Here is a 60,948-nt window from a genome sequence, read left to right as displayed (position 1 = left end):
AGATAATTCGCGCTCAATCATCGACGATGAATGAATGAAGGAAATGAAAGGCGAACTGCTGAATAAACGAATAAGCTGCGTATTCAATGGCGCAAAGAAAGATAAATCCGCAGCTCAGCGACGCTGAGAGGAGTTTGAAGATGTCATTGTCAATGAGACACGCCGCAAAGAGAGATACACATGCCACATACAATTGATTGCTGCTGCACGCGTTGCAAGTTGCAAGCGGCTCAAAGAAAAAGAAAGAAATCTAAAAATTAAACGCATGGCCTTTGAATTGCAGCAACGGGGTTAAGGATTCATTTCATACACGCGAACTCAATCACGGCTTAGGCTCATCAATGGAGCTGGGCAGGCACACATTATGTATTTCATTTAAGCCGCTAAGCAGCTAACAGACTTGCCAATTTTAACGCCTGCTCTGCTCTTCCTTTAACACACGCGATCCGCTTAGCGTTGAGCATAAAGTTCAAACTCGTTACATGGCTGAACGTTGAACTGGCAGGAAAATCAAATTAAAATATAAAATTTTAATGACCACAGGCGTTGCACACAAACTGCTGGGCTTTTGGCCTTTTGTTCTAGGCCAACATTTTGCCAATATTTATGAATATATATATATATGTATATATGCGCTTGGTTCGCTGCGGTTCGCTGCGGTTCAATCAGCGATATGACATAATGCGTTTTGCCATTCTCACTCACACACACACACATGTGTGTTTGCATTTTACGTAATTCATTAAAAAAGTTAATTTTTGCCATCCGCTGCATTGGCGTGCGCTCATCCGTTGCCTGATTGTGTACTGATTATGGCCAGCAAAAGGATGTGGCGCCTTATTGGTCAACCTTATAGCCCACAGCCCACCGCCCAGTGGCCACAGCTAGTTTATGGCCGAAAACTGCGTAGTCTGGCCCAAACGATACTCGCGTGTAAAATAAATTTTAACTGCATTCAGTTAAAGTCGCTATATGCGCGGCTTGCTATCAAGGTCAGCGCACATTTAATCATCAGTAAATTTAACTAATATAATTTACAGTTTTGCTTACTAAAAATAAAAAATAAATGTGTTCTACAATTTTGAATTATATTATTAGCCTCATAGTATTTTAATCTTATATTATGCGCTCGGAAATAATTTATTTGTATATTTATTATGCTAGTTAAACATAAAATATAGTGTCATTTAATAATAACAAATAAGTGCAAGACTTTGCTGAACACAAGAATAAAATACAGTAAGGCTGGAAGGATGTGTACCTAAAATAGAAATAAATATAAATTTAAATCTTCTCACTTTGTTACATTATAAAAATAATTATTTTAAAATAAATGTGTATTGATTTTTATTTCAGCTCTTGCTCACAACATTTACTTTGCGTTTTTAGCACAATAAATATATCAATTACTATTAATAATAAAAGTCTATAGATTGTACTTATTGCTCTTTACAATTAGCGCTATGTTTCCTGCATTAATAAAATAATTTATATATCACTCAAAGTGCATTTAATCGTCGACTGCCTTAACACTTCTGCTGCTTGCACAACTTATCATCATCATATACATATTAACGCTTCCCCTCCCCCTCTTTGCTTCAGCTTGTGTGGACAGTTTACAGTTTGGCCTCATAATTTAATCATTTTTCTTTAGTTCTTGTACAGCTGTTGGGCTGTAGCTATAAATACCTTTGCACACGGCTACTTTTATATTGGGCTGCCATAAAAATATTTTAATTAAATTTCACGTTATCCTTTTTACGCACGCCACACACACACACACACACAGAGAATTGAAGGCGCAGACCTTTAGCTTCGACGAAGCATAGCATTGACATAAAGCGTTCTCCATTAATCATACAAATTACCCATACATCATCATTACCCGGGCACCGTACTGTCTGGCAACAAATGAAAACTCGAAGCAGCAGCGCATTTTCTAACAAAAATTATTCAATGAGGGCGGTCGCTCAATTAGTTTTAGGCACACAAACAGGTAGGCGGAAAAGATTTTGTTTTACCTGCCCGAGAGACTGTGTGATCGCTCAAGTGGAAGCCTGTCGAGCATGAAAATTTTCCACGAATTGCACTAAGCCTAAGTAGACGCTGCCCATAGACTAAATGTCTAGAGCGTAAGGCTGGGGCTTTAACTAAAGCTGACACACACACACACACACACACAGGGACTTGGATGCGCTGTTGTGTCGAGATTAGGATTAGCAAAAGTATAACGACATTTTTTTAAATAGACTTTCTTTGTGCTACAAATCAAACACATAAATAACGACAAAACCAACGACGATGTCAGCTCGTAACTCTTATAGTTATGCAAATTAGCTGACAGCTAATAAGGGCCACACCTAGCAGAAGGGAACCCTCTGTATCTCTGTCTCTGTCTCTGTCTTTGAGCCATTATCACATTTAAAAGCTGCGGAAATGCAACTCAAGTGTCGCTGCTTGTAATTCCATATTCCAAGTGAGCGACTGAATCGTTTGCGGTCGTTAACTAACCGCAGCGAATGATCAAATATCGAAAATCAATGCCATGAGCATAATTAAAATCCACACCCGAGCGAGGGGTGGACCCAATGCATTGCATTGGGTTAGGAACGGGCAGGGAACGCCTGCTGAGGTGGTGTCGTTTTAAAAGGATGTCACCGCATTCGACTTGCGGTCGAGTCGTCGGGAATTCTCTCACGAGTGCCACTCCACAGCGCTTGATAAGGATAAAAGAGTGTGCAGCGACTACAAATTGGAAACACATTTGAGCGCTCGAGGGGCCGACCGCAGCTTCCGAAACCTATTTGGGTTAGTTTTGTGTTACAGTTTCAATGTCAACTGTGGACTACACACAGAAAATTTCTCAAGCGTAACAAGAAATAAGTTACATGACTTTCGAACGGAAGCAGCAGCCCAAAAACCCGCCCCAGGGTGCGAAGTCAGACTCGACGTCGACGTCGAGTCGAGTCTAGTTGCAGTCAGCCTGGATTTTAATTATTGCATTAAGACAACGTCGACAAATTTCTGTGGTAATTTAATATTTGTGGGCAACCAGTTAGTTGAGTTTTTCCTCAATTTTGGAATTGCTGACCAGCTTCAGGTCCGGTTCTAACTCGATTAGAGAGCAAGCCAAACGTGTTGAAGTCAATGCTGCAATTGTTTTTCCTTTTACCCGGTTTTTCCTTTCAACTTCTATAATTCATAATTAGTGTGTTGAGCTATTGGGCTGGCGAAAACTTGTTGTCAGTGCAGCTCCTTTGGAGTGGAGTGGACCGCCCAGCGGGCTAACCAGCTTAGACATGTCCAGCGGCGGCCACTCAAAATGCATAATGAGCACGCATCCTTTGCTCATCCTTCAGTGAGCAATCATAAAGCTATTATACTTGCTTATGTCTGTAATAGGCCAGGAAACTAGAAACTGGTGAGTGTTGGGTCAAGGGTTAGGCGCTGACCACAATTGAACTGCTTGTTGCTTAATTTTTAGCCTTAAATTAAACAATTTGTATGCGCATTATAACTGTTTTATTAATTGCTCTGCTTGTTACTGTTGTTTTTCTCTCTCTCTCTCTCTCAATCACTGTGTCTGCATTTGAGCCTCAGGTGCTGCTGGCTGCTGCAACATTTTATTTCGTCGTGTCAATATTTTCATTGGAAATGCAAACAAACATGCTTAAAATAACAAATTAGCATAGACGACGCAGCGACACTAAAACAACAAACGTACCAGCTACAGTAACAACAGCAACAGCAGCAGCAACAACAGCCTTGAGGCACTTGAGGGGTAGCTCAGCAATTTGGTTAACTGCCAGTGCCAAATAGAGAGGGTGAGAGAGTTAGAGACGAGGCCAGCCAGCTGTCTTTAGCTTACATCAATCAACATCACGACTCATCGACTTCGTCAGCGCTCCAAAAGACTTCGCTCTGGCTCTGGCCGGTCTCTTTGCCAAAATGGCGCATTGGTGTTAATGATGCCGACTTTGAAATTTCGCCGACACACCCACGTACCCACAAAAAAAAAAAAAATTGCTGCAGAAATAAAATTCAAGCAAATAAAACAAAATGTCGCGTTGGCTTCATTTCATACAATGCGCTAACCAAAAGTAAGCTGCATTTGTTATGAATGTTAAGTAATAATAAAAAATAAATATTGCATAAATAATAAATGGTTCGTAAGCTTGTAAATTATAAATATTAATATATATATAAATTAGGAGTAGCTAAGTAAAATTAATAGCTAAAAAAATTATATGAAATTTTAAAAGGTACAACTAAATCAAACTTCTAGCTAAGTAGGTATCAAATATTATTGCTAATAAGAAATTAAATGATTTAAATTATACTGTAGCATAATCTGTTGCATTATTTTCTGTATTTTTTAGCCTTCTAAACATTTAGTTAGAGTATTAAACTTTCGGTGCTGCATTGCTTTGAAGTTTGCTACATCATCAGCAACATTCGTCATTTGGCAAACAAATAAAAGAAACGCTCGCCACAGAGGCCAACTTGCAACGTGCTGACAGTTTTCATACACACACAGACACACACACACACATACATAAATTTTCGAGCGCTGTTGAATGATGTGCGAACAAGTTGTAATTATTTCGCATTAAGCACAGCGAACGTGGTCGATGATATGCCAATGATGCTGTTGCTGTTGCTGCTGCATCAGCGGCAACTACAACTGCATATAGTATATATGTATGCTTGTATATATATGTGTTATGCAGCCTTGCGGCACTTTGTCAACATTGAAAGAACTTGAAGAATTATTGTTATGCAGCTGAGTAATGCGCTTTTGTATTGGGCCATGAAATATGCACGACTAATTTATATTTTTCTGCAGATTTAAAGAGCTGCCTTTTCTTTATAAACTTTAACTGTTACAGTTTTAATTGAAATATTTTTAGCAAACAAAATGAATACCATTTCTTTTATAATATTTAAAAAATTTTAATTGAATATAAAGTTCAAGTTTCGTTCAGCAAATGATTTATTGTAATTATTTTCAACATTATATATTTTAAATTAATTTTATTTTAATATAAAGTCTACGTTATGTAAAAAGAAAATTATTCTTAGTTACTAACTTCAGCAATAAACATGAAAATAAATGTTTTTGATATAAACAAATTTAAAAACAAAATTATTACCAGCCAGTAGCTATCAAAATAATTGATTTAAAATATTGCAAAAAATCATTTGATTAATAAAAGAATTCTATTACTTCTTATTATTTTTGTAACTAATTTTGAAACTATTTTCTGTTAGTTTTATATTTTTATCTTATATTCAACTATATTTATTATTTGTTAACATATGCGCTCCCTCTCCAATATTTTTCTCTAATTACAACTTTAATTACAGCTGCTGAGCCTTAAGCATGCAAATTGCATTACTCCATGTATTAAGTCAATGCTTTAGTTATCGCTGCCACCAAATCGCAGTTGGGCTGTCTGTCATATGAAAATTTGTTGCATTTCATTAACGACTGTTGCGCCTGCCTCCCCAAGCGTTTGGCGATTTTCCCACGCAAAGTCGTTAGCATGCCGCACAGTCTGCGTGTTGATCCAGGTGTGGAGGTAACTTGCAACACTTCCGCATATTGTCACCGGAAAGGTAAATCACAAATGCTGACCGCGCAACAAGCGGAAATTTCACTGAATATTAAATTCGTTTTTGTTTTTTTTTTGGTATTTGGGGTGAAAATTATAGAAAAACAGCGCAGCTTTTCGTTCGAGCATTTCCATAAACATATTTCCAACCCTAAAGTGTTGCATGTTGCAAGTTGGTGGTGGTGCTGGCGCCGCGAAACGCGAAACGTTTAATTGCATTCGATATGCGCTTTTGGGAAAATTTCCCACGATTTTCGTGCAAGATTTTCCAAAGTACTCCAGATGCCATAAGATAAACTTCTGCCCAGCATGCCCCGCCACCCCTTTCGAGCCTAGAGAGGCTCATCAGACTGCTCGTCATAATCAACATTTTGGTGCGCTGATTGCTTTCGCGGACTACTGACCGCGCCGCAACGCAAAGGGGTGTAGGGCGTAGGGGTGGGGTGTTGAGCCTACCCTCCCCTCCATGGCTCGCCCCTTGGACCTTGGCATCGGGCATTCCTTAGAGCGCGCACTCTGAGATTTGTGTGACTCATAACGAGTTTGCTTTGTTTCCAATATTCGCCTCGCTTGGACTTTAAGTGGATCGCGCAGTCGCAATCGCCGTTAATGCCCATTGTCCTCGCGAACGCCTCGGCATCCTTTTTGTCTTTAAGCAGCTGCCGCTTTGTGTGCCCTGGCGAGCGCCCATTGCCCAAGCCTATTAATCCTGTTCCTGTTTCTTATATTTTCACTGCCAACCCGCAGCAGTTAAGGCTTCAGTTACGCCAGTTTACCAATCGAGGCTAAAGATACTTTATGTTAATTTTGGCCACTCTCTTAATCCAGTTTAAATCGATGCCCAGAGTATCTTATCAAGCTAACAAAAGGGTTGTGCCCAGGTAACAATGAAGTGTTGAGCTACTTCAACTACTTATTCGTTTTTTTTTCGCTTTGGCTGCGTATTAATAAAAAATTAATTTGCTGGCAAATAATAATTTATTTATTAAAGCATAAATTGCGTTCAAAACATGCTAAGCTAAAAATAAATTAAATGCAGGAAGCTCTTGCCAGCGCTTTTGTTTAAACAGCTTGCTTAAGCAGAGCAACAAAATTCCGAAGAACTGATGTGCAAATTTTATAAATTTTAAGAGCTTAAGTCGACTGGCAGTTGAACTTAATAATGAATTTTATGCACAAAAAAATAAAATAAATATTAAAAAAAAATTATGTATAAAATAAGCAATAAAAATAACTTAAATTAATACGATCTGCACTTATTGTAGCAAGAAATAATAAAGCAGAAAGTTAAAATTAAATATGAAAATTTTTTGCATTTAAAAAAATTTATAAAAAAAATTAAACAAAAAATTTAATAAAAATTTAATTTGCTAAAACAAAAAAATATATTAAATAAATTTTTGTCAACAAATAATTTTTCATACAGCGAAGTAAACAAATTTAACAGCATGAAATATTTTAACTGCTGAGCTTATTGACAACTTTCTCCAGCAATAAAACTGTACAATAATATTGACAGTGAAGCGACTTAAAAACAAAAAACAAGCAGTCTATAACAATTGAAATATCGTATAAAGCATTTACAGCTGTCTGCTTGTCTGTTTGTGTAGAGCTCTCTGGGATTTATACTATTGTTGAGGCTTGGCACGCGCTCAATTGGCGAAAACAAAAGTAAATATCAGCTGATGAATTTGTTGGCAGAAGACACGGATGAGCAGCAAAAATTTCAAGCCTTTAAGCATGGAAGCTACAAGGTAATGGGCTATCTACTGGCTGCTGGCATTGTACAGTGGTATATACTGCAAGCCTTTCTGCCCTACAATCTGGGACAATGGAGCATGTTGCTGATGCTTACAGCATTTGTGTTGATCATATTATTTCACATTGTGTATCCATTGCGTAGCGCATATCCTTATAATATTATTTATGTAATATTTTGTGCGGAACTCATGATCATTGGCACTACACGCGATGCTTTGAACTCCAGCCTGCTGATGTTAACATTGCTCATATTGATTACCACCGTTTGCTTTTGCGCTCTGGTCATTGCTGGCGCTGTGCTGCAGGAATTTGCTCTAACGAATCCATTGCTGGTCATTAGCATTATCTATGTTAGCTTTATATTGAACACACTGCTCATTCAGTTGCATATTACGGATGACAGCACGATCGTATTGAATTTTGGCACTCTACTCATATTTATAACCACAGCCGCTTTGATCATCTATCACTCGATGAAAGTGCATGGCAAGAAGAAGTTTCTGAGAGCGGATGACTATGTGCTCATGGGGCTGCTGCTCTATACGGATTATATAAGCTTGTATATGATCTTTGCTGCCTACTTTCAGTTTCATGCCTTCGATACCGATACGTTCGAAAAATGCAGTAGAATTGATGTTGAATTGCATAATGAAGAAAATGAAGAAAATAAGCATTGAATTAAATTTATAATCATTGTTAGTCTTAGCTATGCATTTATTAAAATCAATCATTTGGATAGCTTCAAATAATATTGAAACGTCTTTAGTGATTTCTTTGGGCGAGTGAGCGATTTTATATTGAAAATGATAATCCCATTGAATTTGCTTGATTGTGATCTGATTGCCATTGAACTGGCTTGGATCTAATCACATTGAGCGCTCTTTTGAATGACAAACTGCAATTGAACTCTTTCGTATTTGTCTTATTCGAAACTGAGAGCGAGAGAATCTTCGTTACACTTGGCACAGAGTGCAGCTCTTTGCTTACTTCTCAGACCGTTGTCCACATCAACTTTAATCTATTTAGTTATATTATAAGTTAAGTTTGAAATTAAATGTCTATTGCCTTGCAGGTCAGATGTGGCACATGCTGCACCGCCAGATTCAAGATGCGCTCATGCAGTATCATGTGGCCGAAGAAGATTAGCACGCTGAGGAAAAGATACTCCTTCTTGGAGACATCGAACTGGCGATCGTGTATAATGGTGGCCGTGTACATGATCATGGAAACAGCCACGACGGCCATGAAATTGCGCACAATTCTGTAAATGTAGCTCTCGTTGAAGAACAGCGCATTGATGAAGAATACGGCCAGCATGATGTTGGCCAGCATGAGCAGCAAGCTGAGCATTAGATCTCCGGGCACTAGACGCATGGGCAGATAGGCGCCCCAAAAGACGCAGGTGATCACCAGTGTGACGACAATGATGCCCGCATAGACATTGACCAACATGCCGCGCGTATTCATCTGCTCCAGCGCCATATAAATGGTCGAGCACTCGACAATCACAAAAGTGATGATAAAGTTGAACGGAAACTTGCGTCCAAATGGCGTCCAAGCGAGTATGCAAATGCCAAAGAACGTGCCACCCAGCCACAGTCCATAGCGCACCGGTGGCACGCGCAACTTTTTATAATCCAAAAAGTTGCCAATTAAAAGCCACTGCACCAAGGCAACCAATGCGAACGCCACGCTCAGCAGATAGATGCGCATGCCGTGCTTGATTGTCTCATCGGGTGGTATGCCAAAGACTTGTGCTTCCATACTAAAAATTCCAGCGCCGACAGTCCACTTGACAATTGAGTCCAAGGCAAGTTACAAAAAAAAAGTAAAACAAATGTTTGTTACCTACGCAGCATTTATTTGCCAAAATAGTAAAGACCGCAGAGGCATAAAAAGATTATTAGGAAGTCTATGTGTATGGCCAAGGCCACGATTGGATCCTCGAGCAGCGGCACAGAAGCAAAGCGGCCATGTATGAACTGCACTTCATACAACAGCAGGATAATCGAGATCAGTAGCAGCAGAGCCAGAAAACTCAAACCACACGGCGTATTTTTGAGCACCACCCAGATAATGCCAAGCACCAAGGCGGCAACAGCCAGCAGCAGCAGAATAACCATAGCGATGATGCCATTGGGCAGTATTCGTCTTGGACACTTGGCAGCGCATACGCAAAGCAGCACCACAACTACAGCAGTCACCACCAGTCCCACTGCGGCCTCCCAGAGTTTGTAGTAAAACATAAAATAGGCAGCGGCCATGGCATACAGCAGCAATATCAACACGACCAGTATCCAGTTGGCCGGAAAGCAGAGTCGCACTTTTGGAAAACACTTCAATATGCAGCCGAGCGCAAAGCCCAGTATCAACCACATATAAGCCGGCACCTTTAGCTCCTTGTCCAGATCCACGTCCAGGCCGGCAAATGTCAATAGTATGATGGCTGAGACTAGCGTAAAAACTGTTGGCATATATATAAACCCTCAGTACGAAAGCTCGCAGCACATCTTCATCTATAATAAGGTATAACATGTCTGGTTGGCGCATTCTCTTGATCCTCTTGCGTTCGTGGCGGCATCTCTTATCCTTTTCACTATTATATATTTAAAAATTTTGTTCTTTTGCACTTTACAAATTTTATACATTTGACACTTCACTACCTACTAAGCTATTAATAGTTGTAAGCATTAACTATATATCCATTATAGTTAGTTGATTTATGCTCTATAAAAGAATTTTGGCGTCATACGTAATTATTATACAGGTAAGACTTAACAGTTAATTAAAGCTTTTGAAAAAATCTATTAAAAATGTAGCATAAATGAATGTAAAATTTACATTTATACATTTTACTTTATATAATTACAAAGAATTTAGCTCAAGCTGTAATTTCGTAATTTTAAAATAAATTGCTTACTATGGCATATAATAAATTGAAACACTTATGAATATGGTAAATGGTTTAGGCTAAAAGACAATATTTCTCACATCATTGTTTACTCAACAAATTTATTTATTTTTGTAATTTATTTTTGGCACAATGCGCAGTTGGTGATTTGCACTTCTACTAACAAATCAACAACTGAGCATTTTTATGCTAAAAATCAGTAAAAAGTGTAAAGCCAATTTGCACTTCGTAGTAGCAGAAATAGAATGAAATTGCCGAAAAATAAGCCACAAAGCAAATGAATATGATGAGCGCGCAGTAGTATTTCTCTTCGATTGGCGACGCATTCAAGCGCCCATGGATATAGAGCGTATGGTAGGGCAAATAGACAATGGCCAATGCGAAAAGAAATGTCTGCGCGCAGAGCAAATGAACTGTCTCCTGTTGAACCAGCCAGACGCAGGCAAAGATGAAGACTAACAGCAAGAAAGTTACGAGCACAAGCATAAGCCAGAGCGTGGGCAAGTGTCCAGAGTTGGGAGCAAGCGCGCCATAAAGCATGAGCAGCACTAAGAGAGCAAGAGCACCAATTAGACTCAGGCCCACTTGCAGCAGCTCGATCCAGGGCGGAGTGTAGGCAGTCCACAGACTGAAGAGCGCAACTGTTACACACACCAAAATGAGATTGAAGGGAAACTTTGTGCGCGCTCTTCGCCAGCAGCGCAGTATGAGCCAACACATGATGCCCAGCATGGACCAGAGAAAGGGTCGCTCAATATATTTATACATAACAATGTCCAATGCACCGAGTATCATGCAAAGCGCCGATGTGAGCAGCATAAAGACGCCTGCGCATAGATAAACCCAGAGTAGAAATGATTTTGTTGTTGTCGCTGCTGCAGCTTCATGGTCAACGCCTTGCCCTTGATGCTGGCAGCGCAGCAAATTACCAGCAGCTGTATTAAGGCTAAGTAACTGTTCAGTTCGTGTGTCTGCTGCAGCTCCAGCTCCAACTTCTGCAGCTGTTCTTGCCTCTCGTTGCGCACCGAACCGCATTGTGCATTATTTTTTTATTTACACTTGAAATTTATATGACGTGTATTAAAAAGTCTTCTTGTTTTTACTTTTAATCCCAACTACGTTTATGTACAGCCATATACTTGGGCATATAATTATTATTCAATAAGTTTGTTCTTAGCAACGTTTTTTTATTATAACTAATATGAAAATAATCTTATTCTATTTACATAAATTTATAATGCATAAAAAGTAATTAAAACTCTTACTAAATAGCATTTATTATTAACTTAAAATAAGCATTATTTATAGCTACAAAATTTCAATATTTTTTTTAATATTAATATTATTATTAATATTAAAACTGAATTTGCTTTATAGCCAAAATGTGCTTACAAAATAATAAATAATTTTTGTAACACAACTGCTTGTTAAAAATATTTTACTTGGAATAATACCAAGGAATATATTTAAGTATAATATATGAACAATTAGTCATTGCACATCTTATTAAGATTTGTTAAAGTAGCTGTAATAAAGTCTGTAAAAACTTTTAGATCATTTGAGCTGCCATATGAAAGTAAATAACTGTCAAACTAAAAATACTTATTAAAGAAATAAATCAGTTTGACTAAATGCTGCGCTTTCGACATGGAGACGTCGATGTGCCCACTGGGCCTGAGGAAACGCCGAGCACGGTAATGAAGACATACATGGTGCTGGCCGTTCTGATATTGATGGCCATATTCCATTGGTACTTCGTGGCGACGCATGACCGCTTCGATGTGAAGGCGTTTAGCATGTATTTCATTTTGTTATCGCTGCTGCTCATCGCGATCTTTCACGCTGTGCCGCCCATAAGGCGAGTCTATCCATACAATTACTTCTTCATGCTGGTCACGGCCGAGTTCATGATCTTGGGCGCAGGCGACCTGGGCTTTGATATTGGTGGTGTTCCTTTGACAATAGCTGTTACCATTATAATCGCCATCATGGAGATATGTCTTATAATAATTGGCGCCATTTTGAGTGAGTTTCTGCCGCTGAATTCGTTTCTGTTCGTCTCGTCGACATATCTGAGCTTTATGCTGGCCACTAGCATGATCTTCCTGAATTTCATGGTGCATGTGCGAGTTACTTTGATAATAATGCGACTAATGCTGCTCTATACTGTCATAGCGATGTGCATCTATCAATCGATGTGGGTGCATAGTCGCGACTGCAGTGATGAGCATGCGAATGATGAATACTTGCTAATGGGATTGCTGCTCTTCCTGGACTTTGTTGTGTTCTTTGTTCTATCGCCATTTTACATTATGCAACCGCCAGAGTTCACAGAGGTCAACAAGTGTTTCTGCGAATGCCTCCCTTATGATAGACAAATGTAAGTAGTGCCAAGATCGTATAAATGCATTTGATGAATATGAACCAATAGACGAATTAAATTAAATGGCATGCGATGCATGTAAGACAATAAATTTGTATTCAATTTCCAAGCAAAGAAAGTATTTAATAAATTTGTTTTGCTGTACCTTTGATTGTATTTTTTTAAATTATTATTCAATTTAAAAAAGTTGGTTTTATATTAATATAAGTAATAAATACATAAGTGTAAGTTTATTCCACAAATGCTGAAGAAGTCTGCAGCAGGTAGTGAAGCAATTTAGTTATGCATCAAAACTAAATTTGTATTATTATATTAAAATTATATATTTATATCGAAAAAAGAGACAGAAAGCCTCAAATGCTCTGCATAGAATTAATCTTTAATCTTAAACGCTCTATAGAATTACTTCTTAGCTGTAATTAGAAATTAATAATTGAGTATGAAAAGCTCAGCTGCGAATTTTGCCAATATTTAGCCACTTAAATGTATAATATTAATATTGTAAAGACCACAGAGGCATGTAAAGATTACTAGATAGCCTGAGTGTATGGCCAAGGCCATGTTTGGAGCCTCGAGCAGCGGCACATCAGTGAGGCGGCCATGTATAATCTTCACTTGATATAACAGCAGGATGATTGCAGTTAGTAAAAGTAGAGCCAGACAACTTAAGCCACACGGCCTATTATTGAGCACCAACCACACAATGCCAAGCACCAAGGCGGCAACAGCCAGCAGCAGCAGAATAACCATAGCGATGATGCCATTGGGCAGAATTCTTCTTGGACACTTGGCAGCGCAGACGCAAAGCAGCACCACAACTACAGCAGTCACCACCAGTGCCACTGCTGCCTCCCAGAGCTTACAGTAATACATAAAGTAGGAAGTGGCTATGGCATTCAGCAGCAATATCAACACGATCAGTATCCAGTTGACCGGAATACAGTGTCGCACTTTTCGAAAATACTGCAATGTGCAGCCGAGCACAAAGCCTAAGTATGGAGCCACGCATAAACCGGCACCTTTAGCTCCTTATCCATATCCACGCCACACGCCAGCAAATGTCAATAGTATGATAGCTAATGCTAGCGTAAAAACCTGTTAGCATATATATAAACCCGCAGTACGAAAGCTCGCAGCACATTTTCATCTATAACATCTGCGGGTGGCGCATTTTCTTCATTCCCTTGCGTTCGTTGCGGCATCTCTTATCCTTTTCACTATTATAATTAAAAAAAAAATGTACAAATTTTATACATTTGACATTTAACTACCTACTAAGCTATTAATGAATTTATATGTATTAAATAGTTGTATATTAAATATTATTTTTAGAAGATTTCTATGCAGAGAACACAACACACAATTAAATTATCAAAAGAGTTGCATAACTGAATGTGTAAAGTTTAAAATAATTATATTAACTAATATAAAATATTATTTTTAGAATATTTTGTTGCAGAGAAAGTTAAATTCTTTCGTTCAAAACAAGATTCAACAATAAATTGAGAGTTTTGAAAAAATATCTCATAAACGTTGTTTTATTTATAAATTGTAAACAAATTAACATTTAAAGAAATAGTGTAAAAATAGCTAAAATAAGCATAGCTAAAGCTTAAACTATAATTTCTTAAGGAATACAAACAAAATGTAAATAAGTGTAAACTGCCTTAAATTTTTATTCTGCAATTCAGAGGTTGATTTCAAAAACTTTATTACATGATTTTGGCTATGGTTATATAATAGTAGAAGCACATGTAGAACATATCAAAGACAACCAAGACAGTAATAGCCAGATAGAAGTCCTCTTTGGTAGCCACAGGATAGCGACGCCCATGCAGGACCTCAGCATTGTAGACGGCAACGGGAATGAGCACAAATCCCATGCAGGCAAAGTAGACAATGTTATATACAATATCACTGGTGACGAAATAGAGTACCAAGAAGAGAGTGCTGCCTAGCATGAAAATGCAGAGGAAGATCAATACGGTGATTTCGCCGGGGAGTATGGCGAGCGGCAGGCAAGCGCCCAGCAAGTGGCAAAGCAGCATCATGCCAAGAGTAGCGAGTGCGGCATACCCAACTGTAGACCAGAGTCGCTCCGGCAGGAGAAGCGCTGTGCTCACACAGATTATCTCCACAAAGAAGCAGGCGAGGCTTATGCTCAGCCAATACTTGCACTGGAATCTCACGAAAATGCTGAAGATTAGCAGCACTACAATGCCCATCATAAGCAGCACCATGCCAATCAGCGGATACTTGTCGTAGTCGGGCAGGCAGCACGCCAGCAGCAGCCATTGCGCCACTGTGGCTAAAATGAAGCAACCTGTGATCAAATAGCAGCGCTTTTCAAACTTTCTCTCTCCAAAGTCCACATAGTCCGGCGGCTCCGCTTGTGGCGCCACTCGTGCAATATAAGGCGGTGGCAATCGCTGATAACGTCGCTCTGGCGGTTGCTGTTCTTGTTGTCCTGGCTGGCCTGGAAAATGCAGCAGCGGCAGCTCCAATGGCCATGCATTCCAATTTAGATTCCGATGAAACATATTTCTATGTTTTGCACAACAAATTTTGTCTGACAAAATAAGCGAAGCCTGTTGCTTCGTTTTTAATCTTTTTATGCATAGAAATGTCTTTACTTTTTTGAAATATTATTCAATTTAAAAAAGTTGGTTTTATATTAATATAAATCATAATTTATAAGCGTATACTTATGTATATATTTAATATAAAAAAACAGCCTGAAGACCTCAAATGTTTTGAATAGAATTTATCTATAATCTTTAACTCTCTATAGAATTAGTTCTTGTCAGGAATTAGAAATAAGCAATTAGTATGTGAAGCTCACTATTATTATAAACATATATGTGATTTTTATCAAAAATAATAAATAAACATAAAGCTGCCTTTTTATATTAGCTTGTGTATTATTTTGCATTTTATTTAGATTTTTTTAAACTTCGTTTAGCATTGAGATTAATCAAACAAATCAGTAGCTAAAAATGTTTGGCTACTTAGTATATTGGTTTACTAGTCTCAAGCAATAAGTTAAGTTAACCCTTGTCAGCACTCAGGCATGCAACAACAACAACAACAACAACAACAACAATGGATAACTGATAAGTAGCTGCGATCAAAGGCAACCCCAAGAGTGAAAAACGTCTTGCATGCTTAACAATGTTTGTTGTTATTTTGGCTGATCGCTTGAATGCTGCGCAAAAGGATCAAATTGTATCTTTGAGATACGCTTTTCTTCTTTTTTATTTTGAGAGATTTTTTTTCTTTCATTCCACATCTGCGGCCTACATCAGCAAAACACAATCACGCGATCACTTTCACAGACAGACGGACAAGCAGCGCTTTGTGCGCTTTGTCTACGAATGACTCAATCAGTTGGCTGCGCTTATCCTTGATCCTTGCTAAACACATGCAAATGCCCAAAAAAAAAAGCAGCTGCACTTAACTCTCTGCGCCTAACCCTATCACAAAATGTTCACAAACTATTCAATCAAGCTGTTAACTTTAGCTATTTGGCTTAGGGTTCTAGGGTCTAATCGATTTTGAGCGTGGCCTAATTCAAAGCAGAAATAGTTGCTCAATATGCAATAATTTGATGTGAAAAGAAAAACATAGTATGACATATATTGGACTTCAACATAAAATGAAGACAGCGTATTTGAATTTAAATAATAAATTAATTAGAATTACTTCAACTTTAGTGTTACTTATCATAATCTTAATGATTTGCATATGTTCTAACGATTGTTAATACAAGTGTGGGCCTGAGAGATATGCTTCTAGGACATCGCGATTAGTGAACTAGTAGAGAGCTAATGACCGTTCATATAAATATAAAATCATTTTATGAATATTAGTTTTACCGCAAACTAATTTATTTCTTAATCACTTAAAATCAAAAACTTAATTCTATAAAGGAAGTAATTTCGAACTAAAAGTTTGCTTAATATTTAATTATTCATATGTGAGATTTACACCCCTTATGGTGTGAGATAATTTCGTTATTAGAATCAATAGAATAATGATTTAGAGTAAAGTTCGCAATTCATCTCTATGAGCCCAGATTTTTCTAATATATTGTTCCCTGTCCTATCATATGATACATGCTTGTTAATTGTTTAATTTTAATTGAATTAAGCTTAGTAAAAAGTAAAGAAATAATTGAAATCATTTCAAATAAAAATGGCCCCAAACGCAGTCAATGAATTCATTCTGATCTAATCACAAACATTAAACAATTTGCTATGTTTTCACATATGAAACTGTAACTTAATTTTGCAGTCAATTATAAAATGAACAGAAAAATGCAGCAGCTGCTGGTTCAATGTACTAACAGAATTGTTTTAATGAGTTAGGCAAAAAACAAAGTAAAACAAAATAAGTGAAAGCGCTTGACGACAAGACATGCAAGCGATTGCATTGAAGCCAGTCAGGGCTGGGGCTGGGGCTGGGGCGAACACTGATTGCCACCACTGTCCGGCCACATGACACACATGCAACAAACTGAAGCGCAGGCCCCTCATCACGCTCGTGAATTTTGCATTGTCTTAAGCGTTTCACTGTGCCCCGGCCAAAAAAGCACACCCAAAAGTTACGCGAGATGCTGTAAAACGAACGGACACACCGCTACACATTAGTGCATCTGTTTGTATGATGTGTGTTGTGTGTTATCAGATGGCATAACGCAGTAATAGAGTGGGTCTAGTGCTATGCGCAGGCTAGGTTGTCTATCGCTCTGTTCGCTAGCCGAAACTTGGTCCCAAGTTAAATTTTATAAGTATTACTATTAGTACCTACTCTGACCCTTGGTCATATGGGCTCGACCTCTGTGTGTCAGCGGCAGCGCAGTTAGCGCAGATAATACATCCGTTTCCGGTTAAGCCCATATTTTTGTGTCATTTAGCATGCGGCATAGCTGGCGCAACGAGGTGTGTATGTGTGTTGGGAGTGGGAGGGTCACAGTGGGAGACTAGCAAGTGGCAGCTACAGATGCTGCTTGGGCTAGAACCTGCGCCACGGGCCTTGGCATCAAGTGATGCGACAAGTGCAGCAGCAACGCCCGGACTTGAGCTTCGGGGGGCTGGTGGCGTTGCTGAAGCGTAATCGTCAACGCTTCCGCATATTTCTCCGCACATTTCCACAATTAAACATTTGCGAGAGTTTAACGTTATGGAAAATTCAGCGAGGGTTGGCTGCGCAGCTCCCTCGCTCCGCTGTTTCTTGAGATAAATCATAGCTGCAATTAATAATGCACTTTTTGCTGGACAGCGCAGCAGCTTCAACTCGCTGGCTGGCTGGCTGAATGAGTCATGTAATTAACCCCCACCCAAGCCACGCACTGTCTAAACGGAAGCAACGCTGTGTCTGTTGGTCTGTTGGCCTTATCTTAACGTTCAGTTTTTGGCTGGGGGGTCAGCTGTTAATGAGCTTGCGAGGTCTCATGGAACCAACTACATAAACTCCTTTAGTCTCTCTCGCTTAAGTTTTTAATAACGTTAATGCCTGAGTGTCGTGTGTAATTAGTGAACGTAGCTGTAATGGTCGTCGTGAATAATTTTTTATTAATAATAAAATATTTTAATAGACGTGAACTTTATGTCAAGTTGGTCAACATAACAAATTTGTCTCAGGTAACTCATACTCTAAAGCTTCTTATCAAAATTTTTACATAACAATTAAACAGTTGTTTTCGCTCATAAATTTTTTTAGACTAAATAAAACATGTTACAAAAAAAAATCATATAAATAAATCAGCAAAGTTCCGGAAATTGTAACAAATTAACATTTGGCGCGAATCTAATTAGTAACGCATATAAATTTGTTACTTTTTTTTTGCGTTAAACTAGAACATGGCTGTGTTCAAATTTGAATATTTTACTAATTAGAAATACATGGCATTAATTGTAATTTAAATTAATATGTTTCGTTAATATAACAGACAGTTGTACTTGCTATTGAAACATGTGTAAGTTTAGTTTATTTAATGCTATGTTGGCTTAATTTATGTTGAATCATCTTAGTTATTTTAGCTTGCAGCATATTTATTTGAATATATGGTGGGCAGTGTGTTAATTTTGCTGAGGTATGGCTAGGATGAACAATATTAGTACATCCCAGGTGTAGTCATTTTAAACTTGAGTGAGTGATCAGTGTAGAGGTCGTAAGAGACCATAGCTTTCTGTAGGTTAAATCAGTGTTGTTAATAAATCCTACTAAATAAGAGATTTAGCACTTCCCTATAATATCGAAAAGTCAAGTATAGAAGTGATGTAATAGAGTTTTAGTTGTGTAAATATAACGTGAAATATTTACTTTTCATTTAAGATTAAAATTCAAGGTTTTATATATTTTTACTCTTTAGTTTATGCTTGCATATTGAAAACATATAAAAACACTAACATTGATCCGTGATTAATGATCTATCATAAACGACTTAGTTATAATAATAATTCAAGTATATAGATCCTAGCTACCAATAGTTGTGTGACAAAAATTGAGTCCTCCCAATAGCGAATTTATACTATATATAATACAATATATGATATAATTAATCTAAATTATTTAGATGTTGATTTTAGTGTCAGCTCGAGACTGAAGGCTTCATGGTGTAGTTGTTGTGCTGGATGCTCACCAATTTTTGGCCATAAATCAGCCAGAAGCTCCAATTCTAGGCCTCCTGAGCACTAAATTTCAAAGGTTTATATTATATAAAAACGCCCTTTACTACACGACTTATATTGAACATGTTGTGAGATGGTGGCGTGATAGCGAGCTCGTCTTGTGTTCATGTTAAACTAATTTTATACAATTCTCCTCTTGAATTAATGTCGTGCTGACCCACATACACATAAAAATCATATGTTTAAATTTCTTTTTATATAAGCTCACCGCAGTTAACATATGCCTTCCACATAAAATTATATGCAAGAGCTGTATCGTAGATGTTGTGAGTGCGAAAATGAGCACTAATAACTAAATCGCCGCATTATAAGACGCCACTAGCCTACGTGATCGATCAGCGAACTGATGAGCGGTTTAGCGCTGTTTGGTCCTATAGTATAAACATCTTGACTGAATAGCTTTTGTCCTCACCATGCTCAGACGTCATTCATGATTATTCGTGGGTGCTGTTTGTAATTTATAAGTGGCGCAGTTTGATCATTCTACTTATTTATAGTTTTTGACGTCCCGTTGAAGTTGAAAACTGCTTACTGATATCAGGCGAAAACTCGGCCCTAGCGATTGTACGCGCTTGACGTGCTTGTGATTGTCCAATGATGATTGTGCAATGTAAGATATAGTTATAATTACTTTTTTAGTTCTCCATTTCCTGCTATATATGACTGTGTTTATAATGATGCATGTATGATATGTGTACTATATATAAGACTGTATCAGCATAAAACACGACTTGTTACATGGTGCTTACGACATTAATAGGTTGTCAAAAATTATTTTCCATATCTTGGGTTGTGGCGTTTGTTGACCAAGTTGCTCAGGTGCAAAGCCGACGGTGTTAAATATATAATTGAAGATGACACAAAGTAGAGAAGAAAGAATAAGTGAGAAGAAATGAGAGTGTGATGTAGTCAGCTACGTAAGCGCTCAGTCGGGTCTAATGCACACAGTTAGCTCTACTGGAATTATTACGCATGTCGGTCCAAATAAACAATACATATCTGGTTGGGCAGCAGGTGAGTAGGTTAAAAGCATCACATAGTTCCTATCCTGCCAACATGTCGCGCGCTGTGTCATTTGTCTTGTGAACTTCGACTACAGAACGACAAGACCTCCAAATTTAGCTAATATACTGAGTGCAGGTTAATATGCATAGAATGGCCCGCGAAATATTATATTAAGATCTGCTGACCATTATATGTATGTAGATCCTGCAACAGTTGTAGCTCAAATTGTATAAGCAACAAATCAAACATTTACTCATTTACTATTTAATAATAAAAAAAAATATATTTGCATTTTAATTTAATATGTTTTTTGATTTTAGTAAGTTTTTAAATGAAATTTATACGCAGCATAAGATTAATAATTTTATTTATAGTTTGAATTAATAATTAAAAAAATATTTTCGCATTTTTATTTAATATATTCTTGTCTTTAGTAAGTTTTTAAATGAAATTTATACACCGCATAATATAAATAATTTTATTAATAGTTTATAATGTATTTTCTAAGCTAAGCTGTAATACTAAACACTTTAATATGTATGAATAATTAAATCAAATTTTACAAAAAATATGATTAACTTTAAATTATTTTTGCAGTTCATAAATACTCAACATGTATTTATTATTTATATTTTAAATAAAGCTTGTTCAAGTGCACTTCAAATTTTGTAAGCAGCAAAGCAATTATTTTAAATATTGCTAATAACTTAAGAAATAATTTAGTAACTAGCATATTTTTATACTTTTATTTTTATTTTATTTTTTATTTTTTTTATTCTATTATTTGTTGTAACTAAGTAACTTTCAATGTAGCTGGAACTGATATAAATATATATATATATAAAATAATATAAATAAATAATCATTAATATGACATTAAATAAATTTGAACAGCTTGCTGCTGTTCAGTTCTGAGGCTTTCCCCTTTGGCGATCAGCATGCCCCGATGACTCACTGGGCAACTGTTTGCCTGGTTGCCATGGTTCATTAGAAGTTATTAAGCCCAGGCCCAAACAAAGCGCAACGAGAGCTCGCACTGCCTACTGAAGTTCCAGCTACTCGTAAAAATTTCGCAGCTCATAAGCGCCAAAAAATTAGTTGAGAGCGCCCAGCTGAACCAGGTGAGCGAAGCGTACAAAATCATTTCCTACTAAAAGGCCAAAGCGGACATGCCACATAGACAGAGCTGGAGTTGGAGCTGGTTGCAGCTCAAAATGCGTGACTGCGACTAATGACCCGCACGTGTTCGGCGGCTGGGCGGCTGCTGAAGCGGCAATGCGGCCACATGTGGCATGCGGGGCCAGGGCCAGCGGACTGACTATGTAGCCAGAATTGATTAGGATCGCTGTAGTGGACGCATATTAATTGTGCCAGGCTATGCAGGCAAAGGATGCGCGCAAAGGATGCGCTCAGTTTTCGCTGCGTCTGCGCATATGATTAACAACTTAATGTATATAGTTGGTTTCTAGATTTCGGTTCCAATCTGCGTGCGCGTGTTGTTGCAGGTAAACAGCGCATTTGTCTGCCACTCGATCGTTGCCACACAAGCTCGCAACGCTCTCGGAACTTGCAGCCCAGAGCAACCAGAAATTTGTCACACTGCGCAATCTATGAGCATTTCATATATTTATGGCTGCCGCTTGCTGTGGCAAGAGCGTGTTGTAGATCTTATCCATGAGGTTGGTGTGCGGCCACGTAGCACGCGCCTGCGCTTTGCCGGAATTTCAATTTGAGCGCGCATAAATGTTAATTAGCACTAATTAAATAATTTATAGCAGGCAATTTGATTAGCGTAATTGAAATTTTGACCACGCAATGCATAAATAATCAAATTCAAATCAAAAATCGTTTCTATGAATTCGACAATTGAAATTCTCTTTGGACTGAGTCAGCGAGTGACCCAGACAATGTTTATAAATATAAAAGCAAAGCAAAAAGAAATGATTCAATTTAATTACTTATTAAATGTTAACTTCTTAACTACTAGACAATATTATTTTAATATAAGAAATATAACAAATATTTTAACGTCATAAAATTGTCATTTAATGTCTATAATGTTATTAAATTTTAAATTCTATGTAAGAATTTTTTCAGCTTCAGTACTTGGCAAATCAGCTATAAGATATGTTTATGCGAATTTAAAGCTGCTCTATTTATTACTGTTGAAATTTATATCAAATCCTATGTATCTCTATAGAGTATATATTATAAAAATTCATAATAAAAATCAGCTATTTGAAAAACGCCAAAGCCAAATACTCAAAGTTATCTTTTAGCTAAATTACTCTACAAATAAACTACTCATATTAATATAAATTAACCAAAACACTTATAATTTTATTTGTAGTTAGTATAAAGTATAATTTTAAGTTAAAAATAATTCTGTTTGCATTTGAGTAAATATATATTTGTTCGCTTAAAGGAGCAATTTTTTTATTTTTAAATTTATATTTTAAATACAAAAAAATTTTCATTTTAATTTTATAAGATTATTCGTAGTTGTCAAAAATAAACTGCTTGTTCATACTTTCCTAATAAATAAATCATTTATTTTAAATTTTCAGATATAACTTATCTTGATATGCTTAAGTGGCATTGCTTTATTATTAATATTAGCATAACATTTATTTTACATTACTTTAAATTTTAATCTTGATATGCTTAAGTGCTGCACTGTCTTTGCTTCATTATTAATATTAATATATAAAAATTCTTTTATGGACTTAAGTCTAGTCATGCTACGTTTATTTAGTTTGCTATCAATCAGTTTGGCAAATCTTGATAAGCGCAAACAAGCGCCAGCCGAACCAAAGCTCTAAAAGAACTTGAAGCTGCATGTAACTGTAGCTTTTGGGGGCAGACAACATGACTGACTATAAACGCAATTACCTAGACAAACGTTGCAGCCACAACAAAGGCGACTACATGCCACACCACAAGAGGCAGCAAGTACTACCAAGTTACTCAAGTTACAATGAAATTTGTCTGAGGCAAGTAAACAGTGCCACTGCCACTGCCACAGCGTGTGTTGCAAGTTGCGCAGGCGTGCAACAGCAGCAAGAAAATGGCGAACGGTAGCGCAAATGCTTGTGGCCATGGCCATGGGGTTTCCGACAGGAAACTTGAGGTATGTGTTGGCCGCACGTCTTTTGCTAATAACCGTCATAAATTTAGTGTGGCAACAAATTGAAATTAAACGAAGCGCGCAGCGAGCGGCGAGCGGCACCGGCAAGATCCAAAAGCTGCAAGCACCGCAGAATGCAATCAGAGAGTGCAGCGTGATTTTGTGTGGGTAACAACAACAACAGCAACAACAACAAAGAGTAAAAAAAGTGTAACTACTTTGTTGTTGTCATGTAGTTAGCACTTGAAGATTTATCCGCGTGAATTAATTGCAATCTTGTTGCTGCTGCGGCAACAAATGAAGAGACCACTCCAGCTGCCGTTGCTGCGACCTCATGTGGAGTTTGTCCCCTTATCAAATTAAACGGTAGCACAGCTGGAGCTGTGATCACTGATCTCTCTCTTTCTCTCTGCTACTTGTTGTTTTGGTTGGGCCCTATATCAGAAATTATGACAATTATGGTGGGCCATAAATTCAGAACGCGTCGCCCCCGATCGGGCAACATCAAGCGCAACTCTCTTGCGCATTATTCATGTGGCCTCTCCCCAGCTGCCATTGTTATTATTGCCAATTGCTCGTAAATCAGGCAACAGCACAGTCTGTCTGTCTGTCCGTCTGATGTGTCACATGCCACCGAAAAGCCGTTGAACTGACGAGCTAGCGAGATACGGCGACAACATTATTAGCCCAAGATCGTACGCATCGAATCGTTTGCTCGATCGATCGTTCGACACTTATGACATTATGGATTATGGATAATGATTATGGCGCTCGCGTGCTATTTATGTATGCCAGGCATATAACGCCGACGCCGCCACAAAATCATTTTGCGCACTCAGCCAGCGCAGCTTTCGCTTTTGGCATACCCTAGAAATTTAGAGTTGGCTGAAGAGGGTTTAACTGTACAGCAAAATGTGGGACAGTTGCTTGTATATAAAATATATATCTATAAAATATTTATATTAAAAGCACTTTTATGCCATTTTAATCTAAACTATTTATTCAAACTTAGCGCTCTAAATATTTCATGTTGTTTGCCCAAGCAATTGGTTACTTATCAAAAGCTGCATTATAGTAAGTATCAATTAAATATATACTAAAATTCTAAAATTTTATAAATATATATATTTAATATCTTAAATTCCATAGACAATAAATACTACAAATAATATATTGTTGGTATTTAATTCTATAAATATTTTATTATTTCTTTATAAATACAAAAGACTTGCTTGCATACGAACTTGCAAAATGCAAGTTTAAATAAATAATAATTATAAATTAATTAGCTTTTAATAATTTATTTCATATATAGTGCATGTTTGCTTTATACTTAATTTTAATACTACAAGCGACGCATTTAATACTCATTATATTTATTTTTAATATATACTCAATATTTGCTTTAAAATTTATTATATATATACAAATATGCTATGCATTATATATATTTAATATTTTATATAAAAATTAAACACAATTTGTTTTATGCATAGCAAAGTCAACAGCTTCAAGTCTCGCTTACATAGCTGCAACATTCTTACATGTTTCGTTTTGAAGTTACGTGGCAATCGATGCGCATGCGTATGTGTGTTGTGGACTCTGCCACGTTCATCAGCATGCGTTGCAGGCATTAAAGTTGTCGGCTGGCTCGCTTGCTGATCAATCAACGCCTTTAAAAGCAACACTGCAGTTTCTTATTACGAATACGCGCGCGGGTTTGGTTTACGTTTCGTTTCGTTCATTTTGGCAAATATATTTTCGCGCTTTTTGCGACGTTTACAAATTGCCGCCATTAATTAGGCAAAAAATGCACGCACCGCCGACGACGACGACGACGACGACGACGCCGACGATGAACATGCAGCTTGGAAGATGAAGACTGAAGACGCTTCGCTTGGTGTTGGCTGTAGGCGAGCCCAAAAATCAGCTACCAGGCTCTAGACTTGGCTTATTTAGCGCTTGCATTCACATAATAATCAGCGGGTGGACAGCAACAGGATTGGCATGCGCTCAAAATTAATTACCCCTCTCACCCAAAAGGCATTTATTGTTGTTGTTGTTGTTGCTGTCATTGTTGTTATTGCTAATTAAGTTGTTTGCATTTTGAGTTATTGAACAGCGAGTTCTGATTTTGGGCAACAAGACGTGAAGTTATGCGGCCGAGAACGGAAGTGCAACGTGAAATAAACAAATAATACTCAAGAATTAAGCTTAAATTAAATATTTATTATTTAACTATTATTTATTTATGTTTAACTTTTAATGTATTTAATTATATTCATGAATGCTAACAAGTGATTTCCCTTTTTGTGCTTTTATTTATTTAAGAAAACAAATTAAAAATACAAGGCATAATTTTTAACAGCAACTAATTTAATCATTTATATTAATATAAATTTTTACTCCAAAGCAAAATACTTTAGCACTTGCTGGCAAGAGTGTATTTGCAAAGTCAAGTGCATGTCAAAATATGGAAACTTGCATTTTCAGTTTAATTAGTTTGCTATAGCAACATGCAAATATATTTTATATATATTAAGCTGCTCAACCGCAACTCGTTTGGCTGCACCCACACCCACATTTTCCACTCCCCTCCCCCCTTTGTGCGACAATCTAAGCCGCTTGACTAAGTTGTCAAGCGGGCTACGCTACGCGCTGTCAGAGAATCGTCAAAATGGTCATTCTGGTTGCACTTGTTGGTCAAGCTGTCTGCTGCTGTAACGAATATCGCGTGCTCAAGCTCGAGTTGCTGCTCACTGGACCAGAGCGACAGCGACGCAACAACAACAACAACAGCAAATGGAAATTAAAGATGCGCTGTAGCTGTCAACGCATTTGTTGTTACTGTTTTATTTTGTGAGTCGTCGCTCGTATCGCATAATTAGTGTCTGCCGGACTCCAAAATAAATCAGCTAGACAGTCGAACAGACAGATAGACAGATAGACAAGCTGTGCTATTACAATTTGTTGCGGGGCCTTTTTATATTTTGGTTGGGGGGGCGCAGTCGTAAAGGGGTCAGCGCTTGATTTGTTTGCAGGCTAACAAATTTTTATCTACAACTGTCGCTGCTGTGATTTAAGTGGCTTTGCATACAACTTTAATGTCTTCATTTTTGTTGCTGTTGGAATTCCGTTGGAAATGTTAAGTATACGCAGCGTTTGACCAACTTTATGCTGCTATTTACTTATTGCAGCTTTGTTTTTTTTATATGTCTATGTTGTAAAGCTGACGCGTGTTGCTGACTTAGATTACGATAAGCGCTGAGCTGCAACTTTAAGGCGACAACAATGCCACATTATGTGGCACAGTCGCTGTTATCAATAAGCACATTAATTTGATTAATAACCACCTGCAAATCATGCCACGCACACAAAGCAGCCAACTTATATTTGTATATTGAAGCAAGAAAAGGTCGCAAGTGTCAGCAACAAATGCTGATGATGCCTCGTGTTGAAGAAATGCCATTACAGCTGCCGTGGCAGCCACATCAATGCCACAGCCAGGCAATTTACGCAACATCCATGCACATAAGCCATTGACTTGGCAACCCTTTCGCAGCTTTTACACATAAATCGCTATCTTTATGGAATTTTTATGGGCAATCTCCTCACACACACAGACAGAGTAAACTGAAGTCTGTTACAGCCCCCACGCGATATAAAGAATCAGAACTAATACAGCGCTTCCGTCGTCGCATTCGCCCAATGCGCAGACTGCATACGACACCTGGCACATCATCATTATGTGGGTTGGCTGCTCCCCATTTTCACTCCAACTGACATTTAGCCAAATAAAATTTCCTTGCTGCTGGCTGCTGCTGCTGTCACTGCAATTTGTTACGACAACAAAGCCAACTACAAGCTCTGGCTGTCGATAATCCCAAGCAGCAGTTTGACGAAATAAATGACATCGTTGAACTGCAAGTCAAGCAGCGCTGCTGCTGATAAACAATTTCAAAATTGCCACCAAAAATTCTGTAACCTGAGCCAGAGCTGGAATATATTGCAAAGCTTTGAATAGCGCAAAATTTCCCAAAGGCGAAGTAAATAGAGTTTAAAATATTTTTTGAGTTTCTGCTAGAGTTGCTAACTCTAAATGTTTCGGCAACAGAATTTATTATATATATTTAATATAAAGGCAGCGGCTTTAAGTCTTAAGCTTTGTGTTTTTTACTACTATTTCTGTTTGCTTATTGAATTTGTACAATTAATTAGAACGATTTAATTTGATTTAGTTTTAATATGCTTGGCTTAAAACTTAATTTATTTTCATAAGCAAAATAAATAAAAATAAAATGTATAATTTATGTTAGCTCTTAAATTTTTTAATTTAATTTAATTATATTCAATTTAAATATGCTTGCTTTAAAATTTTATTTGTTTTCATAAGCAAAATAAATAAAAATAAAATTGCTAATTTATGTTAATTCTTAAATTTAAATTTGTTTTGCTTATAAATAATAAAAGTACTAATGGCAAATCAATAATTTCGCACTTTTAATGCCACCCAACTATTTTTGAAATAAATCAAATTATAAAAAATGCAACTTTAACTTATTTTATTACTGAAATATAGAGCTGGCTTCGACTTGTAATCCAAGCTCACTTGGCCTTATCCATAAGTCCCATGTCGAGCACTTTGTAATTGAGCATTTGATGTACTTAACGGTGTTAGTTACGACACATCGAAAGAGAGAGAGAAAGAGAGAGCGCGACACTCTTGGCTCGATATTTAGTTACAAGTCTTAGAGGGTTGTGACCCCACGAGCGTATTTATTTATTGATGGACGCGTGTCTGTTTATTAATTGAACTATTTGTTCTGCTTGTAACCAGTGGCTCTGTTATTTGTTGTTGTTGTTTTCACATGTCGCGTCAACACTTGAAACTTGAAACACATGCACAAGTCCCAGTGGCCAGTGCGTTGTCCTTGTTATTTTTGTCTCTTTGGTCCTGTGAGTTGTTTACATTAACCAATTAACGGTGTGTGTGACGTCAGCGGGGGTGGCCCTTTGACATTTTTTTCTGTGGTCTCATATTTGTTTAGACAGGCACTCAAATGTGTGTCTATATATAAATAATATAGTAGAGGCTAAGAGAGGGTGTCCTGGTCGTTAGAGAGGTTAACTATATAGTTATATTGAATTTAATGGTAGACCAACCACAGAGTTATTAAAATTTCAGTTGAAAATAAAAATTGAGTGCAAAAATTTCATGCTAAAACTAAACGATTTAAACTGCATTTTCGTTGGAAATACACAACAATTTGTTTTTATGTTGAAATTTAAGCTTCATATGAATTAGACAATACAAACAAATTTATATCAAATACAAATGTCTCGAATCAATTTGTATGTGATATAAATTTGTTTGTATGTCTCATTCATATGAAGGCATAAATATTAAGAAAATATATAGCAAACAAGTTTAATGCATTTAAATATATTAAAATGTTTATTATAATCTAATCGCAGCTGCTTGCAGATCTCGTGGTCCTCTTTGCATTCAATGCCAAATAAATCTCAACGTCTTCATATGAATTGCTAACGCAGACCTGAAGTTGAAGCGAATCTCAAACACAACAACATTAATATAGTGTCTATATCTATATATCTAATCAAATCTCAAGCGTAACAAAATTAATACAGTATCTATATCCGAATAACATTTCATTGATAGATCGTAGTTCAATTTGCTAGCAGGAAACGTAATCCTAATAAGTTATAGCATAAAAATAACAAAGAAAATATTATTTTATGATTTTTAACGCTTTGCTTTTATGTTAATTGATTACATTTTATTGAATTGAAATAGCTCAGCAGCTGTTAATTATTTGTAAGCAATACAAATACACAAATCATTTAGTTGCTTTGAAAGCCTATCATATAAATTATAATTAAACATATTTCAAACTAGCATTAACTAGTTTATTCATATTTATATATTTATTTATTTAACTGTAGGCTTAAAGTTAAAACTTAAGCTTCAGTTGAGGCAGCCTTAGCTATTGGCGCTTATGGCTAGGAATGTGAGAATGTTTTCCTTGCCATTATTTTTTTTAACTAGTGTTGAGTGACTTATTCTACTTTTACATATTTATATATAGATTTAAGTGAAGCTAAATTTAAATGTCTAGATTTAGTTTAAGCGCTGCAACTTTTCATTTACTTTGTGTCTTGGCTTTTTATCGATTTATTATGAAGCTGACAACCCCCACACATCAAACATTGATGGTGTTGGGCAGAAAAAGAAAAAAAAGCAATGCCACACCACAAGCTGTACACATGACACGCCCACTAATAACAACAGCAGAGGCAGCAGCAGCAGCAGCAGCAACAACAAGTACGATATAAAAATTGTTATACATATGTATGTCAGGGTGCTTTATATATGTGTGTGTGTGTGTGTGTTGAAGCATTGAAAAAAAAGTAAAGAACTTCGACAGGCGGAAACAGGAAACCGGAAGTCCATCTTGCTCACAGTGTCGTCGTCGACAGCAGCAGCAGCGCAGGGGCGAACTGTGGGCAGAGCCAAGAAATTTTTATGCGTTGAAATTTTTCAGCTGGACCAAATCACATATACATAAGCATATATCATAGATGCGCGTGTGTGTATGTGTGTGTGCAAAAATCAGTGCCGCAACTTCAATAATCATTATCAGCAGCAGTAGCAGCAGCTGCGTCCACACCTCAGTCGCTGCCTCAGTTGCTGCTGCTGCTACTGCTGCTGCTGCTGATGATGATGGCAACAGACTTTGCGTATAGGCAACATCATGTTGCGGAAACAGATAACGCACGGACACGACACGGACATGGACACGTTGCCCACACATGCGGCATGCAGCGGACGTTGTTGCCACATAACATTTAATGCTGATAGTTGGGCTCATAGCCGCCACCCAGCGCTAACCCCAGCAGCCAACCCAAGCCAAGCCAAGCCAAGCCAAGACGACTTCAAATTGAAATCAATGATGCGGCAGCTTATGCTACATTGCTGCCGCTGCTGCTGCTGCTGCAACTGCCTTGGACTCTAATGTGGCAAGCTCCAGCTGCGTGTGTGTGTCGCCACCGGCGTCAGTCGAGCCAGCAAATGATGCGAAAAAATTGCCAAGCCAAAAAAAATCTCATAAATAGTTGTAAAAAAAAAAAGACACACAAGTGTTAATGTATTTTGAAATATCAAAATCTGTTATCAATGGAATGTGTGTGAGCACTAAGTGAATTTTTTTGTGGCCACGTTTTAGAAATTTCAGCAGCAACATTTAAGAGCTCCAGTCACTTAATTAGTGATGTAAATATAGCACAAAATTTATATATAAATTGGTAGCTTTTGGTTGATGAACCCACACTTAATATTTATAGAAAGTATTTTGGTATATATTTTATGGCTTTTATTTACATGTTAAATGAAGCGAGCACAGCAAACGAAAGAACTGAAATATGTTCTAAAAATTTATAAGCATATTGCGAATATTAATTAGAGCGCATAATGTATGCAAATTGCTAATTGGCGCTGTCTAGCCGCAAATACAGGATATATCTTAAGCTTGGACTCAACTCAGTTTCAGAATTAGCAACTTAAGCCCATAATGGCATTTGTGCATATATCAAAATATTACTATTATGCATGCTAGCATACGCCGACTGTTGCATACACTTTGATTTTTCATAAATAGCCTTCAGTTAAAAGCCGCTCAGTTCGCGCAATTTTGTATTTTTATTTCAAATTTATTTAAATAAATTAGGCCGTTTAGTCTACGCTCACGTTTCACTCAGTCCAACGGCATTTTGGATCGAACTAGAAATATATTTTTAAAGATACCATCAGCGCTTGCTTGACTTGCTTTGCAAAATTTCAAGTCGCGTCGAGTCGGCGCGCAAATTATGCAAATTAACTAAAATTAACACTTTACGCTAATGATTTGGGCCAAGCGGCAACGGCCAGATACTTGTGATAGATAAAAAAAAAAGTTTTAAAGCAATTACCATAGTCAGAGTAAATCAAGATTGAAGACGCCCGAACGTTCATTGCCTTTTTGCTTAACATATTAATAGCAATAACATTAGTTAGCATGGGAATTTAGAGGGAGCTGCAGTCAACAAACTTCGTATTGTGACTAAAAATAATTTTGCATCATTTGATTTTAAAATTTGCAACTTTAGGCTAAATTTTAAAAATATCTATACCAAATCTTAGTCAATTTTAAATGCAGTTCTGTTTAGTTGCAACTCACAAGGCATTTAATTTAATTGACTAACTTACAGCTAATGAAAGTTTGAGGTTTATAAAAATATTTACTTCTTTGTTTACTATTTTGTTTATAACTTGGCTAAATATTCTTTTAAAACTTTTAAAGGTATACACATTTCAATTTCTCCTATCAGCAATAAAAATGCTTTGAAACATTTAAAATTTCGTTTTTAAATTGCATTTGATATTCAGTTCAATTTGAATTTTAAAACGCAATTTTCATTACGATCGTTTAATAATATTTTTGGCGAGTTACGTTTTTTTAATTGATTTAATATAAAGAACATTTTTGTTTAGAGTCTTACACTTCTTTATTTTTGCTTAGTTATTGCTTTGAAATTAAAGCTAATAAAATTGTTGCTTAGTTATTGCTTTTTAAAGTTTGCATCAAAAGTTAATAAAATATTCATCGTCTAAATTGCATGAGCAACTTAAACCCCTTTGACTAAACAGACTACGCCCATGTGCTAAGTTATTGACTTTTAATTCAATATCTACAAAATCTTAATCGACTGACAAATATTGCCAAATGTTGCTAAAATATGCTTAAGTTTTTAGCTGTTGAATAAATTTGCACTTAAATTTGTTGCAGCTGTCTTATCAAAAATCGAAATTTCCAAATATTTCAAGTGTGGCAACCCTTCGACAAGCGAAACTAATGGCAATTGTTGTTGCATGCATCATTAGTGGGAGTCTCATGGCCATGACTCTGTCAAAAATAAAATCTGCAAATTAAGCGTTGAGCAGTGAAATTCTCTGCCAGACAACATGACGCTCGAGAAAATGTTGCACACCTGCAACTGCAACTGGCAACTGCAACCACATGCGGCGCAACGAAAGGCAACTGAGTTTTAAGCGGGGCGTCTAGCTGTCTAGCTGCCACAAACTGTGCCGCGTCCTTCGTCTAGGCCAGCTGCTGGAATTAAGGCCTAGACAGCGAGGCGTCGACTCAACAGCAACTAAAACAATTGCTGCTGCCACTAAAATTGCTTTCAAGTCTGAAAATGTGACCACACATGCGTTGGCCATAAACTTCAGCAATCAGCTCGTTCTTATCAGTTAATGGTTACTAATAGATCATAATACCAATGCCATAAAAGAATTCCAAGCATTTGAACTCAAAAGCAAAAGCTACGTGTGGTCAACTCGTTGTTAACTTATTAGTTTTTAAGCAGTGGCCTGCTTAGTGAAATTTCAGCAATTTAATTCGAATTTAATTTGATAATATTTTTATAGCAAACGGGGCATTGTATTTTTTATGTTCTATATGTTGGTGCCTTAAACAGTTTGTTTGTTATCTATGCATAGGTTAGTTTTATGAGCGCATTCAAATATTTGCTTCAAAAATAATTATCTCATCAGACATTTGCATAACTATGTGTATACCCTGTAAATTAATTGCAGAGGTGTGCATTATTATAAAAAATGAACAAAGAAAATAAAATCAGCCATAAAAGTTGAAGTATATAATTTAAGAATACATATAAAAAATAAAAAAAAGTATATAGAAATATAAAATTTAAATGTAAGCAAGTTAAAAATGTAATATGAAAATTATGAAATATATTTATATATTTATATAAATGATAAAGAAGAACATTACAAAATAAATATTTATAAATATGCAATATAAAAATATTAAATATTTACAAATATTTAATATTAAAATTAAGGAATATAATAAATTAAATTTATAGCATAATTGTAAGATATAAAATAAGGAGAATAAAAACATAAATAATATATATATATAAACATAGACAACATTTTATGTAAAAAAAAAGCTTTAAAAATTAACAAAATGTTGCACTTAAGTTTATAAATGCAAATACAAATGCAAATAAATATACATAAATATATAACTTAAAAATAAACTATTTTCTACTAAACTCAAACATACTGTACTTTAAGCTAGAGCATCTCTTAGTTGCGCATTAATTTTAACTCGATCGCTTGTTGTAGCTTTGAGCGCTAAACGATTTGTTCGTTGGATGATCGTAAAAAAAAACGAAAATACTACAGTCGTTAATTCGTATCAGAAAAGAGCCTCTAACAAATGCAGAGAGCTGGTTTCCAAACATTTTTTATTGACATCTTCGAACATTTCGCACCTGCGACAAAACAAAAACGATGATCGGTCAAACGTCTGGGACTGGGATCCCTGCTCGTTTTACGAGCGGCAGCAGAGTGAAGATTTTCGTTTCAACATATAGTAGAGAGTCATAAAAGCCATGTTTTAAATTGTTTGATATTAAAGAGCAGACGACGGCGCTTTAATCGCTTGACTTATGTGACATTGTTGAACTCACAGTTCACGTTTAGCGTAATTTTGTAATTTATTTGGAAATTTGATTGTGCTGGATCAGTGTTTATGCTACTTAGAATGCCATGGTGGTCCACCAAAATAGAGTTTATAGATTAAAAATAGAAAAGTTTTAAGACATTTTATGACAAACTCGGAGCGCAGAGCTTGAGCTTGAGCTTTTAATTTTATGTGCCGAACTTTTATTAGGTGCGATGACTTTGATATTGCCTTGAGCTCAATATTGGCTGCGCAGCTTATAACGGTACTAGCTATAGTTAATATAGAAAGCCAGTTAGCAGCTAAGCACTTATATCTAATGATTATGTTAAACTACAGAGCTGCTGGCAGCTGGAGCAGCGCCACGGGCGGTGGCTGCCTAACCAATTTCAATTTTTATTTATACACAGAGAGTGGCTTGACATTTGGGAAAATTGCTTTTCAACATTTATAAGTAGGCGTTGCCCTATGGGAAAAATCAAAAGCAAAGCCAAAACCTTCCAATATTCATTGAGTGTGTTTTAACTTTTTGACATGGGTAAGTTCGGAATGCATATAGTCAGCAAAGTGTGAAACAACACGCATTAAAAATCGAAATACATATTATTTATGAGGTTCATCAGGAGTTTACGACACACGCACACACACACACACACACACACACACAGACAGACACAGGCTGCGGCTCCAGCTTCATTCACTGCATGCCGTCCAAATACCTGACCAGGCCATAAAAAATTATAAAAAGAACGCTCGTCGTTCCTCTCACCTGCGCTCAATCCTAACCACATGCTGTGCCCAGGGGCAACAGTTTCATACCCAAAAAAGAAGAAGAGCTCGCACTCTTAACTGTGTTCTCTGAGCCTGGCTGGCTGGCTTGGCTCAGACTTCATGACGTCCTCGCGCTCGCTGTTGTAACGAAAGTAAATTTTTTTTGTTCATAACTTGCAGCCGAAGTTCAATAAATATTTCTGCTGCTGCTGCTGCTGCTGCTGCTGCAGGTAGCCGTTGCACCTACACAAATGCAACTCACTGCCAACAACAGGCCAGACAAACTGGCAGCAGCATCATTAGCAGTTGCATGTGTGTCCGTCTGTCTGCCTCAATGACGTATACATAAAAAAAGAAAAAAGTAATAATAATAATAAAGTCTGTATAGGGGCACTCTGTTGTATTTGCTTATGGCTTCGGTTGCTTCGTTTTTTTTGATCTTGTCGTAAACGTTATTTTAGTATTAAAGATTTGTATAACTAAGCTATATATCATTAATAAAATGTAAAACAGTTCAGATTTGTGTAAGCTTAAGGTTTTCATATGTTAGTGTAGGTCTGTGGAGGAATCATAAATATTACAGCTGCATATATTAGGCATCAATATTGTTATACATCAAAGTAGATTATATACGAATATTATATAAGTCCAAGCGCATTAACAAATATTACAATTTAAACTTTAAGCCTTACACTAAGATTTACTAGCTTACTTCAAAATGTTAGTTGCTTTTAATCTTTGAATTCAAATAGTATTTAAGACTTACTACTACCTACTAAAATTTTTTATATTTGAATTCAGTTCAGTATTAAAACGATCCCAACTTGGAATCAATGCGCTTAAAATTTAAATTCGCTTCCAACTTAAAACTAACTCTAAGCTGAAGTATACAGATATTCAACAAATATTTGATTACATTTTTATATAAGTTATGTAAGTCCTATTAACTCATATATATATTTTTTAAATGAAATATTTTAATTAAAAAAAATATTTAAAAATATATACAATTTTTCTTCTATCATTATATCAATATATTTTTATTTAAAAAAAATCTACCTATTATAATTTTTATGTTTTCAATCAAAAAATGCAAAAAATTCAAAATATTTCTTATATGTATGAATTGTAATTAGGTATTTTTTAATAAAAAAAATTACGTTCAATCCAATTCCAAATTTATATTAATTGAGTCAAATTTATACTTCGATTCAAAATTGATTTTAACTAATCCTGGCTTAGTTATAGACTTAGATCCTTCTGCGACATTGTAACATTTTGAATTGAAACAATATTTAAATTTACCTGCGCTATTGCCATTGGTCACACTTGAGTAAACACACTTGAGGGCTCCGGGCCCAGCAGCACTTGACAGCTAACAAACATTGGTTTACCCCGTTAGGACCAGTGCTCAGTCCCTGGCTCTTGACATTGTATGAAAGGTAAACAAGACACACGCACACTTGGCCATATTTGCTTAAGGTCGCAGCCAAAACAAATGAGCGCCTGCGAAGGTGTCAAGTGTTCAAGTGAAAAACTAAACTAACTATAAAACGTATGCGTGAAATAAATAAAGCAATAGCAGTTGCTAGAGCCAAAAGGATAATGCGCTTGTTGCTAGCTAATTGGGCGCAGCTAATTAGATGCGTGTGTGGGTGGTGCTAAGCGCCTGTCAAGCCGATTGCGGTGAAATAATTTGGTTCTATGATACAAATACAAATACCAGGGGGGTGGGGGGTTGGCTGGCACCTACATAAGCGCATAAGCGCTGAGGCGCTCTGTTAGTTGCCATAGTGACAAGCAGCCAATTAAAATAAAATAAAAATAGCTTCAGCTTTAAGCTGCTGCCAAAAGCCGATTTCATGGCAAAAACAAAAAAGCAGCAGCAGCAGCAGTGGCAGCTTTGGAGTGTTGTGGTCGCTCCACTTCAAATTATGCCGAAGAGTTTGCTCGAGTGCGCGCAGACCGCTGCCGACGACGTCGCCGCCACCGCCAATAACCACGCATACAACACTCAGACAACCGACCACAAACAACCCTCGATGCCAACAACAACAACAACAACAACAGCAACCTGAACAACGCACTTAGGGTTTGATTCACTTTTTTATTTAAGAGGGGTATGTTTAGACCCTGTACAAATGTAAATACACAAAGGGTCTTTTAAGTTGCGTAAGTGCGAATTTGTGCGTAAATATGCTAAAGTTGTATTTTATTAATAAATGTGTAGTAAAAGTTATCAGGCTTGAAACTTAAAGCAAATTTTAAAGGCACTGAGACGACTTGAATAACTTTATAGCATTTTGATAGCAGCATTATAGCTATTATATATGGATGCTGCTCTAGAGTCACAAAATTGGTCAGAGAAAACTATTTTATATATATATGCATATAGCTATAGATTTATCAGCAATTACTTACCCAACGTGCTCAAAAGAATTAAATTTGCATTCAAATTAAAGCAGCTTACCTGCAAAAATATTAAAAAATATATAAAATTAATTAAAATTGCATAAATAATATAAATAACTTATAATTAATCTATAAACATTAATTTTTTATACTTGTATATATAGAGCTTGTAGTTCAATCAGCTGCGTTGCTATTTAATTTATATTTTATATTAAATATGCAACTTTGTGCTATGTACCGCGTCTCATTAAGTCGTCTGCGCTCAACTTTACTTACTGCTTTTTTTTCTCTATATTTTTTTTTTTTGCATTGCGTTCAATCACTGCGCTGTGCGATCTTTCTACTTCGCTAAACTGTGCCCAATTCCAAGGGGTTCAAACTTCGTTGCGTTTCCGTATGCTGTCAGTTCTATATAGTAGTCCATATATATAAAATTGCCAGCAATTAAGTATGCCATGTACTTTATGTATGCCATGTTAGTTTAGCTCCCATACTCTCAGTTATTTAGATCGGTCATGTGCATTGTGTTGTTGGCATAATTATGGGCTTAGCGCAAATTATTGACAAGTGAATTAGAAAAAATATTTTATTTTGAGTGCGTAGCGCATTCAATTGTAAAAATTACTGCTGCACATATTGTTTATTTTTTTATTATTGGTTTATAGATTTCTAAGCAAACAAACAAATAAAATCAGCGGTAATTATGGCAAAAAATAATAGAAAAGTCGATCTTTTGAATTTAAAGTAATTGCTAAATTAAAAAGGAAATTTATTTATGCATTAACAAACTTTGAAACTTTAATTTTTTTTGTCAAAAGTACTAAATTAAATGCTAAGAAAAAACTTTGCTTAGTTGTTAATTTATTAAATGGGAAACAAAACTATTCCTAAAATTAATTTATAATTTGCGAATTTTGTATGAATTTTTTAATTTATTTTTCGCCATAATAATGAACTAATCATTATTTTAAGTACGCGCTAAAATAAATTGAACATTTATAAATTTTCTTTTCATTTGCTTTTGACAACTCTGTTTGTTGTATTTTTAAGCCGCTAATGTGATTATGTCATATATCATTAATTAATGCTTTTTTTTTTTGTTGATACTTTTGTTTTAACTACAAAACCCTTTAAACGACTTATAAACAGGTTGTCAGCGCTATGTTCACAATATATCAAGCTCTATGTAAGATTATACCTTTAGCATATAGCCATATAGGCATGGCTAATTATATTTTATGGCGTTTGCGCGGACGCCTGTCTTAGCCCTAAAAAGAGGGCTCAACAAAATCGAAATTTAAATTTATAAATTCCACAAACTATAAAAAAATGCTTTACCAAAAATAAATGTCAAAATGTTTATTCATAGACAGAAATTTATGTGAATCAGCAAAGGGCAGCAACACTTGAAGTTACAAACAAAATTCGAAAAGTGATGGGCTTGGGGGTTGGTTGGCTAAAATAAAGGATACGCTGGCTGTATGAGCGTAATCAATTTGTAAGCCATGACGTCATCATGACGAATCCACGTGCTCAACCAAAATCTGACGATGGACACTGGGAACAGGCCTACAAAAATTCAATTCGTTACGTTTGTTATACATTTGAAGCCACTCCAACCCAATCCCAATGCCAGCCCACTCCACACAAACTCTCTAAATATGCATGTGTGTGGCTTTGTGTGTGTGTGTGTTGGTTGAGGTAAGTGCTTTGGACCGTGCCGCTTTTAATAGATGTAGGTTTTTATTCTATTTTATTGCCACTTTTTTATTATTTTTATTTTTGGCGGCAGCGTAACCAAAAAAAAAAAAAAAATTCTTATGAATATTAATTGGCTTTGGTTTCTCATTCAAGTTTAGTAAGTGGCCCAGACTAAACTGGTCCCGGATCAGGTGCATAATGTGACTGATATCAGACGATATATTATCAATTTTATTATTACTTTTAGTTAGCGCAACGCTGCTTCAACTGAATTTTCCTGCGCTTATTTTCTCACACGCACGAATCACGAATTCATAATTCATATCAGTGAATTAAAAAATATCTATGCGCCTACACAAACGATATCTTTTGGGTTTTTTATATAGACAAGTAAATTTTTTGGGGTTGAGCACGCACTGACTGACAGTCTGTCTGTCTGTCTGTCTGACTGGCCAACATAATCTACATCAATGCCTCGTTACGAATGCCACTGGCACTAGCTCAAGGTTTCGAAGTGGAAACACAGCCTAGCGCATACCTTAGCTTTAATAATTGAGTGTTTTTAATACGTCTAAGTAATTTATATAAACTTTTGGCATATTTCGTATTAAAGTTGTTACAAAAAATGCATTCACTGCTGCATAGATGAATTTAAATTAAGCTCAGCTTGCATTTATTACAAATTATTTTGTTGCTAAGTTAATACCTCGCGTACAACTTTAAATTCATTCTTAGAATTTATTAGAATTATTAAAGCTTGAATTAAAGTTCAGTACGATTCTTAAATTGCATTCAATTCAATCGAATTATTTATTTTATTTAGCTTAGAACTTTACTATTAATTATAATGATTTTTTGTTCACATATTCTGTATTAATTCTTAGCATAAATCACTCAATAAAATATTTATTTTTTCTTTAATTTTTATTCTTAAAATGAATTCATTGCAATCAAATTATTTATTTTATTTAGCTTAGAACTTAACTATTAATTATTATGAATTTTTGTTCACATATATTAATTCATAGCATAAACACTCTATAAAATATTTATTTTTTCCTTTATTTTATTTACATTTTTTATTTTATTATTCACATTTATTTTAGCATATTGTTATTTACCAAAATATTGCAGCTGAGTAATTTATATAAATTCAATTGAAAGTTTTTCGACACCAAATATAATTTATTTTTTGTAATAAAAACTTACTTATAATTTAAATTTGATTAATTTGCATTATTTTCTTAGCATACTGTCAATAAAATTATTTATTAATAATAAATATAATAATTCAGTTCAAAGTTGTACATATTTTTTTAAATTCATTTTATTCTTTCTTTTTATTTATTTTTATCAATTGCTTGTTAGCTCAATAAATTTGACTAGCAATAGCAACTTAATTTTTAAAGCTACCAAATTGCAGGGTTATTTTATTTGATGGACTCATTGCCTAGAGACATTTATGTTATAATTATGCCGCGTTATGTGCGCTCGCCCACATGCACATGAGACGACACCTGAGTCTGCATTTAAGGCCTTAGGCTGATGCTGCTGCTGCTGCTGCTGCTGATGATACATTTCGACTACCATAGAGACGACACACAGCTGTGTGTGTGTGTCGCCTTTTTGTTATGTTAATTGGCATTTGCATTTTTTACTCTTTGCTGCTGCTGCTGCTGGGATTGGCAACGCAGCCAGCAGGATAAAGTGGCAGACGAGACTTTAAAACGCTTAACCAAACACAACGCCAAATAGTTTCACTTTTTTTTAGTGCAATGTCGAAGCAGCCACAGCAACCAAACTACAAACGTGGCCAGGCCATTGCTATGTGTGCGTGTGTGTGTGTGTGTGTGTGTGTTGGCCCGTGTTTGTGTGTTGGCTGTTAAACTCAGCGCTATTAAAGGCTAAGGCCGACTTTTTGTCAGCCATTATGATGTTGCAACTATTGTGTATGCCACACAACTCTCAGTTGCAGTTACAGTTGTTGTTGTAGCTTTCTAGGGAAACCCTGCACACGCACACATTCATGAAATGTATAGCATAATAAATCTTCACACACACATACAGTTGTCCCTACTTTTTTTTTTTTGCTCGCAGGTAGTTCTGAGTTTTTGCCACCTTTGCACACAGGATGTAACAGGCTAAGGCCTCAGTTGGCTGGCGTAGGAGTAGCCGAGGGGTTGCAGTTCCTAGAATACACACACACACACATGCACGCACACACGCGCACTTTTACGTACCATTTTACGATTTTGATTTTTATCGTTTTCCCTCTTTGGTTTTCAGTTTTTTTTTGCTTGCGGTATTTGAATTATGAGACAATGCGTGCTATGCATGGATAATCATTACTTGAACTACTGTTTGAGAAATTTTCAGTTTTTGCGGCTCGTTTGATTTGTCAGAATTGCTTATCAGTCAGTTGCCGATCGATAAGAGATTAACCTGGCCAGTTGGCCAGCGGTTTTGGCCCAGACTGCCTGTCGCTTTTTTCTCTAGAACTATGTGTGGTTTGCCTTGTGGCTCGCAGATAAGAATTATTATTAAGAAACAAAGATTTTGCTAGCAATATTGTAAATTATTAAATTAAATATTTCTGCTCAAAGGCATAAATCAATTTATAGCTCAAAGTCTGTCTAAGTTATGAAAAATTGTTGCATAAATTTTTATTAATTTCAATTAAATATCAAATGTCTTACTTTTGCTAAGCCTTGACTAACACTCAAAATTTTCAATTAATAAAAATATATACATATACTAAAGCGCTAAGCTACATATCAAAGTTATCAACGATTTTATAAATTATTAAATTAAATATTTCTAGGATCTAGACTATATATTATATATTAAATTAGCTAAAAGTTTTGAAAGATCTTTTCAGTTTAAATTATGCAACATTTTTGAATACATTTTTATTAATTTCTTTTGTTTCAAATAAAATATAAATATATACTAAAGCGCTAAGCTACATATCAAAGTTATTAACGATTTTTCTGCTTAAGCTATGATAAATGCTTAAATAAATTTGGATTAAATTCAATTAAAATATCAAAAATAAAATTTAACAGCAATATTGGAAATTCTTGCATCTTTGCAATTCAAATATTTTTGCTAAGCTTTGACTTGGAACTTAGAACCAAATGCAAGCTTAAACATTAATATATATTGCTTACTGACATCTTTTAAAGTAAGTTATAAACTATAAATTTATTTATAAGCTCATTTTGTTTTCATATTTATTTATTTCAATTAATAGCTCAAACATATTCAAAAATTTCGCTAGCTAAAGTTGATTTTAACTGATTTTACTTTTGCATCATTTAAAATATTTTTGACTAGGCTCAAAACTCTGACCACCCAGCTCAAATTATAATTAATTTAATCTTTTGTTTCAATTCATATTTAATGTCATAGATAAATTTCGCCAGTTTAAGTTTGTCATAAATTCAAAATTCATTTTTTTTCTTTTGTTTCAAATTCAAATCAAATGCTCTTCGCTTGTGGACTAGGCTCAAAAGCATAGCGCAGGTCAGTTAACTTTCAAAATTGTAACTGTTCATTTCCCAGTCACATTCACTTTCTTTAATTAGTTTAAAAATCAAATATCTCGATTTCCTTCGCTTGCAACAATCAAAGTCAAAGCTAAAGCTAAAGCGACTAACTAACTCCATGGCGCGATGACCCAAAACAATTTATGAGCTTTAAATTTTCAACAACGGCAAAAACATTTTCGAAATTTTTCTTTTTTTCGTTTTTTTTGTTTTTGGAATAACCAGTTTAGCGACATTTCGTTGTCAAACTGATCCATCGGGCCCAACGATGGAGCGAGCGAGCGTGCAAGAGAAAGAAGAAAAAATCAGTTGAAACGCGTTGATTTTTAAGTGTTGTGCATAATTTTAAATATGCTTATTTTGAAAAGCTAAACGAAGCATAATTCGTTTCTGCTTAAATTATTCTCACTGCAAACGAGTTGAGTTCGAGTCGTCGAAAACAAAAACAAAAACAAAGCCTTGTTGACAGTCGACAAAGTTTTTAGTTTTTGTTTTTTTAAACTAACAAAATTTTGTGGCTTTTGCCAAACTAGTTGCTGTGGCGCTGGCGAAAAACCGTTAGCACCCATAATAAGTACCGCTATGTACCCTAATTTTATACACATGTGCGTGTGTGTGTGTGTGTGTGTGTGTGTGTGTGTGTGTGAGACGAGCTTTTAATAGCCAAGCTAGCTATGCATAATGTGATCAAGCCCAAGCCGCCAACTGCTGTGCGGATTGTTGATTTTGATTTTTTTTTTTCTTTACAGTGAAATCAACACTTTGGCTTTAAGCTAAGTTTCTCAATTTCCAGTTGGCCATATTTCTAGTTCGATATACATTTTTGTGAAACGCAATCAACTGACGCGTGACGTCGGCGTCGCGCTGCTTTAAACTATGTGCCGTGCTCTCAGATCCGGCGCCGAGCGCCGAGCCGAGCGGCGTTTGTTGAGGGCGGAAATTATTTAATGACGCGTACATGGCATTATTTGGTCGGCGGAAATCACGCACAGAATGTCTGCGTCTGACTTTGTGGAAGCTGCGTGAAATTTTTATTTCATTTTGCTCATCTTTCCTTCTTTTTTTTTTGCTTTTTAATATATTTGAAAATTTTTATTAGCAGCTTATGGCGTATTGGCAAATTATTTTGGCACGTATACAATATGTTGCAGGCGTTGAGGCGTGTAAGAGCATTGGGGGGCGTTGCACGGTGGGTGGGCTGTGCTGGGAAAATTTAGTAAATAACTTGGGCTGCTTGGGAAGTCGTAACCTGGGCGGAATTTTAATTAAATGTGTGCATTTACTTTATGTACAAACTATGTTTAGTAAATAAATCGAATCTATGTATTATTAATACTTGAAATAAACTAAAGAGAAATAGATAAAGCTGTTAGAATTTGTTAAATAAGCTTAAGCATTTTTAAATAATTAATATTGCACTGTTAATTCATAATACAAATATTTTTATATGCTGCAAATAATATATATGTTTTATATAAAATAAAAATATGTTTATATTTAATTTTTGTATTTTCAGATGCAATAATTTTTTATTTAATTTTTTGCTTTAGCTTTTTATATATTTTTATGTTAATATATAATATGCTGCCTAAATTTCTGTTTTTAATATAGCTTAATATTTAATATTTGATTGCATTAACAACATTAAAAAATTGTTAATAGTATTATATTAATTTGTAAATATTTTAGATTAATACAAATTTATAGTTCAAGTTGTTTGTATTTTTTTCATTAATTAAACGCAGTAGCTCAAACTGTTTACCACAAGCCGCTGCCAATTAACGTCATTTTCAATACAGTTTGCGTACAGCACTGCGTATGAGCAATATTGTGATGGCAAAGACATTCGTAGCCCAAAATGCAAGCTCAAGTGGCAGTGGGCACACTTGAAAATTAGTTGCAAATTACGTACTTAACTTTGTTTGCCACTCAATGTGTGTCTGTCTGTGTGGCAAGTGGCAAGTGGCATGTGGCATGTGTGGCAAATACGCAACAACTTCTAGTCAAAGTCGAACATGTGCTGCCTTTGTTTGTTGTTAGGCGTGCGGACTGTCCGCCCAGTGAACTTAACAGTTGCATGACTGACACGCCCACCCGCCGCCGCCGCCCCTACTAAGCTGCATGTATTTGGACAAAAGTTTGTCTTATGCACATTGGCACTTATGCAAGACGCAATACAAGATACAGTGGCACAGTGGGGCAAGAGAGAGAGACAATGGCAAGTTGTTATCAACAGGCTGGCAGGGCAATCAACAAGTGCAATTAATAGCTTTGCGAGCCTGGACAATGTGCGTGTGTGTGTGACAAAGGCAAACAAATTGTTTAACAAAACACACAAAGCAAACTAGCTAAACAATTGTCTTTTCTAGTTCTAGCTGCATCACTGTGTGTGTGTGTGTGTCCATGTTCGTCTGCATTGAACATTGCATTGGCAACGTTTGAGCTAAGCTTTGTCTTTGTCTAAGCAGTGGCTTAGGCAGTTATGCTGCAAGGGGGGCGGCAGAAAAAGTTAAATTTGAATTGAGCTAAACAAGCTAAAGTTAGTACGCTGCACTAACAAGTTAAGTTAGCTAACTTAAGTTAAGTATTCAGCTTGTTGCGCCTTCTGTTGAGTTTAAAATTTTTTAATTTTCAAAGTGAGCGAGTCGTTTTTTAATAAAAATTAAATAAAATTCTAATAAATATTAATCCTGCTTATAAACTTAATATGCTTTAATTAATAAACGTGTGTTAGAAAATAATAAAAATGCAAAGCACGACTTTGTTAAATAAAAATTATAAAAATTCGAATTAATACAAAGCTATTTTTATTAGTGTTAAATTATTTAAATAAATTATTTAATACCAATATTTTGTATTAGTGTTAAATTATTTAAATAAATTATTTAACACTAATAAAATAAGGTTTGTATTTATTATTAATATTATTATGATATATACTTATTATTATATATATATACTTAGCTATTTTTATTTATTTAAATTAACAAATAAATAAATTATTTAACACTTATAGAATAAGGTTTATTTTCTTATTAATATTATGATATATTCTAAAATATACTTAGCTATTTTTATTACTGCTCATAATAAATAAATGCAGCTATAGCAATTTAATATATGAGGAACTATTTTTTAGCTGCTGTCCCCCCTAAATTACATGCTGCCTACGCCCATGCTAACGACATTTGCAAGCAACAATTATTGCTAAGCGACAGGCTGTTGAAAAGCCCTGCGCTTGACACGCAGCTCGCCCCTCTCTGCCCCACCTTGGTCCCTATTTCTGATCGCGCAACATTCAATTGGCAATTGACATATTGCCAACAGCTAAGCAACCAACAGACTCTGTCTGTCTTGAGCAGTGGCCAACCAAGCATAACAGGCAATTATTATTGTTATAACTGATATTAACCGATTGGCCACAGGTCCCTACACGTGACTCAATGTGTTGCGCTTTTGCATTGTTAAGAAATTGATGAACTAATTAAGGGGCCAGCGCAAATACTTGGCTTATGTAAATTAAGTAACTTTCATTTGCTTAGGAAATATTGTTAGCTAGAGTTATATTCAAATTTATAAATTTATACGCATTGCCAAACTATTAATATAATTAAAGCAAATAATTTTAATTACTCAGCCCTATTTGTGTAATAAATCGCAATATTGATGAATTTATGTTTATAAATGAAAATAATATAAAAATATAATAGCAAAAAAATAAATACGATTATTAAATGAATTAAATATATATAAAGCTTAGAGATTAATTCATAATACAGAATATAAATCTTAAAAAAGTAGATTCATTTATTTAGAAATTGAATACGGATAATAAAATTAATTAAATAAATGCATTAAAATAAATAAAACTAAAATAATAGGACAAAATCACTTCAATCTATACTAGCTAATTTATTAAAATAGTCAAAATTTAATATTAAAATAATAAAATACTTAAAAAAAGTAGGTTCATTTATTTAGAAATTGAATGCGGATAGTAAAATTAATTAAATAAATGCATTAAAATAAATAATCTAAAATAAAATGACAAAATCACTTCAATCTAAATTATTAAAATATTCAAAATTTAAATATTAAACTAATCAAATACTTAAAAAAAAGTAGATTCATTTATTTAGAATAAAATTAATTAAATAAATGCATTAAAATAAATAAACTAAAATAAAAGAACAAACTAAATTAGCTAAATTATTAAAATATTTAAATATTAAATTAAAAAATTAATAAAAATATTTTTCTGTATTTGCCTTTTCAGCAATTATATCTGCCAAGTTTAGCTATAAGTATAAAATTAGTGCATTAAAAATTTCACAACTATTAATTTTAGCTTAATCCTAATTGGCGCACATGTGCCAAAAAGTAGCCTAAGCCTTATTAGTTAATTAAGGCCACAAGGCCGCATGGCTAAGCAATTGTTAGATCAGCGTTTGATTGATAAGCACTTCAGAAATTGCAGCTGCTGTTAGAGCGAGAGAGTGAGTGAGTGAGATGGAGCGAGAGTAAGCGCGTGTGTCAACAAACCGCAAAGGCGACAGGCAACATAATGAGGCATGCTCTGGTACCACTGTGCAGAGTGCAGGGGCATTACTGGGCTGGGCTGGGTGGTGAGTGGGTTGCCAGAAGAGAAGGACACGCTATGGTTTGATTGACGTGTCGCCGTCGGGCGGCTGGACACGTTGACTTGCATGTCAATTAAAACTAACGACGAGCACTGACAGCCAGCCAGGGCCAGGGCCAGGGCTGCCAGCAACCAAGGGCTGTGGCACACTTTAATAGGCTCAAAGTGGATTTTAATTTCATTTGATTTCATTTGATTCGAGCGCACACGCTCAGCATGTGAGCTGCAAGCGAAAGGGGGTGGGTTCAGGTTACGCGACAGGATTACAAGGAGCAGCTGCCGGCGAACGCGCGCGAAATGCAGCGCATTAAGCAGAGCTCAGTTGGCAGCTCCTGGTCTTGGCCAGGTTTCGCCTGCTGGCTGTAATTCCCACGCCTGTTGCTGCTGCTGCTGCTGCTGCTGCTCTCATTGCCGGGGGGTGACAAATGCTCCCGTTTTTGCTTTCTGTACTTTATGCCAAAAGTTGTGAAAAGTTAAACGCTTGACGCTTATGAATGCGCTGCAGACACGCAATTCTCTGCAGCAGCTCCAGTCCAATTAATGAGCTGGAGCTGTAGCCGTGGGAGTCTGTAAACTGAACTCGAAGCTGACAGTTCTTCGTGACTTGGACTTGGACTTGGCGCTATGTGAATTATGTGCTGCCGTTCTCGTCTGCACGCCAACAACGAAAATTATATTTAAAAACACATAACTCAGCAGATTATCATTAAAAACTGTGGGCGCTGGACTGGACGCGGCGGCTCTGGGGTCCAGTCGCTCTCTCTCTCTCTCTCTCCATTTAATGCGCGTGCGCAAAGCTCGAACGGAAGTCGTTAGGCGACGTCGCTGATATGAACGCAAATGTGCTCAAGTAAACGCCTCAGGGGCACGTAGACCATTCAAGGATTATGTCGACACACACACACACAGGACAATGCATGCATGTGTGTGTGTGTTTGTGTGTTTGTGACAATAAATTGCCATTGCATTTAAATAAGCAGCAGCCGCTTCAGTCGTTTCAGCACCTTAAGCGACTTTAGCTTACACCTCGCACACCTTTAGGGTTAACCCAATGCGCTGCTTGGCTTGGCAGTTCAAATTACCGTTCTGCCGTCTGCCTAGCCGCTGGCCACAAGACTCTCTGGCGCAAATGGGTGTGAAGTTGCTAATGGGCCTGCCACACATCAAAGTCGTTGAGCAGATTAGAGCTTCGCTTGAGGAAATGGCTGCTGCTTGCCTAACCGACGCTTAATGTGTATATTTATTTTTATATGCCAATATTATTAAGTCGAGTAATGCCGGCTGCCGAGATGGCTAAATTAACAAGCGAAATTTAAACCACCAAATAGTTTTTTTAAATTGGATTTTAGTTTTGATTGCAGTTACTTTTATAATTAATGTGGCTAAAATATTAAAAATGGTATAAAATAAAGTAAATAAGCTACAATATTTAATTTTTTAATTAATACGGCTAAAATATAAAAAATATTAAATGGCATAAAATAAAGTAAATAAACTACAATATTTTTAACACAGCGACTGAGAGCGAAGAAAAGAGAAAAGGCAGAGCCATGAACTAAATGTTAATAATTAAGTCAAAATCAGTGTTAGAATTAATAATAAAAAAAAAATACTATAAGTTTTTCAAAGCTACAACTATTATAATAATATTATAATAAATTTTTATTTGTTACATTTATCATAAAAAACAACATTTGCAACTGGAAAAAAATATTTTTAAATAAAAATATTAATTCACAATTAACTATTTTTTATTTTTAAACAATAATTTAAATATAGAAATAATTTAATTTAATTTAAATATAGAAATAATAAAGAAATCTTTTTAAAAAAGATGTAGTTAGAAAAGTTTTTATATAAAAAAATGCGATATTTATTAAGCATTTATTTGAAATTAGAAAATTATTATACTGAAGTTATTTAAATACTGAAGTTAATTATAATGTAACATTGATTTTAATTTAACTAAAGCTTAAGCAATTAATTTTAATTGCTATATACTTGATTAAGTTGCCACACTGCAAAGAAATGATATAAAAATATAAAAAAAAAAACAATTCTAATTATTGAGCTGCTGACTGCAGTTTTAAGCTTTAAATTTTGCAACTTTTCACTTGCTGCATTTATAAGCTTTACTTACTTATAAGCTCTTATATTAACTATGATGCTTTCCCAGCTAAAAATGAAACTTATCTCATTTTGGCTGTTGACTCACTTCACGAGTTCGACTTTAACTTCAAAATGTGCGACTGCCATTTGACAAGGTCAAAAGCAGGCAAAGCACGTAAATTGTTGAAGAGACAGTAGCTGCTATAAATCTACGCACAGTGGCAGTGGCTATCAGTAATCAGTTGATTGAACATTATTCTCAATTTTGTTGGCATTTGTATTAATGAAATGCAAACGTTTAGCGTTTCCAAGTTGGAAAGAAAGTTTTGTGTGTGTGTGTGTGTGTTATAAATAAATGATAAATATGCCATAAAATGCTATAAAGTCTTTACTAATATTATGTGGCTGACCCAAAGCATAATAAGCTGATCATAAAATTTGAAACGAACGGTAAACAACCAAAATATCTTTCAAACTATTGTTAGAGCGCGCGATCTGTTGAACTTTAACATTCAACGGTATATTTAAATTATTGCTGCTAATTTGTTATATTTATTTCTGAGCTATTGTGCTATAGGCCCCTTTTCGAATGTGTGAAAACAGTTATGATAATTCAAATAAATAACAACTAACTAATAGTTGAAAGCAGCAGCAGCCGAATGAGTGTGAAGTTTAGATTTGGATACAATGAAGTCAAAGGCTTGAAGTTAAATCAGCTGCTTGGCATTTAATAATTTGGGTTAGTAATAATAATTGTATTACGTATACGCAGCATAACGCACAGCGACTGACTCTATATAGATAAACATTACGCATATGCTGAACAGACAATAAACATTTTGTATATAAGCAAATTAATTAAAGTTGCCACTTCAGTTGAATTTTCCAGGTGAATGATGCGGAACAAATAACCAATCAATCAGTTCAGACTCACACACACACAGACAGACACACACACACATACAATATTCATATCACAGAAGCACATGCAACAAAGCTGCAGGGCATACTATCTAGTCAGCACAGGCGGCGACTTTGGTGGCATTGGTCAGTCCAGTCCAGTCCAGTCCAGTCCGGTCCACTTCGTCCAGCTGTCCAACCTGTCCAGACAGTCAGCCAGTCACTCACTCAGCCATCAGACAGCCGGAGCTTGTCATTGACGTTGCTTTGCTTTGGCTACGACATGCACATGGCGAAATGTTCAACATAATGTATGTATATGTGTGTGTGTGCTCAAAAGTGCGTATGTAAATGTGCTCAACAATAACAAAAAAAAAAGAAAACGTAGTTTAAGGCACTGTGGGGCAAAGTCATTATACGCTGTTGCAATAAATTTTGTATCAAATTGTAGCAAATAAATCATAAGTACAATTGTAATAACAATAAAATTTTAACAGAAATAATAATACACATTTTTTATAATTATTTCATAAGTTGTTGTTATAAATAAGTAATTTTTAACAATTATTTGTATCATTTATACAATAAAAATAGTAAATACGAATGAATAACAGTAGGAAAAAACATTAATTGTAATAACTCTCAAAAATTAAAACAATGTATTCAAATTATGTTGCTCTAATATTTGTTTGGAAAACTTAAAAGGAATATCCATCTAATATTTATCTATCCAATATATATTTAATTGCAATTATATTTAGTTTTGTTTATCTAAATTATTTAATAAACGCACATATTCATATGAATATATTTTTTATATTTTACAAATAAATACTAAAAGTTTTTTTAATAACTTTTCCCTATTCTAACCGTTTTTAATTTTTTTAATTAAATGCTTTTTAGTATATATTATACTGAATATTATTTTATACACATCAAAAACTTTGTCAAATTATTTGTAAATATTTTATATTAATTTGATTATTACTAATAAACTGCTTTATAAAATGTATTATATGTACATACATTAGTTTATGTTACGCAATGTTGCCCCACTGTGCAATGTTCTGTTTCATTTTGTTTCGAATTTCAGCTGCAGTGGCCATTGCCCATTGCCCATTGCTGGATGCATTTGTCTACAGCATTTGAACCCGTTGCATATGTCTGCGCTCCAGCTCCAGCTTCAGCTCCAGAGCGCCCAAAGCGAGGGGCAGAGAGATCGCTGAGTATGTTTTTGGGTTTGGCTTTGCCATTTCGGGGTCGCCACTTGCAGCAGAGCACAGTGTATGGCAATGTGTGTGTGTGTGTGTGTGTGCGTTTCAACTTTTCCAATTTGCAAGCGAAAAATTGAAAATACAAGCGAACGACGCTGACGCTGACGAGCAGCAGTAAATAAATAAAAATGTGAGCAAATGTGAGGGCAGCTTGTAGTATAAAATGTATAAAATCAAACTGAAATAAAATAAAATAACAAACTGAACAGCAGCAGCAGCAGCAGCTTGTGGGCCGGGACAATGGTTAAGCGTTTATGTCTGGGGCGCGGTTGATTAAAATTTATATATAAGCAATACATATGTACAACAAATTGTAAAAAAAAAACAAGCGAAATCGATTTGGTAGCAAAAAAAAAATTTGTAATTAAAATTGAATTGAGTGGCGAGGAGTGGCGCCAGCTATTGGGTGGGGTTACAGCATTGGCATTGGGCTACAACACACACGCCCAGAATTGAGGCCACCCCCCTACACTGACGAGAGAGTGTAATTTATTTAATTAGATGCATAAAACTCATTAAGATAAGAGCAGCTGCTGCTGCTGCAAACGAATCAACAAATGCGCCAAAGTGCAAGCCCCAAGCTTAACTGACAAAAAAAGAAGAAGAACTAAAGTCAGCTAAAAGCTAAAGCTGCAGCTGAGGAATTGTTATGCTCACTTGCCAGCCTGTGCCTGAGCTTTGCCCAGGTGAGTGCTGACTACGACTCTGCGTAATTAACTTGAGCGACAACAACAACAATAAAGCGCCGACTTAATTAGGTGACACAAGTGCCTGCGTTGTATTTCATTTGAAGCAGCAAACTGCAGTCAACTTTATGCTTAATATAATAACAAAATTAATGTCACTGCTGTCACTTTGACAGCTGCACAAAAATAGTTAAATAAACTAAGCTTAAGTTTATAAATCAAAAGTGTGGAATTTGGGCTGCAATTTATTTCTATAAAAAGCTAAATCTATGCTACATGTTTGCACATATATGTATAATAAATATATATTCTTGAAACATGCAGCAAGCTTATAAATTGTAAAAAAAATTAATTTTTGCAAATGAATTTCAAGCAGGCAAAACATTACAAGAGTTTTGCCAATGCCTACAAAACTTTAGCAAGCAATTTAAGTTAAACAAAAAAGCATAGAAAAGTTTATAAATTTATAAAAAATAAATATAAACAACCTTTAAGTCAAGAACTTAATAAAAAAAATAATTAAAAAAGCCTAGAAAGATACATAAATTTATAAAAAAAAATAAATAAACAACATTTAAGTCAAGAACTTAATAAAAATATAAATAAATAAACCTAGAAAAGTTTATAAATTTATAAAAAAAATAAACATCAAATTAAATCTAGAACATAATAAAAAATAAACAAAAAAGCCTAAAAAAAGTTTATTATTTTATAAAAAAAAATAAACAACAAATTAAGTCAACAGCTTAATTAAAAAAGCTTAGCAGCTATTTCTAGGCTCAGATCAGCTGCTTATTATTATCTTATTTAGCTGTCTGATTATAGCTTAAACTAAAGTTACTTGATAGCTTATATTTATCTTTATAAATATACATATAGCTATAATCTATCTAAATTGTTTGCTGCATTTAATTTGCTCTTAATTTATAAGAATTTATTATTGATTTCTATGCAATTTACTAAGCAGCAGTTACTACTACTAATTTTTAATACATTCATTAAAAACTATTTTTAAGTAAATAGATTTTTGTGCTAACTTTTTATATATAAATTATGTTAGCCTTGCATATCAAATATATAAATAAGCTGCTAAAAATGTTTATTTATTTAAATTGCTAAGCTAAACACATAAATAATTCATTCAAGTTGCACTAAATAATTTTATTATATTTAATTTGATTTTATGCGCAACATTTATTATCATTTGACAATTTGCTTAATCTCCGCCCGCCACTAGTTGCCCCTGGCTGCCCGCATAGTCAAAGATAGCGCCTGGGTCTGGGTCTGGGTCTGGGCTCTGCTGTTATCGTATCAATGTCAAATCAGGGCGTGACCAAACGCCTAATTGCAACAAATTGCAGCTGCTTGCCACATCGAACGATAAAAATGCAAAATAATAATTTGACAGTGATTAGCAAGCGGCGGCGGCGGCCGCATGCAGATTGCGCATTTTATGCTGGGCCCGAAAAGCGTTGCAAGATTGAATTACAGTGCCTCACATAACTATGCGGGTGATAGCGAGAAAATACCAAGAACTAATAGCAGAGGAAGTGCATACAATTGCACATGTGTGCGTGTGTGTGTGAGGCTTGTTGGTTTAAGCCAAATTTTTATTGGTGATTATGATAATAAGCGTTGTTTGCTTAGGCGCATTTACTTCCTCTAAATTCGCAAAAAGGATTTGGCAAGGCAAGGCGTGGATTTTAGAGATTCATTACCATACTGAGAGTTTCTAGTACCTGCAGTTGGTTGGGCTTGGGTTTTACCCAGACGCAGGTGTCAGCTTAAGTTCACCAGTTTGGGTCGCCAGGCAGTCTGCGCAGGCTAAGCCCAAGGCCCAGCGCTCAGCCCAGCCCATAAATTCTAATGCATGCCACATGCCACACACATCCATCAAACATGCCACTTGTAAACTGACAACAGTTTACAACAAAAATTGTTACAACGTCTGCTGCAGAGCTAATTGGATTTTTTATTTTTGATACGCATTTTTCGATCGTCGCCTAATCCGATTTGTTTATGTGACACTCTGGCTGGCGCATTGGCCACAGTTTTAGGCTTTGTCTGTCTCTTAACCCAGTTTTCGTTGCTCTGCGCCCTTTTGGTCAACTAAACTGCCAAAAATGTAAGCTCCAGACAGCAGCCAAACGTTCGAGTAGTTGATGCATAATGCGATTCCATTTGTTTGCTAACTTTTCCCATTGTTAAAGTTTAATTAGTTGTTCAGTCTTGTGCTCTCGCTCTCCCTCTCAGTTGTCAATGTGCTTTAAAGGCGCCGCAGCCGCCCCTTTGTTTAAATAATTCAAGAGTGCGCAGCCCACAAGCGACTGCAGCAAATAAGTTTCAAGTATAAACATATAGCGTATATAGCTCAGAGCTACTAAATGTCAATTAATCAAAAGCATTTCTTATCTTAAATAATAAACATAATTATATAATTTACAGCTGCAATTGAATTTCTAATCGAAATATTATGAAAAATATTTGAAGTACTTCAAAAAATTCAATTGAAAATAATTTTTATAAATTTCAAAAATTATATTTTATGCTATTTTGAATTATTTTTTACATTACAGCAATAATTTGTGGTATATTATCAATTATTTTCAATTACTAATTGATTGATATTGCAAATAATTGAAAATAAACGAAGAATTATCTAAATATTTAATATAATAAAATATTTCAAATAATAAAAATAGTGGCAAATAATTTCAACTGTACTAAATGATTGGCAAAATTTCGGCTATAATTTTTAAGAGTATTTCAATTTCTTTTCAATTATTATAATTATTTGTAGCTAACTATTTATTTAAATATTTACTGTTAGCGCAAGTAGCTGCAATTTATCGAAATAATTGAAATAGTTAAACAAAATTAAATAATCCAAAGATTTTTAATAATTACTATTAGCGAAAGTTGCTGCAATTTATTAAAAATATTTGAAATTGTTAGACAAAAATAAATAATTGAAAGACTTTAAAGATTTTTCGCAATTACTTTACTAAATTTTAATTATACTTGCTTTAGTTTTCAATTAGTTGTAAAGCTCAGCAGCAAGACACAAAATAATTGTCAATAAAAATAAACTAATTGCTAATGATATCAATTAATTAGCATTATATAATAGCTATTGATATAGCAATTGCTAGAGCCAAAGTCTCAAGATTTATGTGTAAAAAAAAAACTTAAAAATTTCATATATAAATAAGCTGCTACTTTGTTTCAAATAAAAACTCTCACGTTCTTTATGCAATTTCCGATTCGTTTGGCTGACTCAACTTGCTGCTTGGCTCTAACCACAATTAAGTACCTGTCCGAAAATTAATGCGATGGGCGAAATGTTTTGCTAAATGCATTAGAATTTAATTTTATTTAATGCCTGAGCAGGCAGCTTAATTTTCTCACTGATTGCAACAAATGACAATGACGACAAAATCAAATAAATAAAATTAAAAGCTAGCGCAAAAACGAACAAAATTTCAGTTAATTAGTAACAAGCGACAACAAAAACAACAACAACGAGCGAATGTTGAACAAATAAATAAATAAATCAATCTAAGCTAAATGCAGAACAAACTGCGGCGACAAAATGATTAGCATGTCAAGCAAACTTGAATTTGAGCGACAAACTAGATTCATATCGGATGCAGTATAACTATAATATTTATAAGTTTGTAAACAAAACGAATTATGCATGTATCTGAGGCTATATCTGAAACTTTTTGTATAACACGCACGCCAAATTACGCAAAATGTTAATTCAGTTTCATTTTTCAAGCGTATTTAATATTTGAGCTGCTATTAATGAGCACAAAGACAAAACTTTAATAAAATGCGACGACGCCAACAAAAAAAAAAAAAAATCAAAAAATGTATAAAATATTTAAAACGCAAAATTCCATCAATATATTTTGCAATTAAAAATGCTGCTGCGCTAATTGATTGCAACATAAAAGGCAACAACAACAACAACAGCAACAAACTTTAATTGAAATTCCACGTTGCTTTCATTTATATTTTAATTTAAAAATTACATGCAAAAAAAAAAATAAATTACACAATTTAAGTAAATTGTGCTATTTACTTAACAAAGTCTGCGCGTATATTTGCAATTTTTTCATTAATAATACATATCATATTTTTTTATGCGCTGCTTTTTATGCATGTGTGACACATAAAATTAGCAAAATCAAGTGAATTGTTGTATGGATTGCGTAGAGAGGGAGAGAGAGGGAGCGACTGGGATTTGGGGTTTACGAGCTACAGCAAAGGTCAGAAAAAAAAAAAAAGTGACTGTCAACAGCTTTGGCCTAGCTCCAATCTGAATTTGAAAGTCTGCCGCAGAACTGAACCCTAAACGGCGCTCGAAATTTGGATCAGCTTAACAAATAAGTTTATAGCAAAACGTAACAACAAATTCCTATTATTAAACAAATCTTTGGCATCCGGTCACGTAAATTACGCGCAATCATTAAAACAAATATATATACTAAAAAAAATAAATATATATATGTCAAATAAACGCTGCCGTGTTCAAATAATGGATTTTTACTTTTAGTTACATGTAATTTTACATGACGCTAATTTTGTATATTAAGTAGTTTGACTTAAATTAGCTGAAAAAACAAACTGCAAAAAAAATGAGTGAAAAAAAATGCAGCAAAACATTAAAATACACTTTGAAGTTTGTTAAGTTTTGCTTTAGGTGTCTAGCAAAATCTTAAATTTCCAGCAGCTTACTCAACTTTTGTACACACTTTGTTAGAGCTGCAGCTAATACAATATTTGCTCTAATTGTGCTCAACTTTGTTATATACTTTGTTAGGCTGAGCTAATTATAATTTTATTTATAATTATATTTGCTCTAGTTTCAACTCAACTTCGTATTATACTTTGTGAGTAGCTTAGCAAAGCTAAGATGGCCTCATTGCCCAACTGTGATATGCACTTTATTAGGCGTTTCAACACGCTGCAAGTTGCAGTTTACTCAACTACGCTATACACTTTAATAAAGTGCAATTAATTGTGTAGCGTAAAATGTGTAAATGTTTAAAGAAAATCGTTTATTTCGTTCACTTAACTCAACTAAAATATACACTTTATTAAAATGCAAGCAATTTTGAAGAGTCTTTGGAGCTTTTTGATAAATAGTTTTTATTTATCACTTCTTGCAACTACAATATACACTTTAAAAAGATGTAAGTAAGCATAACGGCTTTCAAAGCTAAATATGTTGATCCTTTACTCAACTAGCAATATACACTTTATTGAGCTAAAAAGGCCTCAGAACTTTTTGACAAATTGCTTTGCAACTAATGTGTAAAATTCGCTTAACTTACTCAACTACGATATATACTTAATAGCAGTTTATAAAGCTCTGGAGTTTAGTCTAACTAAAGTAGCATAAATGTTATTTTAGTATAATAACTATGGAACTTCTGCACACCCTTTAAGACTTGTGTCGCCTCAAGTGTATTGAAGAAATGCTGAGCTGATGACCGCTTATAAGTTTAATTGCCTTGGCTTGGCTTACTCATTACCATAGTGGTTTCAATTCCCGACTTTGTCCAATCATTCATTTTGCTAATGACTTTTAAAAATTTTTCGACTCTGCTCACATATTAAAAACAAATCCAGAATTATTTACATTTTATTGAGCTGCTTTTGCAATAACGTGCGATGTTCCTCAACTAGTTTTTCCCCTCCCCCCGCCAGGCCAAGTTGACGGAACTAAAAAGAGTTTTGAACATAAAGTCGCATCGTAAATCTTGCATATCGAATAACATTTCAACATTGTTATGCTTTGTTATTGTTATTGGGGTGTGCAATATTATTATATAGCACATTATAGCTGCGAACCTTGAAATCAAACTAGAAATAAACAGTCCGACGGCAAATGAAAATGTTATAAAATGTAAGAAATTAAAAAACATTTTGATTTTGATATTTTTTGTAAAGATTTTTCTTTTATTTGTGTGTTGTTTTTGTGTTTTTTTTTTTTGGCAGGCTTTGCTTTGTTTGTAAGCGCTGCTTATCAATTTTTGTTTGATTTGTTTTTGTTTTTTTTTTACTAAATTTGCTTTAGGTTTACTAACATTCTGTTTTTTTTTTTTTATTATGTGGTAGATGCATTTTAATAATAATAATAATAATAATAATCATTTTGTGTGTGTGTTGTTTATTACAATTAATTGTATGCATTATTCATAAGCATAATTAATAATTAAATTTTTTATATAATAGATAATAATTAGAATTACTTAATGCATAAGAGAATCTATAAAATAGAATTGTTTTTTTTTTTTGCATTTTGTTTTAAATTTTTGTTTAAATGCTAAGTGTGAAAAATTTACTTGAAACATTTTTTACAACGAAAGTTAATTTTGTTTTTTATATTAAGATGCAACAATTTTTTTGTATCACACAATTGTCGTTTTGAGGGGGTGGGGGGCGAAAGAAAAAGTTGAAGGTTTGGAATGTGTGTGTGTGTGTTTTGTTTTTTATGGTACAACAGTGCGTATGCTTAATATTAAATGCTTTGTTTTGCGCTGCTATTATAATTAGATACATAATTAATTAGCGTGTGTAATTTGAATTCGTAATTACAATTCACATAGAACTAAAGCTAAAATGCAGTTTATCATAAAGTTTAGTTTAATGTTGTTTGTTGCAAATAACGCTAATGTGTGTGTGTGTTTTATATATATAAATAATTTACAGTGTGGATATATCCAACAGACCAGCGCTGCTCTCATGCGCATGCAGCTGCTGCGAGTGATAATGATAAAGCTGCTGCTGATGATGCTGCTGCTGCTGCTGATGTTGCAAGTGTTGCTGCTGCTGCTGCTGTAGATGATGCTGCTGCTGTTGCTGCTGCTGCTGCTGCTGTTGATGTAGCTGCTGCTGCATATAGTGTTGCTGCTGCTGCTGTAGCTGCTGCTCCTCCAGCTGCTGTTGCATGTCCAGCATGCCAGACGCTGTGGCAGCGGCAGCGGCGGGCCCACCAACGAATACACCTCCAGCGCCGGCGGCGGCAACAGCAGCGACCGCCAAGGCGGGTGAATGCGCATTGGCAGTGTGATGGCCACTCGAGTGCGCCGAGGAGCGACCGCCCGACGAGCCCGAACCCGATGCCGTCGGACTTGGCCGGCCATTGAGCAACTGTTGATGTTGCTGCTGTGCCGCCGCCGTCGTCAGCATGGGCGTCGGCGACGGCGGCGACACATGCACATTAACAGCAGCAGCAGCGGCGGCGGCGGCTCCATAGGCGTTGGCCATTTCTCACATATGTGCAAGCGGCGCCATTGCGCGCAGCGATTGCTGATGCAGTTGCTGCTGTTGCTGATGTTGCTGCTGCACTTGATGCTGCTGTTGCTGCTGCTGCTGCACTTGATGCTGCTGCATCACATGTTGCATGTTGGGCTGCTGCTGCTGCTGCTGCAAGTCCGGCGAGGCGGTTTGGTAGTGCATCAGATGACGCTGCTGCTCGGGCGCGCCAGTGAGTCCATCGTGCAGATGATACATGTTCATCAGATGATTCAGCTCGCTGCCTGGTCCGGCGGCTGCAACATACTCGCGTTTCATTATATGATTGTTGTTGTTGTTGTTGTTATTGTTTAATGCAATGGCGCTGGGACTGGGTGAAACAGGTTCGGATTTGATGCTCGAATCGCTGGGACTGTGGCTCTGGCAAGAGACCTGCGCTCCATACGGCGCCGGCGAGCCGTTGCCATTTAGCTGCGCCGGCTGCTGCTACCAATTACCAAATAGCCGAACTGCTGCTGCTGCTGCTGCACGCCGTAGGGCGATGGGCTGCTCGGCTGCTGCAGACTGCTGCCGTAGGGTGACGTCTGGCCACCGGCCACGGTGTCATACATGCCATATCCATTATACATGTGGCCCATGTCGTAGCGCGGCGCGTAGTTGTGGCTCATGTAGTGCGACTGGTAGCCGGCGGGATCGGGATGCATATAGCCGTTGGGCATGTAGCCATTGGGCACGCCCATTTGATGCAGATTGGGGCGCACCTGCTGTGCGGCTGCTGCTGCCGCCGCTGCTGCTGCTGCTGCCGCTGAGGCGCCGCCGCTGCCATTCAGCGCTTGACTTTGCGCCATCGACTGCGACGAGCGCGTTGGTGTGCCCGGCTCGCCGCCTGGCTGCTGTCCTGGCATTAGCGCACCCATTGGATACTTCTCCTTAGTTTTGGTCAACGTTTTGGTCTTGCGGCGTGGCCTGTACTTGTAATCCGGATGCTCCTTCATGTGCACGGCGCGCAGTCGCTTGGCCTCGTCGATGAATGGACGCTTCTCTGCCTCGGATAAATCTTTCCATTGCGCGCCCAGGCGCTTGCTAATCTCTGAGTTGTGCATCTTGGGATTATCTGATGCCATCTTGCGGCGCTGGCCACGTGACCAGACCATAAATGCATTCATTGGTCGCTTTACCCGATCCGCATGTTGCTGATTTTTATTTGCTGTTGCGCTATTGTTGTTGTTATTGTTGTTATTGTTGCTTGTCATGCTGCTCAGCGCGCTGCCAGCGCCCATGAGTCCATGTTGCTGCTGCTGCTGCTGCTGCTGATGGTGGCTAACAGGCGAGGTCATGTGATGGCTGCCAATGCTGCTTTGCGTTGGACTCAGTTCGCTGGAGCTGTGCAGCGGCGAGCTCTGCTGCTGCTGCTGTTGCTGCTGTTGCTGCTGCTGCTGTTGATTGTTGTTCAGCGTATTGGCAATGCTCGACTGCAGCGAGCTAAGCGGATTGCTGAGACTGCTGTTGGGGCTTTGGCTGGCAGCAATGTGCGCGCTCATATGGTGATGATGATGATGATGATGATTGTGCTGGCTCAGCTGCGAGTGCGT

At 35.8% G+C, this 60,948-nt stretch overlaps 6 protein-coding genes across 6 annotated transcripts in view; 1 reads left to right on the top strand and 5 right to left on the bottom strand.

The window, feature by feature from the left end:
- Window positions 1–8,159: 8,159 nt before the first annotated feature.
- Window positions 8,160–9,162, bottom strand: LOC108601589 (CG9483). Its single transcript, XM_017989492.1, has one exon. The coding sequence runs from the start codon at window positions 9,138–9,140 to the stop codon at window positions 8,427–8,429; it is 714 nt and encodes a 237-aa protein (XP_017844981.1). The 5' UTR covers window positions 9,141–9,162; the 3' UTR covers window positions 8,160–8,426.
- A 44-nt stretch (window positions 9,163–9,206) lies between these two features.
- On the bottom strand, window positions 9,207–10,036 carry LOC108601419. The gene has a single exon (XM_017989321.2). The coding sequence runs from the start codon at window positions 9,848–9,850 to the stop codon at window positions 9,236–9,238; it is 615 nt and encodes a 204-aa protein (XP_017844810.2). The 5' UTR covers window positions 9,851–10,036; the 3' UTR covers window positions 9,207–9,235.
- A 440-nt stretch (window positions 10,037–10,476) lies between these two features.
- Window positions 10,477–11,322, bottom strand: LOC108607551. Its single transcript, XM_017998443.2, has one exon. It carries the CDS (start codon window positions 11,320–11,322, stop codon window positions 10,477–10,479), a length of 846 nt encoding a protein of 281 aa, XP_017853932.2.
- Window positions 11,323–11,918: 596 nt separating this feature from the next.
- LOC108607493 lies at window positions 11,919–12,671 on the top strand. Its single transcript, XM_017998343.2, has one exon. The coding sequence runs from the start codon at window positions 11,919–11,921 to the stop codon at window positions 12,669–12,671; it is 753 nt and encodes a 250-aa protein (XP_017853832.1).
- A 1,683-nt stretch (window positions 12,672–14,354) lies between these two features.
- LOC108603474 lies at window positions 14,355–15,266 on the bottom strand. The gene has a single exon (XM_017992317.2). It carries the CDS (start codon window positions 15,208–15,210, stop codon window positions 14,383–14,385), a length of 828 nt encoding a protein of 275 aa, XP_017847806.1. The 5' UTR covers window positions 15,211–15,266; the 3' UTR covers window positions 14,355–14,382.
- A 43,170-nt stretch (window positions 15,267–58,436) lies between these two features.
- Window positions 58,437–60,948, bottom strand: part of LOC108594507 (GATA zinc finger domain-containing protein 10) — a 2,875-nt gene continuing 363 nt past the window's right edge. The window contains 2 exon segments of the mRNA XM_033294774.1: window positions 58,437–59,839; window positions 59,887–60,948. The exon segment at window positions 59,887–60,948 is cut by the window's right edge and continues 363 nt beyond it. Of these exon segments, the coding sequence (XP_033150665.1) occupies window positions 58,805–59,839; window positions 59,887–60,948 (2,097 nt within the window). The 3' untranslated portion in view covers window positions 58,437–58,804.

This window comes from Drosophila busckii, chromosome 2L, assembly GCF_011750605.1.
Source record: "Drosophila busckii strain San Diego stock center, stock number 13000-0081.31 chromosome 2L, ASM1175060v1, whole genome shotgun sequence".
Taxonomy (NCBI): domain Eukaryota; kingdom Metazoa; phylum Arthropoda; class Insecta; order Diptera; family Drosophilidae; genus Drosophila; species Drosophila busckii.
Note: the sequence above shows the minus strand (reverse complement) of the source record. Positions and strands in the feature narration are given on the sequence as shown.

What these genes read in the sequence shown, in the direction of transcription:
- LOC108607493 (XM_017998343.2), top strand. Translation starts at nt 11,919, where the DNA reads ATGCTGCGCTTTCGACATGGAGACGTCGATGTGCCCACTGGGCCTGAG.
- LOC108601589 (XM_017989492.1), bottom strand. Translation starts at nt 9,140, where the DNA reads ATGGAAGCACAAGTCTTTGGCATACCACCCGATGAGACAATCAAGCAC.
- LOC108601419 (XM_017989321.2), bottom strand. Translation starts at nt 9,850, where the DNA reads ATGCCAACAGTTTTTACGCTAGTCTCAGCCATCATACTATTGACATTT.
- LOC108603474 (XM_017992317.2), bottom strand. Translation starts at nt 15,210, where the DNA reads ATGTTTCATCGGAATCTAAATTGGAATGCATGGCCATTGGAGCTGCCG.
- LOC108607551 (XM_017998443.2), bottom strand. Translation starts at nt 11,322, where the DNA reads ATGCGGTTCGGTGCGCAACGAGAGGCAAGAACAGCTGCAGAAGTTGGA.